Here is a 72,089-nt window from a genome sequence, read left to right on the forward strand (position 1 = left end):
TTTATATACAATTAGAAAAAAATTGATTTTCTCTGTTTCTATGACCAATGTAGAAGTTTAGTGATAAAATCAATGATTATGGTAAAAAACCACCAGAAGTATTAAAATGCATGTTGTTCTATGACTATCACAGCACACATGTAAATACTTAAAATTAAAGTTATGGCCAGGGCTATCATTTCATACACTGCTTCTCCTGATGAGGTTTCCAGTCATAAATGGACATGCATATGGTACCTAATTGTGTAGAAAGTGTGGTGTATGTTTTTTTACATACTGGTTTCCTTGACTCATTCACATTGACTGCTTGGAAACTGACATTTCTTAGTGCCTTATCAGCACAGAAGGCACAAAACCAACATTATTTGCATGTTTATTGCACAAGGCACACTGAGATTGTACCATATGCAATGAACATTAGTGTATGATTTGCTAGTTCAGGATTTATGTCAAATCTGTGCACTTATGTGAACCAGCAGCTCAAGTGTACCATAGAAATTTCTTTTTACATTTTTTTAAGACAGTTGCTTTTAAATGTACTATATATTCTTGTTGTTATGCCTGAAATTTGTGAGGCCAAAGTTTTTCAGATAGTTCCCAAACAGTTGCTCATACCCTCCACAGGTGAAGAGGAAAGTGGATTAGGATTTAAGGGATTACAAGGTAATGCTTATACTTTGTTGCTTTTTTTCTATTATTCCAAAAGCCAAATAAAAGCTTAAAAAATAAATTTTAATATTACTTAGTGAGTATACGCTTATTGGAAAATGAGGTGGAAGGAAAAAGCACTTTTAAGTTAAGATATGAACCAGGCAAACAGGACCATTGCTTTATTAGTGGGTCATAGTCATCGGGCTTAGTTTGCTACATTTTACCATACAACAATAGTGAAAAGTTTTAATTTTGCTGTTCATCTAGCCAAGAATAGATGATTGTATTGTTTCTATGGTTTAATATAAGACAAATATAATCTTAGGCACAATGTGCAATTTTCTAACCATGAAAAACATAAGACTCTTCAGCAAATTATGCACTTCAACATCAAATCTAGCAATAATTAGTATTAAGTTAAATGAGCTCCTGGTTTAAAGAAGGTCTTGGTGAAAATTACATATAACTACATGGTAAGTGAACTACATTAATAAAATATTCAGTCAAAATTTACATTTGAAAATGATGGCAGTTTGGGATAATGAAATGAACACATTATGTAAAATAACAAGAGCAATGATTCCAAAATGTTCCACTTAATGCAGAGATGTTTGCATGACAAAAACATCTTAATGCTCTTATCATTGCTAAGTTTTACTCCAACAGATATTATATACAGCTGTTCATGTCCTACATTCTGACAGAGAATCTTGATTCTCTAAAATACATTAAAATATTCTAAATTGAATTATAGCATAATTTTCTTTAGTTACCTAGACATTATATTTCAGGTTTTCTCTAGTACCTCTTACCTTATGTATTAAAAGCAAAAACTTGGCATATTGTTAACAAAAAAAAAAAAAGAGACAGTTGCCAATGTTACAGCTGACACCATCTGATCGGCTAACACTTTTTTTTTATATAGCGGGAACGTGATTGACTGGTAGCACTGATCAAATATTCACTAAAATAAGTAATTATAGGAGTCATCTTCTGATTTGAGTTAGAAACTCAATGAATAGTTTATACTTATTGGAATTTAATGGAGAGCTACTCAAAGATAATAGATGAGCCCACTGAGGATAAAATAGTGGGTTATGATGAATTAAAACTAAATTAATATGTATGAAAAAGTTTCCAGCATATTTCAGTAACTACTCTTTTTGATGAATATAGCTATTGTGCTAAGACATATCAAGACTAATTTAAGGGACAATACGATACATTTATTTATTTATTTATTGTATGCTATTATTATTATTACTATTATTATTATTATCCAATGATTATATTTCTTAAATTCTCTTCAGGAAGAATGACATCAGAAAATGAATATCCATGATGGCACTTGCTCTTACTAGAGTGTAACAGCACAAAATGTCATCCTTACAGGGTGAAAATTCACAATGCCATTTCTTTCCAAGTGAGTAATCCTTCTCAAATGAAAAAGACCAAGATGGTTATTTAACTGGAGGAACTGTGTCCTCACATACTGCCTACTATCCTCTCAACATGATTACATACAGCAAAAACATTGTATATAACAACGTACGTTAAATACTTAAATTATACATACCTCTCCTATCCCACTTGGTAGTGTCCTGACATGCTAACTACATCATGTCTTCTGCATTGGTAGGTTTGATCAGCAATGTTAGCTGTACATGCTAAGCTAAGGACGGGGGACCATTGAAATGTCCAGGGTCATGCTGAGCATAAAAGATGCTCTTCTAAGCACATGTTACCTATGTCAGGGCCATGGGCGGACTGACCATTTGGAAACTCGGGCACTGCCTGAATGCCTGAATGATGATGTGCTCTGACACATTGCATACTCCTCAACTTTTTGAGCTGGGAATGGGGGACATCTATTAGCAAAGGTATGTAGGCATAGGACACACCCCCTGCCATGGCCCATTAAAGGAACATTCTACAAACAAAATTAGTTAAACCCACAAGTGCTTTTTTTACCATTACTATTCCTTTATACTGGCTTTTAAAATTTATAGATGCAACAATTTAGAATTTGGATTAAAGGTTTAGCCCTGGGAAACACTTTTTGAAAGATAAATAGTGCATTTTATATACAACTGTACAGATCAGACCAAAATGAGAGGGAAATGAGGGGAAAAGAGCCAGAGAGGGACTTTGTTCCAAATCAGGGACAGTCCCTTGAAATCAGGGACAGTTGGGAGCTATGCATTAAAGGATGTCCAGTATCAGTAAGATAGTGGGGAATCATCCACTGAATAGGATTGGAAGTAAGATGGTCCACTAATAGCTGTGATATGAAGCTGTGCTCTGTCATAGAGGTACAAAAAGGTGGGGGTATAGAGAAGGTAAGTGAGAAACGTGTAAGTGAAAGAAGGAGCTGGGGGAGTGGATAGGGAGAAAAAAAATACACTTGCTCACTCAATGGCAACCAGAGCCCACACTGACTAGTACAATGAAGTTGTCATTGTTCATGCATGCACATTCAAGTCCACTCTCCTTGGCTGGCAGGTTACACTGATGTTGTGCAAACTGTTCTTTTTATATTAACTATGGCTGGACTTTTTCCGGAAAGCCCTTATATATACCGCTTTTTAACAATAAACAATACATTACATAAAAAAAGGATACATTTCCATACATGGATATAACCCCACATACTTCATTGTTGAACCTGTCAAAAAATTCACATAAGGCATACAGTCACACTGGCTATGACCCTTGAGAAACATATGATAGAACGTTGCTTGTTAGCTGAAATAATGTTCACGTAGATATAGTTGTTAAACCTGTAAAACTATTTTATAGACACCAGATGTGGGACTAACAATACATTTAAGGTATCCATGGACACAAGTTTCTAAAGATAGTGCCAAGATGATTTCTATACAATGAGCTCTTGCAAATACATCTTGAGTAAGAATATATTTTAGTTTCCAAACATGAACATTGCCTTTTGACAAAGTTTTTACAAAGTTAACAAACTTCAGTTTAGGAACAAGTTAATTATTAAATAATGTCACATCATATGTTTTGTTAATAAGTATACTATCTGACAGAACAATCCGGAGGTATTATTATACCATTGTAATGCTATCTTCTACACAGTGTATGCTAGGCTTACTAAAATATCTTGATTTCTATTGATACTTCTACAAAATAATATCTGTAGTAAGTAATTCTTCTCATAGAGATTTTATGATTATTCTTTCTTTCTTGTGTGGTTATTTTTATGGTGTTTCCAATGGCTCAACATTTTTTATATATATTTTAAGGTGTAATAGGTTATTAGGAAAGTTGATGCAAACAACTAATGTTTTTATCAATGTATGTTAACAACTTTCCACTCACTTGCACTGTACTGTGGGTGAGTGGCAGTTACAGACAGAGTGACGTACCCATATGTTGCTCTGCTCTTCCTGGGTTCCGGGTTCCACCCCCCACACTGACCCCCCCACCCCGTTATTTGCTGCAGGAGATGTTTGTCAGCAGGTCCCACCCAAATATTTTTCCCCAGGACTCTGCTGATCTCCTGCAATTAATGGAGAAGCAGAGCTGTGTCTATATTTGTAAATACAGGCAAAGGATATAGCTGGATCTTCTCTCCCTGGAATATTTTCATTCCAGATAGAAAAGAAAGTCACACCACACATCAGTAAAAGCAACACACTGCACCCACACACACGTTAGATAGACAAACTTAACCCCTTGATTACCCTTTTTAACCCTTTGATCACCCTCTGTCACCCAGCCAGTGCCATTAGTACAGTGTCAGTGTATAGTATTTTTGACAGATCACTGTTCTAATGCCACTAGTGATGTCAGATAGCATCAGATAGGATCATGGTTAGTTAGCACCCCTCCCAGCCAGGGTCAGCTAGCGTTAGATTGCTCACACACTATTGCACCCATGCTATAGGTTGCAGATCATCGCCATTACTAAGATGGTGTTGGTATGGATCAATATATTGATGATGAAAATAATTTTTCTAGTGCCCCTTTAGTATGGTGTCCCCAAAAATGAACTGTTAGCAGGATCACCCCTGTTCATTGCCAGCACTTGCATTTAGCCCCTGTTACCCCCCTCCCTACTTCAACAAGAATTGCAGTGTCAGTGTAATTTCTATTGGTAGCGATTCAAGCAGTTCCTGACAGCCAGGTGCTATTTTTCCCATTGCACTAGGTACCTGCAAATTTAGTGCCCAAAATGTACACTATTGAAGAGGCCTACAGTATTCTGAGCATGTCAGATGAGAGCAAAGGGAGAGCCTTTCTGACAGAATCCGTCTCAGAATACCAACCTGTAGAAAGCAGTGGCACCCTGACAGGTGTCTCGAACGATGGGGAAGAGGTCTGGTTAAGATTAGGTGTACACAGCCCCATGTAGCTGAAGCGCTGGAAAGCATGACTTGTCTCATATGCAGCAGGGAGCCAGTACTAGTGCTGCTGCACTACCTTTTGGTAAACTGTTGAGCACCAGTGGCCTAGTCCATCCTGGCATTTTACATACCAGCACTGTAGTTTCACTTGGACACATAGTGAGTCCCATAAGTGCAGTACAAGCTGATGTGGCGGCTAACACTAGCAGCATCCTGCAGCCACCAAAACTTTGAACACAGGCCCGTAGTGTCTTTCCGGATGTGCTTGCAAATCCTGATTGGAAGCCCACAGATTCTGCAGCACCCGTACTTCCCCCATTCACTGCCCAACCTGGAATTCAAGTGGAAACAGTAAATTTAACTACTCTCCTTGATATTGTTTTGGTTGTTTTTCATGGAAGATTTGTATAATTTTATTGTGGGCCAAATCAATTTATATGCACAACAATATATTGCCGCCAACCCAAATTCAGCTCTTGCCAGACCATTTACATGGAAACCTATTGCAAATGTGTCCAAATTTATAACTTTTTTGGGCCAAACCCTCAACATGGGCATTACACAAATTAATGAGTTGTGGTCATATTGGTCCACAGTCCTGATTCTTCATATGTCCATGTTCTCTGCTGCAATGGCCAGGAACAGATATGAAAGGACAATGAGCTTCACCCTGAACATAACCAGCTCTACAAAATTTGGCCTCTCATAAACCATCACATTGAGAAATTTCAGATGTGTAAACACCTCAGCAAAACATCTGTGTAGATGATTCATTTTATTGGCCGCTTTGAATTCAAACAGTATCTCTCCAACAAGCATGCCAGATCTGGGGTCAAATTGTATAAGATCTGTGAGAGGGCCACAGGCTATACATACAATTTTAGCTTGTATGAGGGAAGAGACCGTGAAGTAGAGCCGCCCGATTGCTCAGACTACATGGGGAGCAGTAGCAAGATAGTTTGGGATCTGGTGTTGTCTCTGTTCTGCAAGGGGTACCACTTATATGTAGAAAACATCTATACAAGCGTGCCACTATTTAGACATTTATACAATCTTGGAATCTGGGAATTGGCTCATGTGGCACTGTGCGACCTAATCACCAGGGCTTCCGCCAATGGTTTGTAAACACTCGACTTAGAAAGGAGGAGAAAGACTGCTTGAGAGATGATGAATTGCTTGTAGTAAAGTGCAAGAAAAAATTGAATTTTTTCATCCTGTCTTCCATTCACGCAGACATGATGGCCCAAATTAACATGGCATCTGGCGTTGTTGAGAAACTCCTCTGTGTCCATGACTATAACTTTAACATAACCTAGTTTCCCGCAAAGTTTTACACTGGTACAATAAGCTGTCAATTTATTTATTTCAATTGGCTATATATAATGCTTTTGTAATTTACAAAGCAACTGGACAAAGTTGATCCTTACTAAAATTTCAGGAAGAGATCATCACGGCCCCTTTGGATCTGTGGCCCAATCCCCAAATCCAGATGCAGTGAGTTGGCTGCATGAGAGTTATTTTCCTGATGTCCTTTCTAGTACCCCAAACCAAAGAACACCCCAAAGAAGATGTCGTGTCTGTAGCAGACATGGAATAAGACGTGACACCTGTTTTTTTTTTTGTCCCTCCTGTCCTGACCAACCTGGTCTCAGCATCAAGGACTTCTTTTGTTACTACCACACACTAGTGGAGTATTAGTATAGGGTACAGCATGGCACAGTCTAGGGCACATTTTCACATTTTCAGGAAACTGTCTTTTGCATTTTGAGAGACCCTAAAATCAGAAGCTTTGCTTATAAGTTGCAAAAAAAGTTATATCTTCCATTTTGCTTGAGGTGATTGTTAGTGTATTAGTGCACTTGCGACAGAAACAATTGAGTACTGTCCGTGATACATTTTTATTTGCACTAACATACAATTTTCAAGAAAAGCTTTCAGGGTATGTCCCCATCTTCAAGGTCCAAGCAGTACTACTTCACAAAATTTTAGCAGAATGTTAAAAGAGACCATCTCAGAGGGGGAAAAAAACAGAAAAGAACACACACAAACAAACGTTATCTTTTGTATCAAATAGATATATAATTCTTAGTTCTAAAGTTTTCCTTTCCTGGATAGTTTTGAATTTCCTTTAAGAACTAAGATATTGAGGTGTTCCATAGTTCTGCTAAATGGTATCCCACAGGTGTGCATAAGTCATCTTCTTTATGTTCCTTGATGGTATGTCTGTGCAAATTCATCCTTGTTTGCAACTTCAGTCCTGTTTCGCCAACGTAAGATCCTTTGCTGCCTTTTCTGCACTGGATAAGGTACACAACATTACTGGAGGTGCAGCTGAATGATCCGGCGATACTGAAGATTCCTTTTGAGTGTCTGACACTTTTTGATGGATTAAGTTGGTTGCATAGTTAGTTAAAACTTTGTGAAGTAGTACTGCTTTGACCTTGAAGAAGGGTACATACCCCAAAAGCTTGTCCTGAAAATTGTATGTTAGTGCAAATGAAAAAAGTATCACGGACAGTACTCATTTGTTTCTGTCAAAAAAGTAAAAAAAAAATTAAAAGTAAAAGTAAAAAAAAAAAAAAAAAAAGTAAAATAAATAAAAAAGTAAAAAAACAAACAAAACGTTTGTCATTTTATTGAGCTAACCACCTCAATACTAGGCACTTTCACCCCCTTCCTGCCCATGCCAATTTTCAGCTTTCTCACACATTGAATTATAATTACTCATGCAACGCCGTACTGATATGAAACTTGTATAATTTTTTTTCACAAAAATTGAGTTTTCTTTTTGTGGTTTTTAATCAGCACTGGGTTTTTATTTTTTGCGCTATAAGTGAAAAAATACTAAAAAGTTTGAAAAAAACATGTTTTTCTTGGTTTCTGTTATAAAATTTTGGAAAATTTGGTCATTTTTCTTCATAAATTTTGACCATAATTTATACTGCTACATTGCTTTAGTAAAAATAACCCAAATCAGTGTATATTATTTGGTCTGTGTGAAAATTATAGAGTCTACAAGCTGTGGTACCAATCATTGAAAATTGATCACACCTGATCACAACTGATATACTGACGGCCTCATTTCTTGTGACACTAACAAGCCAGGAAAGTACAAATACCCCCCAAATGACCCCTTTTTGGAAATTAGACATTCCAAGGTATTTTGTAAAAAGCATGGTGAGTTTTTGAAGTTGTAATTTTTTCCCACAATTCTTTGGAAAATTAAAACAGTAAATACATTTTTTTCACAAAACGTCATATTAACAAGTTGTTTCTGACACACGGCACAGGCATACTTGCAACTACACCCAACAACCCATTCTGCTATTCCTCATGAGCATGGCAATACCACATGTGTGAGACTTTTTCTCCTTCAGTCACCTTCAGACATTATCCACTTTAGGACCACTTCTTTTGACTTCTTTTTGTTTACAAGTATAAATCAGTATTTTTACTAAAACATTACTTAGAACCCTCAAACATTATATATTTTTAGCAGATACATAAGAGAATAAAATGGTGAGTTTTGCAGTTTTTTATGTCACACAGTATTTGCGCAATTTTTTGGGAAAAATATACTTTAAGGAATTTTAATGCACACAAACACAATATAATACCCACATTTGTAGTAAAATATAAAATATGGTGTTGCACCTAGTAAATAGATACCAAACATGTCACTCTTTAAAATCGCACACGCTTATGGAATGGTGCCAAGCTACGGTATTTATAAATCTCCATAGGCAACGCTTTATGAGCCTTTACAGTTTACCACTTTAGAGTTACAGAGGAGATCTGGTGCTAAAATTATTGGTCTCGCTTTGACGTTCGAGGCAATAACTCACATGTGTGGTGCTATCACCATTTACGTATGCATATAAGACCAATGTATATGTATCTCCTAGATTGTAAGCTCGAAAGAGCAGGGCCCTCGATCCCCTCATGTTTTGCATTGTATTGGTATTGTTCTGTCACATGTTCTGCCCCCCTTTGTAATGTACAGCGCTGAGCGAACTATTGGCGCTTTATAAATACTGTATAATAATAATAATAATAATGTTCACCTTTGCACGCAAGCAAGGGGGGCAGGGGTGCTTTACATTTTTTATTATTATTTTTTTTTTGTGCATTGGTACACTGACAGATGTTTTTGTGCACTGTACACTGTGACATGTTTTTGCACACTGTACACGGTGACAGATGTTGATAGATGTTTATGGGACACTGTAACAGATGTTGACCACTGTGGACAAATGGTGCTTGGTGCACTGGTGTGGGATGGCTGCAGATCTGGGTAGCTGAACAATAAAATCATCAGCAACACAGATCAGCCATCACAGGCTGCAGCATCCCCCTGCACTGAGTTTTCCGGGGAAAACAACTACAGAGACACGTGTCTCTGTTTACATAGCCATCAAATGATCAGGAGGGTCAATCAGAGAGCCCATAATCTGATCTATAATGTGCTGAGTCCATGGGACTATGCTTTGGCATATATAGTTTTAATTTTTTTTGCACAGATTTCAATAAAAAGTTGTTTTATTGAGTTAATTATTTATTATTTTTGTTTTGTTTGCAGGAACACCAATCAACTGAAGCACTGATGTGTTTATTCTGACAGCTACAGGGTGTTGCTCTCAGAATATAATTCGGTGCATGCAGTGCTGCTGGAGAAGATGTACAGGTAAAAAAAAGAATGTATATACCCAAGCATGGGGTGGTCAGTGGGTGGATCACTCCTATACTTCGGCATATCAATTTTTCACTTTTTTTGGCAGAGATATCTTCATCCACACTGATCGATGTGAATGGAGGATTCTTTTTAGGTTCTTTTTTACATTCAGCCTGTGGCTGTGCAAGAACATTACATATATGCCCAAGATTAGAAGTGGGTGGATGCAGGGCAGTATATTCTAATGGTGGACATATCACACACTTTTTCTGGCAGAAATGTCTTCATGAACATCAATCATTATGAATGGAGGAAACTGTCAGGTTCTCTTTTTTTGTTCAGCGCACAGACTTCATGAAATAAAAAGAACATATATATACCCAACAAGGACCCGGACAGTACATGTCTAAGTGGTTATACCAGGATGATGGCTGCAACGGCAGGCATCAACCTAGTACTTTTTTTTTTCAGCCGGCGGTCAGATTTTATGTAAAAGCAATCCTAGTGGCCTTTTGCCGCCTTTCATGGCTTTCTTGGGCTCTCCTGTCCCATCGATGAACAATCTTGATGTTGTCAGATTCTTTAAGGACAGAGAAGAGATCTAGAGTCTAATAGACCCCAGATTTCTCAGAAAAGAGTACCTGTCACTGCCTATTGTTATCATAGGGGATATTTACATTCCCTCTGATAACAAAAATAGTGATGAAAACAAAATGAATGGGACAGTGTAAAAAAAAAAAGTAAAAATAAATAATTAAATAATTAAAGCACCCCCATCATCCCCATGCTTGCTCACAAAGGCAAATGCACTATTCATTCCCACCTTGGTTGTAAACAGTGATCGCACCATGCATGTGAGGTATCACCGCAAACGTCAGATTGAGGGCATTAATTCTAGCACTAGCACTCCTGTGTTAATTTCAACTGGTAACATGTAAAGACTTTTAAAGAATTGCCTATGGATATTAAAAATGTAAGTCATTTGTAGCAGTTACACGGGCATGCACTATTTTAAAAAGATTAGGAAGCTTCCTAAACTTTTCAGTTGTGTGTCATGCCAGCTGGCAGGGAAGGGCTTAACCTCAGCACAGGGAAAGGTTTCATTCTATCCAGTCTGATAGGTTTCCACTGACAACTCTGGATGTTTTTAAAGAAATCTCTGCTAAGGTGGATTGTATATTAAAGGTGATTGCTTTTTTAAAGTCAACATATAATGGAGTGACCGCACCTCTGAATCATGTTATAGGAAACTGAAGTCCGGACTGTTTTAACCTTTAAATACAGAAAGGGCCCATCTCCAATTTTTATCTGAGGTGGAGCAGTTCAGGTGTGATCCCCTGGCTGTCTCTTGGTTCCCTGATGTGATGCACATACATGCCAGTAGCTTTCTGGTGAGTTTACATCTGGCAGAGGTGGTGGGTTCCCCCACTTGATTACCTTCACGGATTATCTTTCACCTGTGATTGCTGTGCTTTGTAGTCCCACGGACACTAATATATGTTTATGGACTACAAGATTATATCTATTATATTTATTCCATTTGCTTCATTTATTTGAATATTATCTCTTTGGTTGCTTTGTCTTGTAGTCCTATGGACATCATTATAATATAAATTTTACGGACTCATTTTTATTTTTTATAATATTTCCTTCACATATATGGTGCACTTGATTATTTCACCCGATATGTTATATATATATATATAAATATATATATATATATATATATATATATATATATATATATATATAAATATATATATATATATATATATATATATAAAAAAATATATATATATATATATATATATATATATATTTATTTTAGTGCTGCGCCTTTATATTATATTTTTATAGGGATTGTTACCTTTACCTTATGTGCTAGCTGCTTTATATTTATTTACTCATTTCCAGGCTCACCTATATATGCATTACATTTACAATGAATTTATACATGTTGATCATATCCCTCCTTAATCCCCTTCTTCTCAAGAGAGAATACATTCAGTTCCACTAATCTTTCCTCATAGCTGAGCTCCTCCAAGCCTCTTATCAGTTTGGTTGCCCTTCTCTGCACTTTCTCCAATTCCCAAATGTTCTTTTTGTGAATTGGTGCCCAAAACTGAACTGCATATGTTATAAAAAGGCCAGGAAAGGCTTGTTTTTCAAGTGGTTAGAAGAGTGGGTGATGTGTGGCATAAGCTTCTAATGTTGGGCAAAAAATGCCAGGACAGTTCACAAACCCACAAAAGACCCCTTTTTGGAAAGTAGACACCCCAAGGTATTTGATGAGAGGCATGTTGAGTGCATGGAAATGTAATTTTTTGCTACAAGCTTTTGGAAAAGGAAATTTTTTTAATACACAAAGTTGTCACTATAATAAGATATTTATCATACATACCATGAGTATATGTGGAATTACACCCCAAAAAGCATTCTTCTACTTTTCCTGAGTATGGGGATACCACATGTGAGACCTTTTGGCAGTCTAGCCACGTACAAGACCCCAAAATCCAATAAGCCCCAACAGGCTTTTAATGGGCACTATTTCCTCAGTACACTTTCTGACTATTTATCACAGTTTTGGAGGCCTTGAAATGTCAGGATAGTACTAGCCGCCCCCCCCCCACACACACACACATATGACCCCTTTTTGGAAAGTAGACACACCAAGGTATTTGCTAAGAGGCTTGGTGAGTATATTGCAGATCTCAATTGTTTCAGAAAATTATTTATTTGGGGGGGTAGGGTGCTATCCTGGCATTTCAGGGCTTCTGAAACTGATAGGTACTGAGGAAGTGAAATAATGAAATTACACTCTTTAAAAGCCTGATGGTGGGGGGTGCATGTGCAAAGTCCAGCATGGTAAATGTGTCCTGCTAGAGCTCTCCAGCCAGCACAGCCAAATCCTCACACTAGCTGGAGGTATTGAATCATCACAGCTGCACCCCAGCTGCATTCTGGAACCTACCGGGCACCTGCACAATGGTTCTAACAGGCCACAAAACTAAGCATAAGCCCAAACCCATCAAGGAGGCCCTGGCCTACTCCTCTTCCAAGTTGGTGGTGAGCGCTCCGACTCCTTCACATGCACCTGCCTTCTCCCTGCTGGAGCAGGTGGAGAGTGATGCTGATGATGAAGCACCCTTTGATCCCAGCTCCTCTCTTGTGCTCCCTAATGCAAGTTTCTCTCAGAAAAGTTTTATCCATCAGATGGAAGCTATGCTCCAGAAAGCCCTTAAAAACACATCAGAGCAGATCACAGACTGTCTCGCCCAAGAGATCCAAGAATTAGGCCAGCGGACTGTGAGCTTGAGATCCGTGTGGATGATTTTGAGCTCGCAATACAAGAGCATGCCCAAGAACTGGAAGCACTCCATGAAAAAACAAGTCACTGCTCTCCTAACTGGAAGATGCAGAGAACCATTCTCTGCACTCCAATTAGGAATTAGAAGTATTCCAGTTGATGACCTTACCTCCTTCACTACTGCATTGTTACAAAAATTTGCTTCTGCTATATCAATTGAACACCTGGAATTTGACCATATACGTAGGGTGCTGACTAGCCATCAGATGCTTTACCACGAGATATAATTGTCTGCCTTCACTTTTACAGCAACAAAGAACAACTAATGGTGGCTGCCTGTGCTAAGGACACCTTCCAGTTCCAAGGCCACAACTACCAGGTCTTCTCAGATTTGGCTTCCCTTATTATTGCTAAATGATGGGCTATGAGGCCACAGCTGCAAGTTCTTCTGCAGCACCACACACGGTATACCTGGAAATTTCCCTTTGCCCTACAATTCTATCATCAGGAAAAACAACATACTCCTGGATCTCCTGAAGTGCTGGAAGATCTACAACTTGCTCAACTTGATCTTGTGTCTGCAACAGCACTACCTCCCACTCCAGCACATTCAGAGCCTCATCTGTACCATCCAACTTTAGCATACCTACTGCTCCTGCTTCTATCAGCAAAGAGACACCTGTGAAATCAGTTCACACATGTTTGCCTGATGCTATCTCTGCCTCACCTGGATGAAGGACCTGTTCAAATTCTTTTACAATCCTGCCATAAGTTGCTGCTATTGCTGAGTGAAATGAGTATCTCTAGTTCCTACTCTTGAATCCATTTTTTCACTTTCCTGGTGAGCTAATGTTTTGCTATGAACATTTTTCTTCATCTGACTGCTTCCTACGCTTTTTTTTTTTTTTTAGTTATCTAGTTTTGTATTTACAAAAAGGTTTTGCTACATCATACCTGCTTATGTCATGTATTGTGTCTTATTAGCAAATATTATTGTCTTTAGACCGATCTCATTTGTGTCGGCTATATTTGCACTTACATGCTAGTAGGGCCTAGACCACCTGGGTCTTCCCCACCCTCCCCTGACTTCCCTCCTCCCTTACCCCCCTCTCTCCTTCCACCACGACTCTCAGTCCCCCTCTTCCATCCTCTCACCCTTCCTCTCTCCCATCATGACTTCCTCTCTCCCCCTTCTCCACCTCCAGACCCTAGTATTACCATCTAAATCCTTCTGCTAGCATTATTATTCTATTATGACATTTTACTTTTGTTTGATGGTAAAGTTTGTTTACTAACTAAGTTACTTCAGAGCCTCAAGTGCTATGGGGAGCAGTCACTGCAAATCCCCTTGCTGCACTTCTACTCCTGGGCTAGTTGTGCTACCCCCCAGCATCAGGATGTGATTTGTCGGGCTCATAAGGTTGTGTTTTCATGTTAGTGTTTACCTTCCTTGTCGCCTTACAAACTACCCCCCATGTATTCCATTATTTACATGTTTATTCTTCTTTCTACTTTTCCCCTCTCTCCTCTCCTTCTCGAGGATGCCGACTACACATGGGCCTGGAGTATTTAATGCCTAGACCCCTTATGAATTCACCATGGCCCCCTTTAACATGTTATCATTAAATGTGAAGGGTCTTAAATCCTTTGCTGCTCTTAAAGCAAGTATAGTTGCACTCCAAGAAAACCACTTTGCTGCATGATCTGCCCCATTTTTTTTTTCCTTCAATGAAACTGTCAAGGAGGATACAGGTAAGCTAAAGCCATACAAAGCCAACCATACCCCAAACCCACCCAAGTGAAATTATATGCCTTTTAATTAATTATTTATCTATACACGCTTAAATTCGCTTACTAGACCCACCCCCCTTCATTCATCTCCGCTTCCAGTGCCCTGCAGCAGCTGTAAGCAGGAGGGATAACAAGGCTACACGGGAACACACAAGTAGCTAGGTGTCAGCATGCCACAAATACATTAAGACATTCTATGACCCATAATACGCGATATTGTATGGGTGATATAAATAAAAATATACATATATTTAAAAAAATACAAGGCTTCTTATCAATAAAGCATTTTTTTATTATTCAGTACAGCCTGGAAGTTTTATTAACCAACAGATACAAGGTAGCACTTAACATGTTTGCAAAATGTACAATTATTCAATTGCCTGCAGCTGCCATGGGACCTGTCCTGTTGGAGACAAAGTAGGATGCAAATTGATCCCTAATATGTGTACCTTGTCTGGTTCCTACAACACCCATCCAATGATCTCTTTCCATATTGTGTATTAATGAGTCCTCAAACAGGAATCCATCATGCTGCCTAACAAAGTTGTGCAGGGCACGTGCAACTTTATAAGCACAAATTGCATTTTGCATGTTCCAGATGATGGGAGTGTGCAGAAGCCACCATTTGTGAGACAAAATTCCAAATGCACATTCAACAACTCTATCTGCTCTTGTTAGCCAATAATTTATCACTCTTCTGTAAAGTTAGATTGTGACCTGAATAGGGACATAGAAGATGCTTACCCAGGGCAAAGGCCTCATCCCCGCAAAAACACTGGGTAGGGGAGGGATATTTGTGCCCAAGAGTAGATTGTTTTCAGGAAAGTCCAGCCTATTTATATGCAGCATCTGTCCAAATAAAGAATGGCCAAAAATGCTTGAGTCAGAGCTTCTGTCATTTGACCCAATATCAATATAACAAAAGCAATAATTAGCATCAGCCACTGCCATTAAAATAAATGAAAAATATTTCTTGTAATTAAAGTATTGGCTTCCACTGGACATTGGCTTTATGATCCTGATGTGTTTCCCATCAATTACCCCAACACAATTTAGGAAATTGCAGCATTGCCTGAAATCTTCAGAAATCTGTGACCATTCTTCTGTTGTAGGTTTTTTCATAACAACATCCTTCAACACATCCCAGATGCCAGAGCAGGTGTCACGGACTATGCAACTTGTAGATTTTCCGACCAGAAAGGCTTAGTGTAGACTAACCAATGATTGTTCAGTTGCTAGGTACCTACAAATAAATACATTTATATTATTTATTTATTTTTTTTTTAACAGTGAAGCTTTTGAAAGGCAAGTGAAGAGTCTGTGGGATACCTACACTTGACACCAATGTCAGCTAAGGGAGTTTAGGAGAGGATCTGCGGCATATTTTCCAGCAGATTATGTTCATGCCAGAGACTTGGGAATTCTTCAGCCAATTGTGGCTTTGGGGAGGTAAACTGTCATCATATGTATGTCATTAATGTATGTCCACACCACTCCCTTCATCCCCGTGTACCTCCAAGACTAAATACACGTGCACTGAGGACTTATGACCCTTAATTTAACTATGCTGGACATAATGGCCAGTATGTTGGAACACATGAACACCAACAGGTCTCATGTGCACTTTTTGGTAAGGAGTCTGGAAGGCATTATGGAGAAGGTACCATCAGAACTCCAGGCAGACATGCTGGCAGACACCATACAAAATTTGGAACCTTTGTCCCGCCAACCCCCACATATAGGAACTCTGAACCTTCGCCACCTTATGGCCCCTATGAAAGTCTCCCCATGCTCCCTGTGCCAACACCACATTCTTTAGCCCCCCTTGTCTGTCAACACCACATTCTGCCCCCCCATCATCTACCAACACAGCATCTTGCCCCCCCATCATCTCTCAATACAGCATCATGCCCAACCGCCCTCCTCTGCCACCACCACTTTCTTCTAATTGGCAGGATATGTCTCAAAAGCCCCCTTCCTCTACTTGGTCACATTATACCAGTGCCATGAATGTGGTGATATCACTCAATGAGCCAGCTAATTCCCCACACACCAATCATCACTTTTATTTTTTTTAACTACATTATCTCTATTTTTTTTATTGTCCCTTTTTTGGGCAATTTTCAATTGTATGGCCATCATGTCCAACATATATTTAACTTCTGGGGAAGAAGTATTCCTTGTTGTTGGACGTGTGCTTTCCCGTGGGTGACCAGGACTGGAATTCATACTCCTGTATCCATGCTGATACTATTTCCATGATGGAGTATAACAAGTTTTGGTAGCATGGAGCCTGTTGTTTTGCCTTACGTGTTATTATTTTTCAGACAATTTATTTATATACACTTACTGGCCACTTTATTAGGTACATCTGTTCAATTGCTTGGTAACAAAACTTATTCAACAGCAAGTTCAAACCGAGCATCAGAATGGGGACGAAATGGAATTTAAGTGACATTAAACGTGGCATGGCTGCTGGTGCCAGATGAGCTGGTCTGAGTATTTTGAAAACTGCTGATCTACCAGGAATACAAATTACCTCAGTGTGATGATTAGTTGTTCAACAGGAGATATACTATTTACTATAAACGACTACTGAGTAAACCCGGTAACTCGTCAAAACTGTCAGAAAAAAAGAGGTTTAGTGGACATGATAAGAAAGCAACAATGACAACAATCATGAATCAAAAAAAGATGGACTAACCTTTTTATGGACATACTGGTGTACTAAAAAAAAAAGTATCTTCTTGAGCACACAGGTCACTGTCATGATGCAGAACTGGCCTGTCTTTTCTCGATCGACAACTGGGGGGTGGATCCAGTATCTGCATGCCCTACTCTTTTTCTCTCTTTCACGAGGCAAAAATTATGTAACAGTGGCTTCTGCCACAACATAATTCATCTTATCATCACTCATCTTTGCATAGCTCGATACACCAGACAACACAGCCAAGGACAGGAAGAACAATGAAAACCAGGAAGAGAGACTTCATCTAGGAAGCAGATGAAAAACATAACAACAAATGATGAAACAGATGATCATTTTTTTCTGTTGACTAATAAAAACATACCAAAGCTCAGAAATGCCTAAAAAAGCTGTATAAAAATGCACAAAAACATGCAAAAATCACTTGACAAAATGCATGAAAAACACTGAAATATGCTACGCTCAAGTGTGAATCCAGCCTAACATTCACACAAACCAGTTAATATACTGGCATTGTAATTAGTATACACATTTTGTGATTTTGTTTTAGCAAAGACATGTAGCAGAATATCATTTATGACTAATTTGAGCTCATAGGATATTTTTTATAACAAAAAGTAAAATACATATACAGGTGAAACTTGAAAAATTAGAATATCGTGCAAAAGTTCATTTATTTCAGTAATGCAACTTAAAAGGTGAAACTAATATATGAGATAGACTCATTACATGCAAAGCAAGATAGTTCAAGCCGTGATTTGTCATAATTGTGATGATTATGGCTTACAGCTCATGAAATCCCCAAATCCACAATCTCAGAAAATTAGAATATTGTGAAAAGGTGCAATATTCTAGGCTCAAAGTGTCCCACTCTAATCAGCCAATTAAGCCATAACACCTGAAAAGGGTTCCTGAACCTTTAAATGGTCTCTCAGTCTGGTTCAGTAAGAATCACAACCATGGGAAAGACTGCTGACCTGACAGTTGTGCAGAAAACCATCATTGACACCCTCCATAAGGAGGGATAGCCTCAAAAGGTAATTGAAAAAGAAGTTGGATGTTCCCAAAGTGCTGTATCAAAGCACATTAATTGAAAGTTATGTGGAAGGAAAAAGTGTGGAAGAAAAAAGGTGCACAAGCAGCAGGGATGATGGCAGCCTGGAGAGGATTGCCAGGAACAGGCCATTCAAAAGTGTTGGGGGCTTTCACAAGGAGTGGACTGAGGCTGGAGTCAGTGCATCAAGAGGTACCACACATGGACGGATCCTGGACATGGGCTTCAAATGTCGTATTCCTCTTGTCAAGCCGCTCCTGAACAACAAACGTCAGAAGCGTCTTACCTGGGCTAAAGAAAAACAGACTTAGTCTGTTGCTCAGTGGTCCAAAGTCCTCTTTTCTGATGAGAGCAACTTTTGCATCTCATTTGGAAACCAAGGACCCAGAGTATGGAGGAAGAATGGAAAGGCACACACTGCAAGATGATTGAAGTCCAGTGCAAAGTTTCCACAGTCTGTGTTGCTTTGGGGAGCCATGTCATCTGCTGGTGTTGGTCCACTGTGCTTCATTAAGTCCAGAGTCAACGCAGCAATCAACCAGGAGATTTTGGAGCACTTCATGCTTCCTTCCACAGATGAGATTTATGCTGATGCTGACTTCATTTTCCAGCAGGACCTGGCACCTGCCCACACTGCCAAAAGCACCAAAACCTGGTTCAATGACCGTGGGATTACTGTGCTTGATTGGCCAGGAAACTTGCAGGACCAGAACCCCATAGAGAATCTATGGGGCATTGCCAAGAGAAAGATGAGAGACATGAGACTGAACAATGCAGAAGAGCTGAAGGCCGCTACTGAAGCATCCTGGTCTTCCATAACACCTCAGCAGTGCCAGAGGCTGATAGCATCCATGCCACGCCGCATTGAGGCAGTAATTGCTGCAAAAGGGGCCCAAACCAAGTACTGATTACATATGCATGCTTATACTTTTCAGAGGTCCGATATTGTTCTATGTACAATCCATGTTTTATTGATTGCATGTAAAATTCTAATTTTCTGAGATTGTGGATTTGGGGTTTTCATGAGCTGTAAGCCATAATCATCACAATTATGACAAATCACGGCTTGAACTATCTTGCTTTGCATGTAATGAGTCTATCTCATATATTAGTTTCACCTTTTAAGTTGCATTACTGAAATAAATGAACTTTTGCACGATATTCTAATTTTTTTAGTTTCACCTGTATATATATATATATATATATATATATATATATATATATATATATTTTTTTTTTTTAATTGTTGGTCTTTTTTCATTTATATGACAAAAAATAAAAACAAAAACCAGTGGTGATCAAATACCACCAAAAGAACTCTCCATTTGTGTGAAAAAGGACATACATTTTGTTTTGGTACAATATTGCATGACTGTGCAATTACTAGTTGAAATAACACAGTGCTGAATGGCAACAAATGGCCTGGTAATTAAAGAGGCTGAAGTGGTTAAAGTGGAACTTTACCCATAACAACTTGATAAAAAATAATGCTCCTTAGCAAGGAACATGCATTTCACATTAATAATTATGCTACCAAAATTAGTGTGTGCTGTAAATTGCCTCCAGCATTGTTCCTGTTTCTTCTTGATGGAAGATGCCATTTTGGTGAACCCAGAGCCCCTGAGCAGCAGTAAATCTTTAGGCTGTCAGCAGATTGGCCTCTAGATTTTCAGCACAGTGCATAAAACCAGAGAGCAACTGAGCATGTGCAGAGTAGGGTGGAACAGTGTGTTACTGGATTTTGCACAGCTATACCTGCAAAAGGGTCAGCCTGAAAGAACCTGGCAGGACTTCATTTTCTGACTAAAGCTCCACTTTAAATAAGTCTGTCTAATGTATCAGCAACATAATAAAGAGGTGACATAGATTGAAGTAGCAGGCAGTCCCTGATTCCTCTCTACTCAATCATTAACACACCAATTACATTTTGAAAAAAAAACCCTTTCTGTTCATTACATACTTTATTTTAGACCCAGGGAAGACCATGGCTGGTGGGAGGGGCTAGCAGAGTGATTTACATAGCTAATCTCAAGAGCCTTCGGCCCTGATGCAAGCAGTGGGCTGCATTTTGTCAGGAGTTATGCAAACATTAAATATTCTTGAATCAAGCTGGAAGAATGTGTATTACTAGTCAGACTATATTTGTATGCAGATTGCCATAGGTAACATCCACATTCATGTCTGAAAGAACTGTAATCTAGTGAATGAAAGAGGTGTGCAAGGGACAGCAAGGTTGGGGAGGAAAGGGTTAGATAATGATGGATGTTATTCAGCCAGGAAATGATACTGGAGCTATGTGACTTAATACAACTGCTAAGGGCTCGTTCACACTAGGCTGTTTTGCCAACGCTTGCCAAACACCCCTATAGCTTTTGGCAAGCGTTGGTCCGGCGTTTGCGGAGCGTTATTAACGCTCGGCAAACGCTCCACAAATGCCGCATGCGCGGTTTAGCGGCAGTTGCTAGGCGTTTGCCGAGCGTTAATAACGCCCCACAAACGCCTATAATGCAGTTTGAGTGGTGTTACCGCTCCGCAAACGCCCCGCAACCGCGTCGCAACCGGCCGGGCGTTTGCGGAGCGGCACCATAGACGAGAATAGGAGGCTTCAAAGCCTCCTGACTCGTCCAGAGGCGTCCGTTTTGCCGCGACGCAACGCGACGCGACGCAAACGCTCCCGTTAGAACAGCACCATGTGCTGTAATGTGCAGAATTGGCAGAGGCGTTTGGGAAGCGGTAAAAACGCTTACCAAACGCCTCTCTGCCGCCTGCACACAAGGCTAGTGTGAACGTAGCCTAATACCCACTGTGAGAAAGCAGAGCAAGCCATTTTAGTACTTGAGGGGAGTCTGTACAACTATGTAAGACCGGAAGTATGTGATATTCTCAGCATTTGGATAAATTACAAGTCAAACAAAAAACTCCAGATGGCTGCACTCCCAACGTAAGCCCCCCAAAAATAGCCTTTATTGAAAATCCATAAAAGAGCAACACAGATGTACAGACAGGGGAGGGAAGAGGTTAATGAGTTTCACACTGAAAAAACAAACCAACATACCTGCTATACACACCTACTGTACATACCTAATCACATTATTTCTCAGGTGTGTTCAATTGGCAGGATAGCCAATTCTTCCATATGTGTTTCTAGACAAAAGATACATAGTAATAACATTTGTAACAAAAGAGCCAAACAAAATAATCAATAGCGCAAAAAAAAAAAACAGAAATATGAAAAATAGCAAAAGATAAAAGAGAAGTGAGCACTCAGCAATGGCTGGTGATGCTTGAGAAGAGGTGTCACTCATAGGCTAACTATAGATCATCCATTGTTGGCGTTTCCTCTTCTGCCCTGAAGCCACTGTTAGCTGACACAAGGGAGCTGATCATGTAACCAGACCTACCTGAAAATACAGTAAGTATGTCTACAGATCTTTCTTCCATAAGTTAGTAAAGGTGTTAGAAGGGGAGTGGAAGCACTTTTAAGATTAATTTGTTTTATCCCGGAATAATTTTTTAAAGCCCAACTCTGGACTTTTTTTTTACAAGGAGCTCTTTTATTTATACCTTCAGATTTGGAACAAGAGTCCCAATTAGCTTACGCTGCAATAGAACATTTCCTTCCATCCATTTGGGTATTTGAATTAAACATACATTAGGGTGACACTGACTATATCTGTTGCTTAGTTTGTAACTATAGCTGAATTTCCATGTAAAGGCTTATTAATTATATTAATTTTATTTTTTTCACAATGCATAAAATGTGTTTTATTCACTTTATAAAAAAAACTGATTGATAGCATTGCCGCCGTGGAGTAATAGAAGACAGGAAACATTAACTGAGTTTTAGTGTCTCTAAAACAGCACACATTTAAGTCATTTCCATATCATGGCCAAGCTATAAATATCACACCCATAATAACTAGATAATATATGCAATATTAATGATCATAAGAATTACAATAAGAAGAACCCAATTAATGGTGGGATCTTGCTTAGCTCCTTGTCTTTTATGCCTCCATAGCACAAATATTTTATCAGTAATTACCAGCAAGACTGGGAACTTCCAGAATGAATTTGCAGAAAGCAACTGGAGCTTTGCTGGAAAAAATAACATTATTCATTTATAAGGATTCCTGGGTCCTGGCAACTTGTTACATACCCATGCTGTGCTTGCTGTCTGCTCTCCTCATGGGTATAATTTATCTTGCAGAGAGTGGCAGATTCTCATGCCCTTCCTTGATAGCATGGCAATTTATGACATCTTTTCACAGAGAAAGACATGAAATCTCCATACTTCAACAACCCATCAAGAGGATTTATTTAAAAAAAAAAAACAGAATTAAATGTTCTAATTGTGGTAATTTTAGAATAATTATTCACTTTTTATTTCCTTTCATGCCTAACTATGGAGGGCACCATCACTCACTGTTAGTTTTTGGTGTCAAAAGGAGGTACCCTGAACAATTTAAGGTTTTCCTGGGGGTTTTGTGCTTTGAGTATTCAGATGCCTGCTTTGATTTATAGGCCTGAGTTTAACGCCTACTTTCATAGCCTGTTTTTGGCACTTTTTGGAGTGACCAAACAGTCATTTTAAAATGTATCTAAAGCCCAAACTTTTTAAAGTTATAAATAGAAAGGTTAATGGTTAGACCCCCTGTCATGTTTTCACTTTTGTTTTAGTTCCTCCCTATTCGTTCTAGCAACAATTGTGTATGAGGGAATGTCCCTCAATTTGGAGAGGTTTCCTTTCACTTTCTGTTGTGTTTACAGGACACCATTTTACCATGCATTCTCTACTCTATCCAAAATAAAAAAAATGCTTTAAATATATTAAAAGCAGGCTCATGTCTGTGTGTAAAGTTCCAAAGCACAACATTTATTTCATAACTAAAAATGGTATATCTGGGCATCTAAAAATGTAGACTTCAAATCATTAGTTGACCTACTGGTATGCTACCCTGGGTCATAGTTACATAGTTAGTCTGGCTGAAAAAAGACATAAGTCCATCCAGGTCAACCTTAAAAAAAAAAAAAAAAAGTTATAATCCTATACCCACAGTTGATCCAGAGGAAGGCAAAAGAACCCAGCAAAACATTATTCAATTTTCTCCTGCAGGGAAAAAAATGCCTTTCCTGATCCTCCGAGAGGCAATCGAATATTCACTGGATCAACTTTACCTATAAATGTTAGTATCCAGTTATATTCTGTGTATCTAAGAAATAATCCAGGTCTTTTTTAAAGTAATTAACTGAGCTGGCCAGAACCAACTCTTGAGGGAGTCTATTCCACATTTTCACAGCTTTCACTGTGAAGAAACCTTTCCGTGTTTGGAGATTACATTTTTTTTCCTCCTGATGTAAAGCATGCCCCCTTGTCCTCTGTGATGACCTCAGGGTGAATAGCTCTACACCGAGTTCACTGTATGAACCACTGATGTATTTATACATGTTGATCATCTCCCCCCTTAATCTCCTCTTCTCAAGAGAGAATATATTGAGTTCCTCTAATCTTTCCTCATAGCTGAGCTCCTCCATGCCTCTTATCAGTTCGGTTGCCCTTCTCTGTACTTTCTCAAATTCCCCAATGTTTTTTTTGTGAATTGGTGCCCAAAACTGAACTGCATATTCCAGATAAGGTATTACTAATTATTTGTACAGGAGTAAAATTATACCTCTCTTTCTCTCTGGAGTCTATACCTCTTTCAATACAAGAGAGAATTTTGCTCGCTTTAGAAACCGCAGCTTGGCATTGCATGCCATTATTAAGCTTGTGATCTACCAGAACTCCCAGATCCTTCTCCACCATTGATTCCCCCAGTTGTACCCCCCCTAGTATGTATGATGCATGCATATTCTTAGCCCCCAAGTGCATAACCTTACATTTATCAACATTAAACCTCATTTGCCACATAGTTGCCCAATTAAACAGTGCATTGAGGTCAGCTTGTAAACTGCAGACATCCTGTAAGGAGTTTATTCCACTACACAGTTTGGTGTCATCTGCAAAGTCTGAAATAGTATTGTTAATCCCAGATCTAGTCATGGTTTGGTTGGGAGGCATTCTACTACTAAAGTGGAAAATCAGGACATCAATAAGTATCAAAATGTTATTTCATAAATACCATAATAACATAATTAAACATGAGGCTACAGTCAGCTCAATAATGAAAACTGATTTAAAGGAAACGTGTAATGGAAATATAAAGTAAAATGGTTCTAAACTCAAAAGGTATTTTACCTTAATGCATTCCATCATTTAGGTAACTAATGCCCCTCTATCTGTCCCCTCCCCATCTCTAAACCCTTACCTGATTCCTCTCACTGATTCAGTTCTGCCCTGGCTGCAGCCCCACTCTCCTCTCTTTCTTATCTCACAGGAGACATTGAGAGCAGTGGACCATAGGCTCCTGCTGCTGTCAGTTAAACTCCTGTGAAAAGGGAGCAGGGGCATGACTTAACCATGCTGTGCAACAGTGCTGGTGAGGGACTTCCAGAGGAAGAGGTAAGGAACTGCTCTGTGCAATATTGTTGCACAGAGAACATAAATATGCCTTATTTTTTATTTTTATTTAAAAAATTGTTTTTACTATCACTTTACTATTTTCAAATATTACTGTAACTATTTTAACCAACCATGGGGTTGATTTACTAAAATCAACCCTATGGTTCACTTCTGACTTCTTTTTACTTCTGACTTCTGGGGTGGAAGGAGCTTGCTCTCCTCCTGGTTGTGGAGGGAACTCAGGTACATTTGGCTGCCGCTTCTCACACCAATTACAATTTTTTTCTCTTCACCTTCTTCACCTTTTCTTAAATTTTGACTTAAATTTCAGAATTTCAAACTCTGATTAGTTAGATTGACTTATCAGATTTTTAGATTCCCTTGATTGAGCTCTCTGATCTCTTGGTTCTCTGGAACTGTCTCACTATCTGCCCTGGCTTGCTGCTGACTCACCTCTGAATCTTCCCTGGATCACTGGACCTCTTTCTTTCCCTTGCACTGGATCTCTTTCTTACAATCTACCCCAGTTTGCTGCCGACTCATGTCTGAATCTTCCATGGATCACTAGACCTCTTTTTCACAATCTGCCCCAGCTTGTTGCCGACTCACATCTGAAACTTCCCTGAATCATTTTACCTCTTTTCTTGCCCTGCACTGGACCTGTTTCCTTGCACTGTGAACAACTGCACATTTTTTTCCCCTACTGTACCCATATCTCTCAGTCACGTTGCTTAGGTACACTGCACTACAACTCCTGCAACTAAAACAGAACAATTTTTTGGCTAAAGGTGCATATGATCTCTACCAGAATATTGGGATTTTTGTACGACTAAGAGATACATGTATGATGGCACTGGATGTCATCTCCTCCCTTCAAGTACCTGTGCTATCTCAATCCCTGCCTACCAACATAAAGCTGCAAGACCACCCCGCACTGGCGCTGACCTAAAATGCCTACTTTCACTTACATGCCCTACAACAGATCAGTGCTCCTGAACACTCGCTCTGCTAACAACAAGACACCACTTATTTCAGACTTTATTTCAGACAATAAGTTGAAACTTCTGTGCTAAAACCTGGCACAAAAAAATTATTGCATTCTTTTCAGCCACCTCACCCCTCCTGGGTATGGTTTTCTTGGCCTGTTACACACCTGGGGCAAAGGTGGAGGTATAATTGTTATTTACAGCTTGTTGTACACTTTATCCTCTGTTAACATACCCTCTTTCACTTCCTTTGAATGCCTTGTTCTTAAGGTTTGTGCTCTTTATTTGTCCATTATTGTTACTGTTTATCGACCACCCAAGTCTTGTAGAGCATTCTTAGGTAAATTTGCTGATATGCTTTCATTTTTATGCCTGAGTTTTAAATGGATCATTATCCTTGGGGATTTTAATATAGACACTGGCTCAGAGTCTTCCACTTTAGCTAAAGATTTCTTGGCTTTATTTGATTGTTCTGACCTAACTTTTTTTTGTTTTTACCCCCACATATAGCAAAGGGCACACCCTGGACCTTATCATTGCAAATTGCTCTTTTGTCTCTGATTGCTGTCCCATTCACTTAGGACTGTCTGACCACTTAGCTATCATTTCAATCTGGAATTAACAACTTCTAATGCCTCCCTCCTGTCTCGATCTGTTAATTATCACAACTGGGCTACTATTGATCAGACCAAATTTGCAATTCTGTTACTTCCTCTTTATCCAGCTTCTCCTCCTTTAACACCCTTGTTGATAAAATAGATTCCCTAAACCGGGCTCTTTCATTTTCCCTTTACACATTTGCCCCATTAAAAACTCAAACCGGCCCTTTCACACGCCCAGTTCCATGGAATAATTCTCACTTACAATCAATGAAAATAGTCTTGCAGAGACTTCAATGTAGGTGGAGCCAATCAGATTTGGAAAGATCATTTGTGTATCTGTAAAGGTCAAATTGAGATGGCTAAATCAAACTAATTCTCCAATGTCATTGAAAAATATCTTAGAAACCCTAGACAGCTCTTCCATACCATCAATAGATTATTAAAACTTCATAGTCACTCAACATTACCAACCTCAACACAGCTCTATAACAGATTCTTAGATTTTTTTCTCCTCAAAAATTGACAAAATAAAGCATCAAATTCTTACCTCACCTCACGTTTCTTCAATATCACTTCATGACCTACCCAGTGTTACTAGTTCTTCTCTCTCCCATTTCTCTCTACTTGACACTGCATCTCTGATTAAATTAAATCTTCCACCTGCATACTTGATCCTATTCTCACCCATTTATTTAAATCCTGTTTTAGTTCTCTGTTCCCCATTATTATCAATATCATAGATGACTCCCTTAGCACCGATTCTATATGAACAATCCTTAAAACTGCCGCTATCATCCCGTTACCAAAAAAAGCCAACATGGCTCTGGACAATTTAAATAACTTTAGCCCCATATCTAACTTACCCTTCCTTGCCAAGATCCTTGAGCGAGTTGTGATAACCCAGTTACATAATCACCTGGCTTTAAATAACCTATTTGAACCCCTCCAATCTGGTTTTCGGTAACTACTCAGCACAGAAACCGCCTTGGTCAAAGTCACCAACGACCTTCTGTTAGCTTCTGATTCTGGCTCACTAACTATTCTTATGCTACTGGATCTTAGTTCTGCCTTTGATACTGTAGACCACAATCTTTTACTCTCTCGTCTTGAATCCCTTTTTGGAGTTTCCGAATTGGCTCTGAAATTAATTAAGTCATATCTTACTGATCAATGTCACTTTGATTCTCTTGGCGGATTTCAGTCTGAAGTCGGTCCAGTCAAGTACGGTGTTTCTCAGGGCTCAATCTTGGATCCCTTACTTTTTAGCATTTACATGTTTCCACTCAACTGCTTAGATTACATGGGCTCAATTATCACTTCTATGCTGAAGACACTCAGATATACATCCACACTAAACCAAATTCTACTTTGGACGGCCCATAATTTCCTGCAAATTAAACTGTGACAAGACTGAAACTACGCTTATTGGCACCAACAACAATTGTGTAAGGTCAGTCCCAGTAACCTTTCTGTCAATGGCACTGTACTTGAGCTTAAGTCTAAATTGAAAAATCTAAGGGTGATATTTTATGCTAGCATAATCTTTGATCCACATGTACAATATGTTGTCAGAATATCTTTTTTCCACATGTGAAACATTGCTCGGCTGCGTCCTATGATAATACATTATAACTGAAAAGCTGTTCCATACATTTGTGTTCTCCCGACTTGACTACTGCAATACTCTACTCACTCGTGTGCCTAAATCCACTATTAATCAACTACAATATGTACAAAATTCTTCTGTCAGAATTCTCACTAGGTCACTAGGTTGAGTACAAGTGACCATATCCCCCCTATCCTGGAGTCCTTGTACTGGCTACCTCTCAGGTTTCACATAGACTTTAAGATCCTCTTGCTCACCTATAATGCACCATGGCTTGACACCCCATTATCTGTCTAAACTCTTATCTACTTACTCCCCTTCTGGTAACCTCCACTTCTCAATTTCTGGTCTTCTGTGTATCCCCCCTACTCACCCACACTTGATGGAAGACAGAGCCTTTTCCTGCTATGTTCCAAAACATTGGAATTCACTTTCAAGGAACATAAGAGAGTCATCTTCTCTAAACTCATTCAAATCAAATCTAAAGCCTTTTGTTCTTCAGACAAGCTTTAATTTAGTTGCCCTTTTTTTCCTTTGTTTTATACTGTGTATTTCTTGTATTTTCTTTATAAAGCGCTTTGAGAAGCTACCTTTAAAGGTGCTATATAAAATAAAGATTATTATTATTATTATTACTAAAACTGGAGAGTGCAATATTTGGTGCACCTCTGAGTAGAAACCAGTCAGCTGCCAGTTTTTTTTTTTTGTCAAAGCGTAAAGTGATACTAAAGGTTCACTTTAAAAAATTACAAACATTTCATACTTACCTGCCCTGTGCAATGGTTTTGCACAAAGCAGCCCTGATCCTCCTCTTCTGGGGTTCCCTGTTGGCAATCCTGGTCCGTCCTCCCTGACAGCAAGCTTCTTGCTGTGCGGGCACTTGTGCATGTTTGCTTCCGAACCACCTCTGTGTGTTTATGACAAAAACAGAGTGTGGCTTGGCCCTGCCCTTTCCCTCCATAGTATCTGTGCTTGACAGCAGCAGGAGCCAATGTGTCCCAGCCAATGTGGAGGGAGAGACGCAGAAGAGCCACTTGTTTTGTGTACAGCGTTGGATTGCAATCAGGCTCAGGTAAGTATTAGGGGGGCTGAGTGGGGAGTTGTACACTGAAGGTTTTTACCTTCATGCATAAAATGCACGAAAGTAAAGAACCTTCAGCCTTTAGAATCACTTTACCACTTGCCTATCCGGCACTTTTACCCCATTCCTGTCCAGGTCAATTTTTAACTGTCAGCGCTGTCTAACTTTGAATGAAAGTTATTTTACTACTTTGTGTCACAAGCTTTGAACAAGTATGCAGTTAGCCTGGGGGCTGAAATGTGTGGGAATGTCTTGTAAGAAGAGTGCTATTTGGCTGCGTATGGTTGTGGTTGAGGGAACAGCTGCAATTCCTGCACCCCCAACCAGTCCGCAGACTGCGGGCATGTGTGAACCTAGCCTTAAGGATAAACCTTCATTGAAGTTCATATCTATATATGTATTTTCCAGGTTGGTGAAGTTTTAAAGCCAGTCAGAATACCATCCAGACAGCTATAATCTACAGAAGTTTAAAACATGCAGCCCTGTGTTTTTCAGGTTTACTTTAATAAAAAAGACATAATAATTAATTCTCTTTGTTGTTACATTTGTAAGTACAATACAGTATATGAAAACGATTTACAACGTGCATGGCTGACATTTTAATAGTCATAGGGTCTATTTATAAATATAAATAAGTCACACAACTTTCATCCAAGATTCACAGATTTTTCTAACTGGATTCAATAAATTAATGTTATGTCAGTGCTGTCAGTGTATGTCAAAAATGCATAATCAGTACTTCCTTGCAATGCATGCACATTTTCAGTTTTTTATCTCTTTAAAAATGCTACAAACACAGAAATACACATTTTAAACCTGCTCAAATGAGTTTTTACCTTCCTTTTATGGGTAAACAATATTGTATCTGAAAGCCAATTCAGCGTTGTTTGTTTGGCATTTGCATTTTGGAGATTTGTATATTTTTAGTATTTACAAATTGTAATTTAAAAGTTTATAATATATTTATATATTTATAATTGGGTTGTATTAACACTTATATTTATGGATTTTAGTGCTGCATGGTTTGCTGAATTAGTATAATATATTGTTAAGTACAAGATACCATAAATCTGTTTAAAATACTATTTTAATAGATAATATTTAATATTTTTTCAGAATATTTGCATGTAGATTAAAATATTAATGTTGGAACCCAGTTCTAATGTGTATCACAAATATTTATTTACATCTAATAAGGTAAGCTGGCTAAACTTAATAGAGTTTATACCTTGCTGTTTCAATTCACTTGCTTATATGCACCTCTAACTATAATGTGCTTCTTCAAGGACTATGCCAGACATACCAATTATAAATAACCTTTATGGCTGTTCCCGAACAAGGTTGTATTACTCTCGTGGGACTATAATGTTATTACTGCATATATTTCTGTTCTCTTAGCTCTTATAAAAGCCTTGCATAATATGTTCCAGATGTATACATGTGGATAAAATAAAAAAATAAAAAAAATTTCATAAATGTTTAAAAGTATTTGACAGCCAAGAAAATAAACTGTGTTTATGGATATTATAAAATGTTATAGTGTTTTATTTAGCAAGATTTTTTATATGCTTTGCAAGTTTGCAAAACAATCCACTGACAGGAAAATGACTTCTTGTAGCAAATATGCAGAGAAATATTTAACCTCTTCCTGACCACGCTATAGCCTAAGGATAGCTACAGCATGGTCGTCCACTACTGGGAGGGCGTTATATGATGTCCTCCCAGAGCAGTGCCTCCTGCATGCCCCCAGTGGCATGCACCCGGTGCTCTCTGTGATCGCTGTGTCCTTTGGACACAGTTGATCACATGACGTGGTGAAGGGCCACTCACAGCGGCCTTTTACCATGTGATCAGCTGTGTCCAATCACAGTTGATCACCATGTAAATACACCTGCCAGTTATCAGCAGCACTTTCCTCACGCTGTCACAGCATGAGGAAAGTATTCTGATAACCGTCAAGTCTGAAAGGAGACATCTACACTGATAAACAAGGAACTGATTGGCAGTGCCCTAATTATCAGTGCATCCGCAAAAGTGACCATCAGTGCTGCCAATCTGTACCCATCAGTGCTGCCAAGCTGTGCCCATCAGTGCTGCATATCAGTGCAGCATCATCAGTGCCTCGTCATCAATGCCCACCAGTGCCACCTCATCAGTGCAGCCTATCAGTGCCCATCAGTGCTGCCTCATCAGTGCTGCCTATCATTTACCATCAGTGCAGTATATCAGTGCCCATTAGTGCAGCCTCATCAACCCACATCAGTGAAGGAGAAAAATTAGCTGTTTGCAAAATTGTATAATAGAAACTTAAAAAAAAAACCTTTTTTTTTTTACATTTTTAATATTTTTTTAGTTTGTTTAGCAAAAAATAAAACACCCAGTGGTGATTAAATACCACCAAAATAAATCTCTATTTGTGTGAATACAATGGTAGAAATGTCATATTGGTACAGTATTGCATGATTGCGCAATTGTCGATCAAAGTGCGACAGCACTGAAAGCTGAAAATTGGCCTGGGCAGGAAGGGGATAAAAGTGCCCGGTAAGCAAATGGTTAAAGGGAATTTTTATTTTTTTTATTTTTAATATCGACATGCTGTTTTTTAAAATTAGCAATGTGCAACAATGTTTTAGAAATACGGTATACTGCTGGAGAGATTGTGCTTTTGAAAAACAGAATACCTGGCTGAATCACCAGATGGAAATAAATTGAAAAATGGAAATAAATAAAGCCTAAAAAGGAAACTAATACAGCCATCACATCTAAGAATTGGTAAGATGCAATATAATAAATGTTGGCTTTTGGGCTTAATACCACTTTAACTGCAATTATACTACACACAGTCTAGGTAAATGGCAGACAGATGTACAGTACTACACAGAAATGTTGGATCACCTAATTTATGATCACTTGCCAGCTCAATAAAACATTGAGAACAACAGAGAGCAGAAATTCATCAATGAGATCCTGGTTTTAATTTAACATCCCTCTAGATCTCTAGAGGGGTCTCTAGAGCAATGAAACTGTTTTGACTCCTGTCTGACATTGATCATTGTGTCAGCTGAGCATTCATACCATGTTCTTTTTTATATAATATATTTTATTAGTTTTTTAAATATCAATTTATACAAAAAAGAAAAGCCAGAGGGAAAAACAAACAGGATACAAAGCTATTAGACAATCCATTCAAATGTTCGATCTCTATAGAAAAGTCAAGTTATGTTACATTAGATACACAGACTCGCTTTAGATTATCACTATATTATCAATAGTGATACCTTTTGCTGAGAAGAGAAAAATAAATCACTGCTACATTGCCAGGATAGTAATGATAAAGAACATATTCATTCACTGGATTATTGAAACTGTGGAAGAACGAGGTCATGCAACAGTGTAAAATGGTAGTGATGGGGGGGGGGGGAGAGACCACAGATTATCACACAAACCAAATGTTCATGATAGATTGTAAGTACTCTCTCTGCCCATGGAGGTCTGTAACAGGGCAAAGAAGTTGAAAACAGACTGTCCAACATCAAAGGGCAGATTAAATCTGTGGAGAGTAATGAAGCCACATGGCTCATATTTTATGGAATGTATCATATTTCCCCTCACCCTTATGCACCCAACTTTCTGTATCCCTTATCCCCTCCACCTCCAGCCTCCAGTCTCACAGGATCGGGATGTATAACTTTTACAAAAATGAGGTAGCATGCCTTTCACTGCATTTAGAAGATAAAATGCAACACTATTTTTTATACCCTTTAACTGTGAGTGGGGTATTATGGAATCATATTTGGAGAGGGTCTTTACTAAGTGGAAAGGGAGATGTTTTATTTAAGCATATAAAAATATACAGTAATTCCAATATTTCTAAAGATCTAAGCAGTGCTACCATATATGCTTGAATGTTTCTGCTGAAGCACAACCTCTCCGATACTTGGGTGTAAGCCCAAGGAACATATCTGCTAATTTAACAGGAGTTCTATATCATCTACAGCAGAAATAAATTAAATAACATGAAATACTTATTGAGGAAGAGTGGATAAGAGTAAAAGTTATTACCTAATGCAACTTATAACTTAATGAAATTTCTTGGTTTAATTCCTTCTCCCACACTCTGTAAAAGGTCAGTTCTAGGATATTTGTCATTAAGAGTTTATATGTACTGTATTTGATAGAAAATATGGGTCCTTGGGTTTTCCTATACCCATTTTTCCCAATCCATAAGGGATTCTATCAGATGGACAGGAGTATTAGGAGTTTAAAAAAAATGTGATAACTGATGATATTTCCAAAAGTCCATTGGGAAAAGACCAATCCACTGTAAGTCCATGAGGATGGGCTAGTGGCCTATGAGATCATCACACCTGCTGGTGTACCGCAGCACGGTGTTTTGAGCTTGATCACACTCACTAATGTACTGCAATGTTGCAGTAACAGTAGTTTTGAAACTAAAGGTGGATTTATGAAGGGAAGAAACTTGGAGACTTAACAAAAATTAGCCTGAAGATAACACAGTAAATACTGAAGTCACAGCAGCCCTTTTAGAATCATTAATATGCTAATTAATGTTAAATAGGGCATAAGTGGCTGAGCACTGTCATGAGAAACACTTACCTATAAGGTACCTGTTGTAAGGCATAGTCCAAAGTGGAGCTTTGGCCGGGGGTTGTGGAGTTAGCGCATTTAGGCAGGCCAGGTCAGCAACAAATCTTGATGGCAAGGTACAAAATCAGAAGCATGGTCAGGGACAGAAAGAGTCATACACAGATTGGTAGTGTAATGTACAATCATCAGGCAAACAGAGTGATACAGGAATCAGGCAGAGGTGAACATCCAGAAGTTCATTTGGTTAGCAATAAAGAACACCAAGGGAAACAGATCCAACACATGGGCACAGTCCATAGGAAGTCCTGCTGATCTGATTGTGGACTGATTGCAGCTAGAAGACAGATGGGGCTAGAGATTACTAGGTGCAGAGGCACTATGCAAGGTGTATACTACAAGAGTCAGGTTCCCTAGTGGCAAAGTGAACAGAGCTGCAGCCAAAAGACAGAAGAACCCAAGGTCAATTCCAAGCACATGACAGTACCAACTCAAAGAAAAAAATGTAAAAATGCAATTTAGCAGGGAGAGGGTATATTTATGTAGTTTAAAGGGCAACTTTGTAACAACACACATTTTTAAATACCCTTGTGGTCAATGATGTCACATCAAATGTTACAGCTAAAAGCTGAGAAAGTTGTATTATGGTCACAATAGGGAACAGTGGTTGAAATATAGGAAATAGATATATTTTCAATAAACTAACACAAATTACAATATATACTGTACAAAGCTCCAAATTCCTTTTTAGTTTCGGATACAGTAGGGAGTGGTTAAAACCCCTGTCAGTATTTTGTCTGTTGCCTGTCTTTGTCCCATTGAGACATTGAGATATTACTTGACATTACTTCTTCACCTAAACAGAAAGTAAGAGGAAATCTCTTAAAAGTGAGAGTGTATCTCCTCTTGACCAGTTGTCTCCAAAGCAAGTGTCCCCATTAAAAGATTATAAAGACAAACTTCAATGCCCAATCTCTCTGAAATGTTGGCAGATGATTTGGGACTATGTTTCTAAAACCTCTCATTGTGTTGTATATGAAGAAAAATTATATAAAATATTGATGCATTGGTACAAGACCCCTGAAGTGCTTCATGTGAATCTGTCTGACAAGTGCTGGAGGTGCATGGGAGGAGTAGGCACGTTGGCACACATTTTGGGTTATTGGACTATGGTTAAAATGGTCTTGGAGCAAGTACTTAATGTTACCCTTGCCCTAGATCCGCTACACTATCTTTTGGGGCTACCCTTTAGGGGTATTTCTAAGCAATCTAAGAGGTTGGGAATACATATTCTGATGGCTTTTAGACAGGTGATACCACGATTCTGGAAATCAGTCGATGCCCTCACACTAAATCATCTTTTAAGAGCAATATCTGAAATCAGAGAAATGGAATATCTTACAGTTCTAGTGGGTGACTACTCAGGTCATTTTCAATCTATTTGGGAACCATGGGATCCCTCTCCCTTTGGTAGAATTTCTTCCTCACCCCCTCTCCCCCCTTATATAGCTCAGATACCTCTTTACTTATCGAGGCACTGACAATTACTGTAATCCAACAATGTGCAGGTTTATGTTGTCTTGTGTTTTTGTAATGTACAGTTTAGCATGCTATCTAATTATGTTCATATTTCTTTTGTTTCTATTCTCTTTTATATTGATTGTGGCTTTCTTTCATTGCAACGTTCACACCAAAAGTGTTGAAGCTTTGTTTTGAAAAATGGGCTTTGGCCCTTAATAAAAATTTATAATAATAATAATAATAAAAAATATTATATCTCTTCTATTATTTTTTAAGTAACAAATATAACATTTTGGATCTCTTTCTGTCCCAGTAACAGTGGTTAGATTTTTAATACTTCCACACACTATAGAAAACAAAATAAAATATTGGTGTTAAATTTTAAGTGATTTTTTGCAACTGAAATATTTCATATCCTATATTTTCAGTATCCTTTGTTGCTTAACTCATACTGGCCAAATAAATAAAGAAAAATGAAAAGATGACAACAACTTCATTTAGCATCCCTGTAAGGGATTTTTATGCCAGGAATCTGATTTTGCATAAAGAAAAAAAAAATACAGTTTAAGAATAGCCAACTGTGAAAAGGTGGGATCATCTTCATATGAAATGACAATATAGTAATATGTTATTCAGTTGTGGTCATAGCTAGCTTTGTTACTCAGTCATCCCTGCTGGAGCATCTAAGTTGATGATTTAAGTAGCAAATTCCATGTGCAGATATCTTACTTAGAGTTTTCTGTTGAATTCTAATACCTGGAATTATTCTACTTGTCTTTCTATAATACACTGACTACAATATACTGTTACTGGGTCACTAGATTCAGCACTTAGAGCAATATAATCAACTGAATCAAAACACACAATGCAATGTCCTGAATACAAATATACAGGATATTACAACTCTACACTAAAGTTAAGGAATGCATTTTCCTGTGAACTGCAGCATTCACCTAAATTATTCATGAAAAATCCATAGTCACCTTGACTTTCTGTTCAAGAATATATTAGGACTTTATTTAATACTAATAACAACAAACTGGAAATACAAATCCTGTGAACCATTCCATAGCAACCAATATGATATTAGATGTCAACAATCCAGTATCTATATTATAAAATGCTTCAAAGAGAAGAAAGTCATTTACACCAGTCCCTGCTTTGCATAACTTACAGCTGAATTTTTCTATTATAGGCATACAAGCACTTAGACTCAGTTTAGGGCCAATAAATTAAAAGGCCAATTTACTTTTCAGAGTGTGAAAGGCATGTGGAAATCCATCCGATGAAGAAAAAACAAAGACTGCGCAGACTGAGGTGATTGTAGTCATCGTATTGCCCTTGCAACAACACAATGAATGTTATACTTATGGTTAAGACATATCTAAACCAAATTTGCAGTTGGTAATGCTGCAACTAATACCCGTGTTGTCCTTTGCTGGCTACACTCTTCCACTATAACTATGGAGGCAAATCTGGTTGTTAAGCAGTCTGGACTTCAAACATGCCTGCCTTGTTCATCTCAGTTATGTGATAGATGGTCGGCTTAGTAGTTTACAAAAACAAAGGTGTTTTTGTTTTTTCTGTCATTTCAGAGATGAGGGCACTGTTTGTACTTGCTGAAAATCTTCTTAGTCTGAAACAAGAAAACGACTGCAGACAACACACCTAAGGACTGGTAAGATGCAAAAGATTACATTTTTGCTTTGGGGTTAAGATATGCTTTCACTTTTGCTAGCTTTTGAGATTTATCCCCTTTTTGCTAGTTCAAAGCAGTACTGGTTAAATTGTTTATATAGGATCTAAAATGATTTTTTTTAAAACAACAAACATGATATACTTACCTGCTATATGCAATGGTTTTGCACAGAGCATCCCCAATCCTCCTCTTCTCGGGTCCTGCAGTGGCACTCTTGGCTATTTTCTCTCCACCCTGTGCCTCCATATCAGGCTACTTGCTAAGAAGGCACTCATGGGCTCACTACCAAGCCAGCTCTGTGTGTCCACTGACACACAAAGCACAGTTCAGCCTCAGTCCCTGCTCCCTCCTCACTGTCTGTGATTGGCAGCAGTTGGAGCCAATGACTCCTGCTGCTGTCTTTATACCAATGAGGTGGGAGAGAACAGAGATGTGGACATAGATGGATTGAGGGGTTGGGGGGATGCTGTATGCAGAGTGTTTTGTTATGGGTTATGTAATCACAACTCTAGCCAATAAGCATTTTCAAAAATGAAGCAATGAATATTACCCTGAACATTATGTAAAGAAGGAGCCTTCATTCAAAAGCTGGACGTTGAAAAAATTGAATATTCATGTGCAATTCTTAATAAAAATAAGTATTTAAACACTGTGAATTCCATATAAACATAATTTTTCTGATACTTGGGGGACTATCTAAAACGATTTGCTTAACAAATAATACCCGTATTGTGTCTGTAATAGTTTCTTTGCTGCCTTTTGGTCCTCAGAAAATAAAAGCTATGAGAACTTTTTGCCATGAAAGTTAACATTCAACAATCAAGGAAAAAGGCCTATTACTATAGACTAAGAAAATTCAACCAGCAGGGTGAAGTTGTGTTCATACCAATCATTCAGTCATGTCCTAACAAGCATCCCTTTTTTAACATCCTGGTATATGATTGGGTATTCAAAGTTTATATAGCTTCACCTTGCTCACTGAGAAAAAGTAGATGTAACCCTAACAGGATGACTTGTAAATGATCTTTTTTATGAATCACCACTCCAAAGTACCCCAAAGGAGCTTCTTAGTCCTTTGAAGCAGCCAGGTACCAAAGCCCAGAGGCTCCCTCCTGCTCCATGCTACATGCTAGCCAAGATGTGTGAAAACACCATGCACTGGAGGCATGGCCTTCACTGGAATGTAAGTTAATGTATGCTTTATCTACCATTTTTTTAAAAGAAAATATTGTTTTATCTCTTTATTCTGATGCTTCTATAATTCACTATGTCTACATGCGTTTACTCAATCTTCAAGGCATAGTATTAATTAGGGAAGGTTTTCTGTTAAGGCTATATGCAATCTTAATGATTGGGTATATGTGTACTATAACTAAAACCTATATATACAGTACATATATACAGTATATTGCCAAACATATTGGGACACCCCTCCAAATCATTGGATTCAGGTGTTCCAATCACCTCCATGGCCACAGGTGTGTAATATCAAGCACCTAGACATACAGACTGCTTCTACAAACATTTGTGAATGAATAGGTCACTCTCAAGAGCTTAGTGAACTCAAGAGTGGTACTATGATAGGCTGTCACCTGTGCAATAAGTCCATACATGAAATTTCCTTGCTACTAAATATTCCATGGTCAAATGTTAGTGGTATTATAACAAAGTGGAAGCAACTGGGAACAAGAGCAACTCAGCCATGACGCTGTAGGCCACATAAAATGACAGAACGGGGTCAGCACATGCTGAAGCGCACAGTGTGCAGAGGTCGGCAACTGCCTGCAGACTCAATAGATAAAGACCTCCAAACTTCATGTGGCCTTCAGATCAGCACAACAACAGTGCATAGAGAGCTTCATGCAATGGGTTTCCATGGCCGAGCAGCTACATCCAAGCCTTATGTCACCAAGTGCAATGCAAAGCGTCAGATGCAGTGGTGTAAAGCACGCCACCACTGGACTCTAGATCAGTGGAGACATGTTCTCTGGAGTGACAAATCATGCTTCTTTGTAGCAATTTGATGGATGTGTCTGGGTTTTGGGGTTGCCAGGAAAATGGCACTTGCCTGCCTGCATTTTGCCAAGTGTAAAGTTTGGTGGAGGGGGGAATATGGTGTGGGGTTGTTTTTCAGGGGTTGGGCGTGGCCCCTTAGTTCCAGTGAAGGGAACTCTTAAGGTATCAGCATACCAAGACATTTTGGACAATTTTGTGCTCCCAACTTTGTGGGAACAGTTTGGGGATGGAACCTTTCAGTTCCAACATGACTGCGCACCAGTGCACAAAGTAAGGTCCATAAAAACATAGATGAATGAGTCTGGGGTGGAGGAACTTGACTGGCCTGCACAGAGTCCTGACCTCAACATGATAGAACACCTTTGGGATGAATTAGAGTGGAGACTGCAAGCCAGACCTTCTCGTCCAACATCAGTGCCTGACCTCACAAATGCGCTTCTGGAAAAATGGTCAAACATTCCCATAGACACCCTCCTAAACCTTGTGGAGAGCCTTCCCAGAAGAGTTGAAGCTGTTATAGCTGCAAAGGGTGGGTCAACTCAATATTGAACCTAACAAACTAAGCCATTAAATTTCATGTGCGTATAAAGGCAGGCATCTCAATACTTTTAGCAATATAGTGTATATATATTTGTTTTTGTTACAGTAGAAGGGTCTTTTAAGTGATTTTCCTTCACTTTTACTTAGACACAACAGGAAATGAGAAGAAATCTTCAGTCTATCAGAATGAGGAAAATCCTTTCTTCAGGCAGCAGTTATGGCAACAAGTCTCCCCACTGGAAGGCACAGATAACTTACAATTTAGGATTCTATTTCACTTTCATCCCCAGTACTAATGATCACTAGGAGAATTATAGTGGGTGAATATCCCCAGAGGAAACACAGACAGTAATGAAAATCAGGGTTGCTAACTCTTTTCCACTCTATTTAAGTGAGTTTGCATTTGATTTCTGTTTTTCAAATGACTCCATTCTGTGCATCACAAATAAGCAGATATATAGTAGAAACGTAGTTAGGAAATTTTAAACATGTTAATAAAATGTAATAACTGTGGTAGATCTCATCCTTTTCACTTTTCTTGTGTTTGTGTAGGATAGCAAATTAAAAACCACCAAGTGCACAAAGCTGAACATATTTATGGTCAGCAGCGGCTGATTAATTGCAACCGTTACATTCAGAGGCTCACAGCCACCAGCAATCTAAATATTTCATCTGACAGAGAGGTGCAATAAGTCTTTTTACATCTGTATGCTTTTCAGCTAAAACTTGCTTTTAATTATAAAATATATTTATCACAGACAGCAGATGTTTCCGGTACTAGAAGGAACTTTTACATTTATTTACCCAAATATCTTAGAAACACGCAAGACTGCAATAATCTTTGCCGAGATTTCACAACAATATGAATGGTTTTAAGTGCTCCTGTAGAGCATGACGGAAATGCTGACAGATAACCCTCAGGCCACCCACTAGGCACAACAGCTTTTACTGTGTGCAGTTTTAATTCACGAATAGCTGTCATGATATTGAAATAGAAAAGTAAAAAAAAGTATATATACTATATATATTAGAAATAGAAACACCCTCACGTCATATAACTTGTAAAGTATCAGATGTGATATTCAAGCTAATTTTAGGTTAATTTTCTTTAAAAAAAATGTACGCTTCATCCTTCTAATATTTTTGTGAATTGCTTTTGTCATTATCTAAACCACATAATGTTTTTATGGTAATAATTTACAGTTCCTTTTCATACGTTTAAAATTAGCAAAAGTTAAATTGAATCACATTTAAACTAAAACACTGGTTGAATGGTTTGCTGATACTAAACCAGTTCTAAGGATTGTAGAACTGATGGGCCACTATGCTCCACTTCTTTGAAGAGGTGCTGTGGTAAGTGTCAGTGGAAGTTAGTAGTTACAGGGTTTAAAAAAATATCAGTGGAGGGGTTGGTGGGTTTGTGAATTAGGTGGGAGAAATTGAGGAGAAACAGAGGTAGTAGAGTAGGTGGTCAATAAAGCAATCGTTTCAGATAGTATTCATCCCAAAGTTTTCAAACATCATCACGATATACTTCGTCATTAACTGATCTTTTTAAACATTTTTTTCTGAGGAAGATGTTCCCCATAACTGGCAGACATCAAATATTGTACCTATCCACATGTAGGTTAGCAAGGTAGAAACTGGCAAATGCAGGCCAGTGAGTTTAATACTAAAGCTAAACACTATAGCTAAATGCATGTTATCACCCCTAAAAAGAAGGATTATTAATCGCTTTAAAACACTCAACTTGTTAGACCCAAAGCAACATAACTGTCCTGAGGGAATATCCCATCAGACTAATCTGATTTAATTTTTTTACTGTATTTACGTAACCAGGGTGCTGCTGTGAACAAAGGCTATCTTGATTTCAGCACCACATTTGAAACAGCTCCACATAAGAATTTCATAAAACATTTATACAAACCACAAAAAAATGTATACAAACATATAGGAAAGTTCAAAACTAATCTAAGTGTTTCACTTTAAAATCCAAGTACTAAGACTAAGTATTAATTTAGTATTGTTAGTTAAAAAAAAGTTGATGTATGGAAGAGACACAATGGGTTAGATTTATTAAAAGTGGTGAACTCAGAATCTGATGCAGCTTTGCATGGTAGCCAATCAGCTTCTAACTTCAGCCTGTTCAATTAAGCTTTAGCAACAAATCCTGAAGGCTGATTGGTTTTTATGCAGAGCTGCACCAGATTTTGCACTCTCCAGTTTTAGTAATTAACCCCCATTGAGTCAGTCAACAGAAAGTGGGCTCAACATGTAAGGAGCAAAAAAAGTTAAATAAATGTAATAAAAAAATTAAAATCGGTAAGACTCAATGGTCTATTCGGTCCATTGCTGCCACTCTTCAATGTTTCAAACTAACTTGCCTGCATGTAGACATAAAGTTGTAATAATGGTACAATCTTACTTTTAAAAAAGATAGTTTCCACCATGTTCATATAACATTGATAAAAAGTAAGAGTGAGGCAGTCTATCAAACAAAGCATATTGACATTGAACAGTGGACAAACCCACATGATGTTCTAGCACCTTAAAGCTAAAATAAATTTTCAAAAATATTTATTCTCATTATTAGAGATGAGCGAATCGAAGTATCCGAAGTGGAATTCGAGTCGAATATCGGAAAAATTTCGATTCGTGCCGAATCCGAAAAATAGCCTAATTCGGACGCGCGAATCGAAATTTTTCAGAAAATGGCGGCTGACATGTGCGGCGACGGAGCGGGGATGTCTGGGAAGGCGCGCAGACAAGGCGCGCTGACCCATAATGCATTCCTCAACTACATGTGATCGCATCAGCCAATCAGCAGCCAGCCAGCCAGCACTGTGTAATGGTCGAGCTATAAATAGCGGCCATTTTGGAATTCTTCATTTGCCTGCAGTTATTGAACAGAGGCAGACCGCTCTGTACTAGGGACAGGGACAGAGTTAGGGCCACAGAAACGATAATTGGGGACAGAGAAAAGTTACTTAGGGACAGAGAACCATTACTCAGGGACACAGACTTGTTAATGAGGGCCACAGAATCGTTATTTAGGGACAAAGAAACGCTAGTTAGGGCCACAGAATTCATAATCAGGGACAGACAGAATTGTTACTCAGTGCCAGAGAATTGTTACTTAGGGCCACAGAAACGTTATTAGGGCCACAGAATTTTTACTCAGGGACAGACAGAATTGTTACTGAGTGCCAGAGAATTGTTACTCAGGGACAGACAGAATTGTTACTGAGTGCCAGAGAATTGTTACTTAGGGCCACAGAAACTTTAATTAGGGCCACAGAATTTTTACTCAGGGACAGACAGAATTGTTACTGAGTGCCAGAGAATTGTTACTCAGGGACAGACAGAATTGTTACTGAGTGCCAGAGAATTGTTACTTAGGGCCACAGAAACTTTACTTAGGGCCACAGAATTTTTACTCAGGGACAGACAGAATTGTTACTGAGTGCCAGAGAATTGTTACTCAGGGACAGACAGAATTGTTACTGAGTGCCAGAGAATTGTTACTCAGGGCCCCAGAAACTTTACTTAGGGCCACAGAATTTTTACTCAGGGACAGACAGAATTGTTACTGAGTGCCAGAGAATTGTTACTCAGGGACAGACAGAATTGTTACTGAGTGCCAGAGAATTGTTACTTAGGGCCACAGAAACTTTACTTAGGGCCACAGAATTGTTACTCGCACAGACACAGAATTGTTACTGAAGGCCACAGAACTGTTACTTAGGGCCACAGAATTGTTACTCGCACAGACACAGAATTGTTACTCGCACAGACACAGAACTGTTACTGAGGGCCACAGAACTGTTACTTAGGGCCACAGAATTGTTACTCGCACAGACACAGAATTGTTACTCAGGGCCACAGAACTGTTACTTAGGGACAAAGAAACGCTAGTTAGGGCCACAGAATTCATACTCAGGGACAGACAGAATTGTTACGGAGTGCCAGAGAATTGTTACTCAGGGCCACAGAAACTTTACTTAGGGCCACAGAATTTTTACTCAGGGACAGACAGAATTGTTACTGAGTGCCAGAGAATTGTTACTCAGGGACAGACAGAATTGTTACGGAGTGCCAGAGAATTGTTACTCAGGGACAGACAGAATTGTTACTCAGTGCCAGAGAATTGTTACTTAGGGCCACAGAAACTTTAATTAGGGCCACAGAATTTTTACTCAGGGACAGACAGAATTGTTACTGAGTGCCAGAGAATTGTTACTCAGGGACAGACAGAATTGTTACGGAGTGCCAGAGAATTGTTACTCACGGCCACAGAAACTTTACTTAGGGCCACAGAATTTTTACTCAGGGACAGACAGAATTGTTACTGAGTGCCAGAGAATTGTTACTCAGGGACAGACAGAATTGTTACGGAGTGCCAGAGAATTGTTACTCAGGGCCCCAGAAACTTTACTTAGGGCCACAGAATTTTTACTCAGGGACAGACAGAATTGTTACTGAGTGCCAGAGAATTGTTACTCAGGGACAGACAGAATTGTTACTGAGTGCCAGAGAATTGTTACTTAGGGCCACAGAAACTTTACTTAGGGCCACAGAATTGTTACTCGCACAGACACAGAATTGTTACTCGCACAGACACAGAATTGTTACTGAAGGCCACAGAACTGTTACTTAGGGCCACAGAATTGTTACTCGCACAGACACAGAATTGTTACTCGCACAGACACAGAACTGTTACTGAGGGCCACAGAACTGTTACTTAGGGCCACAGAATTGTTACTCGCACAGACACAGAATTGTTACTCAGGGCCACAGAACTGTTACTTAGGGACAAAGAAACGCTAGTTAGGGCCACAGAATTCATACTCAGGGACAGACAGAATTGTTACGGAGTGCCAGAGAATTGTTACTCAGGGCCACAGAAACTTTAATTAGGGCCACAGAATTTTTACTCAGGGACAGACAGAATTGTTACTGAGTGCCAGAGAATTGTTACTCAGGGACAGACAGAATTGTTACGGAGTGCCAGAGAATTGTTACTCAGGGCCACAGAAACTTTACTTAGGGCCACAGAATTTTTACTCAGGGACAGACAGAATTGTTACTGAGTGCCAGAGAATTGTTACTCAGGGACAGACAGAATTGTTACTGAGTGCCAGAGAATTGTTACTTAGGGCCACAGAAACTTTACTTAGGGCCACAGAATTGTTACTCGCACAGACACAGAATTGTTACTCGCACAGACACAGAACTGTTACTTAGGGCCACAGAAACTTTACTTAGGGCCACAGAATTGTTACTCGCACAGACACAGAATTGTTACTCGCACAGACACAGAACTGTTACTGAGGGCCACAGAACTGTTACTTAGGGCCACAGAATTGTTACTCGCACAGACACAGAATTGTTACTCAGGGCCACAGAACTGTTACTTAGGGACAAAGAAACGCTAGTTAGGGCCACAGAATTCATACTCAGGGACAGACAGAATTGTTACGGAGTGCCAGAGAATTGTTACTCAGGGCCACAGAAACTTTACTTAGGGCCACAGAATTTTTACTCAGGGACAGACAGAATTGTTACTGAGTGCCAGAGAATTGTTACTCAGGGACAGACAGAATTGTTACGGAGTGCCAGAGAATTGTTACTCAGGGACAGACAGAATTGTTACTGAGTGCCAGAGAATTGTTACTTAGGGCCACAGAAACTTTAATTAGGGCCACAGAATTTTTACTCAGGGACAGACAGAATTGTTACTGAGTGCCAGAGAATTGTTACTCAGGGACAGACAGAATTGTTACGGAGTGCCAGAGAATTGTTACTCAGGGCCACAGAAACTTTACTTGGGGCCACAGAATTTTTACTCAGGGACAGACAGAATTGTTACTGAGTGCCAGAGAATTGTTACTCAGGGACAGACAGAATTGTTACGGAGTGCCAGAGAATTGTTACTCACGGCCACAGAAACTTTACTTAGGGCCACAGAATTTTTACTCAGGGACAGACAGAATTGTTACTGAGTGCCAGAGAATTGTTACTCAGGGACAGACAGAATTGTTACTGAGTGCCAGAGAATTGTTACTTAGGGCCACAGAAACGTTATTAGGGCCACAGAATTGTTACTCAGGGACAGACAGAATTGTTACTGAGTGCCAGAGAATTGTTACTTAGGGCCACAGAAACTTTAGTTAGGGCCACAGAATTGTTACTCAGGGACAGACACAGAATTGTTACTGAGGGCCACAGAACTGTTACTTAGGGCCACAGAATTGTTACTCGCACAGACACAGAATTGTTACTGAGGACCACAGAACTGTTACTCAGGGACACAGAATTGTTACTCGCACAGACACAGAATTGTTACACAGGGACACAGAACTGTTACTGAGGGCCACAGAACCGTTACTTAGGGCCACAGAATTGTTACTCGCACAGACACAGAATTGTTACTCGCACAGACACAGAATTGTTACTCGCACAGACACAGAATTGTTACTGAGGGCCACAGAACTGTTACTTGGGGCCACAGAAACGTTAATCAGGGACACAGAATTGTTACTGAGGGCCACAGAACTGTTACTTAGGGCCACAGAATTGTTACTCGCACAGACACAGAATTGTTACACAGGGACACAGAACTGTTACTGAGGGCCACAGAACCGTTACTTAGGGCCACAGAATTGTTACTCGCACAGACAGAATTGTTACTCGCACAGACACAGAATTGTTACTCGCACAGACACAGAATTGTTACTCAGGGACACAGAACTGTTACTGAGGGCCACAGAACTGTTACTTAGGGCCACAGAATTGTTACTCGCACAGACACAGAATTCTTACTCGCACAGACACAGAATTGTTACTCAGGGAAACAGAACTGTTACTGAGGGCCACAGAACTGTTACTTAGGGCCACAGAATTGTTTCTCGCACAGACACAGAATTGTTACTCGCACAGACACAGAATTGTTACTGAGGGCCACAGAACTGTTACTTGGGGCCACAGAAACGTTAATCAGGGACACAGAATTGTTACTGAGGGCCACAGAACTGTTACTTAGGGCCACAGAATTGTTACTCGCACAGACACAGAATTGTTACTCAGGGACACAGAATTGTTACTCAGGGACACATAATCGTTTAATTAAAGAGTATGTCAGACAACATGCAGAGGAGTGGCAGAGGAGGCAATGTTTTAGGAGCGAGCAGACGTGGCAGCAGAGGAAGGGGTCGAGGCAGCACTATTCGCAGCCAGAGGCCAGTGCTCCCGGTGTCATCCAGCGGTCGTGTCTCCACCGACAACCCTGCCGTCATCGATTGGTTGGCTCGGTCGTCTTCCTCTTCCCAGGTCACCTCTGACACCTACAGCCAACGGTCGGTGGGTACGTCAGACACAACCGTTAGTTGGCATGGCCCGGGACCAAGCCCACTGAAATCACGTGTCCTCTACCTGCCCCTGTCCTTTGGTGTTCCCTCACCAAGCGAAGTATCGCATGCTGTGGGCTCAGCCCCACTGTACAGTGAGGAAGAGCTAACAGAGGGCGGTCAGGAACGGGGGGAGACATCCGCCTTTTCAGCAGCTAGGCGAAGAAGTAGTGGCGAGGAGAGTGGCCCGGTAGCCGGTCTAGAGACAGGTCTGTCTCCTGACCCAGACGCAGCCGAGGGGGCTAGCAGTGAGGCGGAGACCCTACTTGATGATGAGGAGGTTGATCGCACTTGGCAGCCTCGTCGTCATCAGGCAATTTCTTCCGCATCATCAGGAGAAGAGGGTGGCAGCTTGGCAGTGAGCGAAACAGTCGGTGGGTTGCCCAGGAGACAGCAGCAGGGTCGCAGCAGTGTCAGTGGAAGCAGTGTCAGTGGAGCCAAACGGCCACGGAGTAGAGCACCAGCTCCACTGCAGCCTACCACCACGGCCAGTAGTGGTGCCGGTGTGCACGGAGGAAGCAGCAGTCAGCCAGTGAGGAGTATCGGGGGCAAAGTTTCCTACTCGGCGGTGTGGCAATTTTTCGTCAAGCCGCCCGAGGAAGTAAACGTAGCCGTATGTCGACTATGTGGCCAGAAAGTCAAGCGTGGCCAGGGGGCCCATGTTGGGACTATTTGGGCCATGTTGGGACAATGGGAGACCTCCCATTGCTGCTGTCTCCATCGCCACACTCTGCCATGTGCCACTTTCAGGTCTCCTCACACACTGCTGGTGTGTAGAATTTTTTGACATAGGGTGCTGGCAGATTACGGGCCTCCCATAGCTGCTGCCAGGCCCCTAATCTGCCATAGGCCCCTATATACCGCCTCCTCATGCTGCTGCCAGGTCCAGAGTCTCTCATGGGTCCCTGTACGGCCTCCCATTGCTGCTGTCTCCATCGCCACACTCTGCCATGTGCCACTTTCAGGTCTCCTCACACTGCTGGTGTGTAGAATTTTTTGACATAGGGTGCTGGCAGATTACGGGCCTCCCATAGCTGCTGCCAGGCCCCTAATCTGCCATAGGCCCCTATATACCGCCTCCTCATGCTGCTGCCAGGTCCAGAGTCTCTCATGGGTCCCTGTACGGCCTCCCATTGCTGCTGTCTCCATCGCCACACTCTGCCATGTGCCACTTTCAGGTCTCCTCACACACTGCTGGTGTGTAGAATTTTTTGACATAGGGTGCTGGCAGATTACGGGCCTCCCATAGCTGCTGCCAGGCCCCTAATCTGCCATAGGCCCCTATATACCGCCTCCTCATGCTGCTGCCAGGTCCAGAGTCTGTCATGGGTCCCTGTACGGCCTCCCATTGCTGCTGTCTCCATCGCCACACTCTGCCATGTGCCACTTTCAGGTCTCCTCACACTGCTGGTGTGTAGAATTTTTTGACATAGGGTGCTGGCAGATTACGGGCCTCCTATAGCTGCTGCCAGGCCCCTAATCTGCCATAGGCCCCTATATACCGCCTCCTCATGCTGCTGCCAGGTCCAGAGTCTGTCATGAGTCCCTGTACGGCCTCCCATTGCTGCTGTCTCCATCGCCACACTCTGCCATGTGCCACTTTCAGGTCTCCTCACACACTGCTGGTGTGTAGAATTTTTTGACATAGGGTGCTGGCAGATTACGGGCCTCCCATAGCTGCTGCCAGGCCCCTAATCTGCCATAGGCCCCTATATACCGCCTCCTCATGCTGCTGCCAGGTCCAGAGTCTCTCATGGGTCCCTGTACGGCCTCCCATTGCTGCTGTCTCCATCGCCACACTCTGCCATGTGCCACTTTCAGGTCTCCTCACACACTGCTGGTGTGTAGAATTTTTTGACATAGGGTGCTGGCAGATTACGGGCCTCCTATAGCTGCTGCCAGGCCCCTAATCTGCCATAGGCCCCTATATACCGCCTCCTCATGCTGCTGCCAGGTCCAGAGTCTGTCATGGGTCCCTGTACGGCCTCCCATTGCTGCTGTCTCCATCGCCACACTCTGCCATGTGCCACTTTCAGGTCTCCTCACACTGCTGGTGTGTAGAATTTTTTGACATAGGGTGCTGGCAGATTACGGGCCTCCCATTGCTGCTGCCAGGCACGTAATCTGCCATGGGCCCCCATACCGAGTCCTCATGCTGTGACGTTGCAACAAGGTGGAATTCAACCCTACATATGTTAGACCGCCTTTACGAACAGCGAAAGGCCATCACCGATTTCCTGATGTTAAAAGCGGATAAAGGTACTCCCTGTGTAACTTAGATGTCAGCCATTGGCAGCTCATTCGTGACACCTGCGCTTGCTCAGGCCCTTTGAGGAGGCCACGCTATTCGTGAGTCGGCAGGACTATGGGATGAACGACGTCATTCCTCTGTTGCACGTCCTGGAACAAATGCTGTTAACAATGGCTGGTCAGGGTGCGGTAGACGTGGCGCACAGATCTCAACGCCACATGACCCCTGTGGGGGCAGGACAGGAAGAAGAGGAGGAGGTAGAGGAGGACATTGGTGCTCAGGAATTATTGAGTGAAATGGGTGGTTTTTCCACTCAGCGGACAGGAGTGGAGGAGCAGGAGCATCTGGTAGAGGAGGAGGAGGAGGAGACAGAGGACCCAGACGCACCGTGGCAGTATGCTGTGGAGATGGAGGCAGGGAGTCCCTCGCATTCCTTGGCACAAATGGCCCATAGCATGCTCGGTTGCTTGCGTAGCGACAGCCGAATAATAACCATCAGACAGAGGGATGACTTTTGGCTGTCCACCTTGTTGGACCCTCGCTACCGTTCAAAAATGGTGGCCTTTTTCACACCTGCTGAGAGGGAGGCCAAAATAACGTACTATAAAAACCACCTATGTAGTCAGCTGGTCTCTGCCTGTCTGCGCCAACGTCCATCCTCAGACACTGTGGGCCCTGTGCGCTCGCGTTCCGCTGCCATGGCAGCAGGGGAGGGGTGGTAGGAGCAGTGGCAGCTCCACCAGCAGCGGCTGCCTCAGTCTGCAGTCGATGACGAGTAGCTTTCTTTACCAGCGCAGTGAGGAAACTACTAACCAGCCGCAGCAGCAGCAGCAGCAGCAGCAGCAGCATCAGGTGGACCTGGAGCAGGACCTCAAACAACAGGCTTAGGCCTACTTGGACAGCACCCTGCCAACCGAGGTAGACAATCCCCTTGACTACTGGGCAACGAAACTTGACCTTTGGCCCCAACTAGCTGAATTTGCCCTTGAAAGGCTGTCATGCCCGGCCAGTAGCGTGGCATCGGAGCGCGTGTTTAGTGCGGCAGGAGGTATTGCAACTCCGCGGAGGACACGACTGTCCACCCAAAGTGTGGAGAGACTGACGTTTGTGAAAATGAATCAGGCGTGGATTAGTCTGGATTTCAAACCATCAGTTCCTGACACAACTGACTAAATCCGCCATGAATCATGCCCCAAACATGTGCCACTTTCAGGTCTCCTCACACTGCTGGTGTGTTCCATTTTTTGTCATAGGGTGCTGGCAGATTACGGGCCTCCCATAGCTGCTGCCAGGCCCCTAATCTGCCATGGGCCCCTATACCGCCTCCTCATGCTGCTGCCAAGTCCAGAGTCTCTCATGGGTCCCTGTACGGCCTCCCATTGCTGCTGTCTCCATCGCCACACTCTGCCATGTGCCACTTTCAGGTCTCCTCACACTGCTGGTGTATTCCATTTTTTGTCATAGGGTGCTGGCAGATTACGGGCCTCCCATAGCTGCTGCCAGGCCCCTAATCTGCCATGGGCCCCTATACCGCCTCCTCATGCTGCTGCCAGGTCCAGAGTCTGTCATGGGTCCCTGTACGGCCTCCCATTGCTGCTGTCTCCATCGCCACACTCTGCCATGTGCCACTTTCAGGTCTCCTCACACTGCTGGTGGGTTCCATTTTTTGTCATAGGGTGCTGGCAGATTACGGGCCTCCCATAGCTGCTGCCAGGCCCCTAATCTGCCATGGGCCCCCGTACCGACTCCTCATGCTGCTGCCAGGCCCGTAATCTGTCATGGGCCCCTGTTGTCGCTTGTTGGCATATTCCGCTCGTTCAGATGCTCCTTCTCCTGCTACTCCTCTTCACGGATTCCGTCAGCAGTCTTTCTTGGAATCCGTTTCCAAGAGACAACAGTTTGCGAGCACGCACCAGACGGTGCAGAAACTGAACGTCCTCCTGTCCAAGTTGCTGCTGCCAGGCTCGTAATCTGTCATGCGCCCCTGTACTGCCTCCTCATGCTGCTGCCAGGTCCAGAGTGTGTCATGGGCCCCCGTACCGACTCCAAATGCTGCTGCCAGGCCCGTAATCTGTCATGGGCCCCTGTACCGCCTCCCCATGCTGCTGCCAGGTCCAGATTGTGTCATGGGTCCCTGTACGGCCTCCCATTGCTGCTGCCAGGCCTGTAATCTGCCATGGGCCCCCGTACCGACTCCTCATGCTGCTGCCAGGCCCGTAATCTGCCATGGGCCCCTGTACCGCCTCCTCATGCTGCTGCCAGGTCCAGAGTGTGTCATGGGTCCCTGTACGGCCTCCCATTGCTGCTGTCTCTATCGCCACACTCTGCCATGTGCCACTTTCAGGTCTCCTCACACTGCTGGTGGTTTCCATTTTTGTCATAGGGTGCTGTATGGCCTCCCATTGCTGCTGCCTCCACCGCCACACTGTGGCTCCACACTCTGGTTTTGGCCCCGTGACTGGCCAAATGAGTGAAGTGTGCGGTGATTCTAAGATCGACGGCACTCATCTGCATGTCATACTGCCTGACAGTATTATTTCTCTTCCCCAGCAGACTCCAAGGGCATTTAAATTAAAGGTACAGTGTTCAGCACTAATATTAAGTCTCTCTGAAGCCTAGAAACACCCTTTTTTAAGTTAAATTCACAGCGAATATATTCGACTCGAATCGAAATTTTTCCACGAATTCGCCGAATCAGTCGAATCGAATTTTTGAATACTTCGCTCATCTCTACTCATTATGCACATGGTGTATACAAAAACAAAGAGTATATATTTTTTTTATTACAAAAGATTTTTATTCGATCTCATGATACACACTAGGTAAGAAAGTACCATAAGCATCATATGTATACAAAATGCATATATCATTGCTCTACAATTTTGTGTTTGAATGTATATAAAAGCAAAAAAGAAAAAGTATCACGCAAACCAATCCTAACACGGATATACAGATGAAATTTGAGAGAAATCTAACTTTGCTGCCGGAGCCACGTGGAGGCCCGGTGGCCATCTTGAATGCTGGAGGGCATTCACTTGCACCTATCTATGCTGCTGCACTTTACATGCTGATTTTACCCATTTAATATTTGCTTTGGCTACCTAATAAATGAGTACTTTAATTACTACACTATGGATACTTTCCTTGGTCTACCTTGAGGAGCTTTAATATTTCTAGAGCCCTGCTGTGATCCATCCACCAGACCTAGAGAGGGGGATTACCTGTAATCCAGGAACTTTCACCTGCTCATCCCTTAAAGGGGACCTCTGGCACATCCGATCCAGTTCCATCTTATGAGGGCAGTACTTCACCATGAGTTCCAGTCCAGTCCTTGACCAGAGAAGAGGGATCTTCATGAGATTTATATAGATTGCGTATTTAGAATACGCTTCTGGTTAGTGCGCATTTGTATCATATGCACGGGGAGCACCATCACAGGACTGGAATTTGATGTGTTTTCACTAACAACTTTATTTGTCACTGACTGATTGATACTCACCATTATTTACTGCGTTACTTATCAGGCAATTTTTATTGACTATCAGCGCTGCATATTATTGTTTATAGTATATACAGTACGTTTTAACACCTTAGCCCACTTTAGTAACCTAAAAGTGAGCACCACATTACAAGGAGTTTATAAATATATTATTTTCCATTTTATCACTAGTCAGGTTCTTAAGAGTAAAAGTTACAAACAAGATTTTTATGCTTACTGTAAATATTTTACTTGAAGTCCATTGAACACAGTATAATAATAATTCTTGGGCATGTGGGTTTTACTTGCACTTACAAGAGGTTTAGACACTGCCAAAAATAAAAAAACTAAACTAGGCTCAGTTTTGTGAGCAAGCAGGGCATAAGGCCTAATAACAGAGAGGGATTATGTCTGTGTCCCGCAACAGACTTCAAGAAAAAGATTTGTCAGTAATGATAAAAATCTTTTTTTTAATTCTTCATTCATTAACCATTTCAATACCGTGCAATTTTACAGCTTCCTGCCCAGACCCATTTTCACCTTTTAGTGCTGTCGCACTTTGAATGACAATTGCACGGTCATGCAACATTGCACCCATATGAAATTTTTATCATTTTTTTCCCACAAATAGAGCTTTCTTTTGGTGGTAATTAATCACCCCTGAGTTCTTTATTTTTTGCACTATAAACGAAAAAAGACCGAAAATTTAGAAAAAAAATAAGATTTTCTTTGTTTTTATTATAAAATTTTGCAAATAAGTAATTTTTCTTCATAAATTTAGGCAAAAATGTATACTGCTACATACCTTTGGTAAAAAAAAAACAAATCGGTGTATATTATTTAGTCTGTGTGAAAGTTATAAAGTCTACAAGCTATGGCACCAATCATTGCAAATTGATCACACATGAAGCACTGATGGCCTATTTCATTTCTTGAGGCCCTAACATGCTAGGAAAGTACAAATAGCCCCCAAAAGACCCCTTTTTGGAAAATAGACAGTCCAAAGTATTTAGTAAAAGACATGGTGAGTTATTTGAAGTTGTAATTTTTTCCCACAATTCTTTGGAAAATGAATAAATTATTTTTTTTTTTTTCACGCATAATTGCCAAAATAACAAGTTATTTCTCACACCTGGCATAGACATACTTGCAATTGCACCCCAAAATGCATTCTGCTACTCCTTCTGAGTATGGCGATACCACATGTGTGAGACTTTTCCGCAGCTTGGCCACATACAGAGACCCAACATCCAAGTAGCACCTCCATGCATTCTAGGAGCATAAAAGGGGCATAAATTACACATCTAATTTCCTGACTCCCTATCACAGTTTTGAAGGCCCTGGAGCACCAGGACAGTGGAAATACCCACAAAATGACCCCATTTTGGAAAGCAAACATCCCAAGGTATATTCTATCAGGCATAATGAGTCTTTTGAACATGTTATTTTTTTCCAAATGTTTTTAGAAAATGTGGAAAGAAAAATGAAAACTTTTTTTTTCACACAAAGTTGTCAATTTCCAAGATATTTCTAACACACAGCATGTACATACCAAGAATTATGCCCCAAAATGCATTCTGCTACTCCTTCTGAGTATGGCGATACCACATGTGTGAGACTTTTCCGCAGCTTGGCCACATACAGAGACCCAACATCCAAGTAGCACCTCCATGCATTCTAGGAGCATAAAAGGAGCATAAATTACACATCTAATTTCCTGACTCCCTATCACAGTTTTGAAGGCCCTGGAGCACCAGGACAGTGGAAATACCCACAAAATGACCACATTTTGGAAAGCAAACATCCCAAGGTATATTCTATCAGGCATAATGAGTCTTTTGAACGGGTTATTTTTTCCAAATGTTTTTAGAAAATGTGGAAAGAAAAATGAAAACTTTTTTTTTTCACACAAAGTTGTCAATTTCTAAGATATTTCTAACACACAGCATGTACATACCAAGAATTATGCCCCAAAATGCATTCTGCTACTCCTTCGCAGTATGGCGATACCACATGTGTGAAACTTTTCCGCAGCTTGGCCACATACAGAGACCCAACATCCAAGTAGCACCTCCATGCATTCTAGGAGCATAAAAGGGGCATAAATTACACATCTAATTTCCTGACTCCCTATCACAGTTTTTAAGGCCCTGGAGCACCAGGATGGTAGAAACACCCACAAAATGACCCCATTTTGGAAAGCAAACATCCCAAGGTATGTATCAGGCATAATGAGTTTTTTGAACATGTTATTTTTTTCCACAAGTTTTTAGAAAATGTGGAAAAAAAATGAAAAAGTATTTTTTTTTTTACACAAAGTTGTCAATTTATAGGATATTTCTTGTATACTCGAAAATACATTTTACTACTCCTCCTGAACATGACAATACCACAATCTGAAACTTTTTCACAGCTAAAGAAAGGATAAGCAAAAGATTACCTATGGTTTTAGGAGAGCATTGGACCAGGAAGCAGGCAACAGCAACAGGATTCGACCAGGCAGCAGGCAGGAATATAGTGGATAAACAAGCCAGGGTCAGAACAGGCAGCAGGCTGAGATCCAGGTAGAAGGAAGAAACATGGTCCATAAAAAGTCCTAGGTCAGTCCAGGCAGCAGGCAGAGATATGGTCAGCACAGCCAAAATATTGGTCCTAGACAACAGGCAGGAACATGGTCCATAAAAAGTCCTAGGTCTGTACAGGCAGCAAGCAGAGATATGATTAACCTGTGTTGGTTTGTATTGGTCCATGCAAAGTATTGGTCCAGGCAGCAGGCAGGAACATGTCCCGAACGTTTTGGGTCAGTACAGGTAGCAAGAGGAGATATGGTCAGCACAGCCAAAGTATTGGTCCAGGCAGCAGACAGGAACATCAGGCTTAGGGCCTTGATCAGGTAGGACTGGGGCACAGGGGTAGAGGCTTCGTCCCACCCAATCTCTTCGAAGCCTCCGGACAACAGACCCTATTCCGGGACTAACAAAACCCGGAGAAAACCAAAAACTGGTTTTTATCTATTCTGAAGCCCCTCACATATGCGAGACCCCTGTGTTATCTTGAATCCCACTACTGCAGTAGCAGGGCAAAAGATCAATCCAAGCAGCAGGCAAAAAACATTGTCGATTTAACAGGCCAAGGTCAGTCCAGGAAAAAGGCATAAACATGGTTGATAATCCAGACGGCAGGCAGAAGCATAGTCGATAAACAAGCCATGGTCAGTTTTGGTGAAAAGCAAAAATGTGGTGTAGAAGCAATTCAGACGGCAAGCAGAGGCATTGTCGGTAAACAGGCCAGGGTCAGTTAAGGTAGAAGGCAGAGGCATGATAAATCATGGCAGTAGGCAAAAGATCAGCACAGATAACAAAAATGGGGAAGTTGTAGGCTGTTGAAAATATGGGGAACTAATATCTTATTATAGTGTGATAACGTTTGAACCAGTCTTCGAAGCATAGGCCTGGTTGGGAGGGACATTGGGGACAATGAACACTGGTGTCTTTCCTAATTCCCCTTCTGCTGCATACCTTACATATTTTTCAACGTCTTCTTCCTGTTTCTGATGCTGGAATTCTCTCAGGGAAATGGCGTTCATGCAGTCTGCTGACACAATCGGAGCGAATGGTTTGTGGTGGAGATCCTTGCTGATAGATTAGGGCAGTGATGACATCTTCAGTGTATTTGAAGAGGTGGCTAGGTCTTTCAGTTGATTTTTGATAGATTATATATGAATTATAAATTGCCATGTGGAAAATGTATATTGCAGCTTTTTTGTACCAGTAGAGGGTCTTCCTTGTTGGTAAGTATGGCTGCAGCATGCGATCGTTTAAATCCACCCCCCCCATGAATTGATTATAATTGAAGATACACTCTGGCTTTTGGACTTCCCCTCATCTTCTATGAATGTCCACCATGATGTCATTATGGATTGTGGACAGGACATAAACATCTCTCCTATCCCTCCATTTCACGGCCAGCACTTCCTCGTTCCTAGCACTTGCAGATTCCCCTCTTTGTAGAGTCGTTCTAATTAAACTTTGTGGGAAGCCCTTCCTGTTTGGTCGGACAGTACCGCAGGCCATTGTTTTTTCAAGGTACAGGTGGCGGAAAAGGGGCAGGCTTGTATAATAATTGTCAAGATAGATGTGATACCCCTTTTGGAGGAGTGAAAGGCCAGGTCCCAGACAATTTTGCCACTTATGCCAATGTAGGTTGGGCACCCAGGGGGCTGAAGGTGGGAGTCTTTGCCTTCATACATGCGAAAGGCATGCACATAACCCGTGGCACTTTCACACAGCTTGTTGAGCTTAAGTCCATACCTGGCCCTCTTACTGGGCATGTATTGCTTGATTCCCAGCCGGCCAGTAAAGTGGATAAGAGATTCGTCCACACAGATGTTTTGGTCAGGGACATAAACTTCAGAAAATATTCTAGAAAAAAAAATAATTACGGGGCGAACTTTGTACAGTTTGTCAAAGCCTGGCTGATCTCGGGGAGGGCACTGGGAATTATCACTGAAATGCAGGAAACGCATTATCATATCATAACGTGACCTGGACATTACGAATGAAAATATGGGAATGTGATGGATGGGGTGGGTGGACCAATATGAATGTAGTACATTTTTTTTTGTAAGCCCCATGTTGACCGTAAGGCCCAAAAACAATCTAAGCTCTTCTAGTGTTAGCGGTCTCCACTCGAATGGACGGGCATAACACGAATTGGGGTTGGCTGCAATAAATTGTTGGGCAAATAGGTTGGTTTGATCGACAATTGACTGAAGGAAACTATCAGGAAAAAATAAATTTAAAAAATCAATTGGGGAAAAATTTTCTGTGTTGATCTGCACTCCTGGTTGTGCGGTGAAAGGCTGGATTGTAGCTGATCCTGTGTTGGAAGGCAGCCACAAAGGGTTTGCAAGAGAGTTTGGGAGGCAAGTTTGGGACCTGACTCTTGGGGTCTGGCGTGATATCCCATTGCTGGTACTGGGCCTGTCATCCTGGGGTCTAGCTCTGTTGGTGTTTTCTGACTGACCATTTGTGTGTAATGGCACTTGTATGTTGGCGCTGCTCGTTGTTGCCTGCTCTTCAGAGCGTCTTACTCTTTTTGTAGGGACTACTTCCTCTTCCGATTCGGTCACCGATCCACTGCTTTCTCTTGGCTCGTAATCAAAATCGGAATCGGACGGTGAGAGCTCCCCGCTGCTCTCATCCGTCATGCTCAGGATTTGGAAAGCCTCCTCACTAGAATAATATTTTTTGGACATGTTGGCAGTATGTCAGGCAACTGTAATGGGTAACTACTGATGGGCTGCAGTGATGGTGGCTTTTATGGGTACTCTGATGACAGGCTGATGACAGGTACACTGACAGGCTGCACAGTTGTATGCGCTGACAGGTACGCGGTGATGGGCTGCTGACAGGTACGTGGTGATGGGCTGCGGACAGGTACACTGTGATGGACTGATGACAGGTACACTGTGATGGACTGATGACAGGTACACTGTGATGGGCTGCTGACAGGTACACTATGATGGGCTGATGACAGGTACACGGTGATGGGCTGGTGATGCACTGACAGGTACACTGACAGGTACACTGTGATGGGCTGCTGACAGGTACACGGTGATGGACTGCTGACAGGTACACGGTGATGGACTGATTACAGGGACACTGTGATGGGCTGATGACAGGTACACGGTGATGGGCTGGTGATGCGCTGACAGGTACACTGTGATGGGCTGGTAATGTGCTGACAGGTACACTGTGATGGGCTGAGAGGTACACTCTGATGGGCTGACAGGTACACTCTGATGGGCTGACAGGTACACTCTGATGGGCTGACAGGTACACCGTGATGGGCTGGTGATGCGCTGACAGGTACACTCTGATGGGCTGACAGGTACACTCTGATGGGCTGACAGGTACACCGTGATGGGCTGGTGATGTGCTGACAGGTACACTCTGATGGGCTGACAGGTACACCGTGATGAGCTGGTGATGCGCTGACAGGTACACCCTGATGGGCTGACAGGTACACCCTGATGGGCTGACAGGTACACCCTGATGGGCTGACAGGTACACCGTGATGGGCTGACAGGTACACTGTGATGGGCTGACAGGTGGGCTGACAGGTACACTGTGATGGGCTGACAGGTACACTGACAGGTACACTCTGGCAATCTATAATGTGCTGCACTGTACTGAGCTGTAACTCACGGTTCCCCTTCTTCTCCTCACACAGGATCCGTGTGTGAGGAGAAGAAGTGGTGACAACAAGTGACAGCTCTTTGTTTATACTTCTGATCGGCTGTGATAGGACACAGCCGATCGCAGGGTAAACAGCCAATTGTATTGGCTGTTACCCTAATCAGGGAAAGCGCTGTGTCCATGGGACACAGCTGGCAAGATACCGGCTCGCTGCGCCGCCGGGGGCGCGCTGCCGGGGGCGTGCCGCCGGGGGCGTGCTTTGGGGGCGTGTCCGGGAGGAAGCCAAGTGACAGCTCCTTGTTGCTACTTTTGATCGGCTGTGATAGGACACAGCCGATCACAGGGTAAACAGCCAATAGTGTTGGCTGTTACCCTCATCAGTGAAAGCGCTGTGTCCATGGGACACAGCGGACATGAGACCGGCCGGATGCGCGCCGCTGGGGGCGCGCTTTGGGGGCGTGTCCGGGACAACGCCATATGGCGTGTACCCGGAAAGCTGCAGCGCTTTTCAAGCCGCCAAACGGCTATTGGCCGGGCGGCTAATGGTTAAGAGACATAGGATATTGGTAATGTATGGATATAAAGGGCGTCATCCAACTGTGAGGTGGGAAAAAGCCACTGAAAAATCCCACATATGTGGAATCTTACTATAGGAGCAGGGGCGGACTGACAACTCATGGGGCCCCCGGGCAATAGCGGATCATGGGGCCCCTGTGTCCTTGCCCAAACTCAAAAAAGCCTATGAAAAAGGTACCAGGGGCATCTCATGGGGCCCCCTACTGACCCCGAGCCCTCGGGCAGTGCCCGAGTTTCCAAATGGTCAGTCCGCCCCTGTATAGGAGTAGGAGAAGGAATAAATACCTTAACATAGGCTTGATAAAGAAGACAGCCAATATGAAGATTGTCAGCTCCAAGGGCATGGCACTGAGGATCAGCATGGTGTTCCAGAGCAAGGACATATAATCCCAGAGGGAAACTCTAAACCATGTAGGTGTAATGAACCTCAACTAGCAAAGTGAAGGACAAACAATTGTTCATTTCAAGGACAATAGGTTGAACAACTATATGGACATGAGAATAACTCCAACAGGTAAGGTGGTGAACAAAAAGTTAGATTATGAGATAGAAAAGGCCTTAGCCTAGCATACCTAACCCCTGACCTCAGGGAATGGTAGTGTGCACAGGCAAGGCTTGCCTAGAAAAAGACCAACCAATTAACAACTGGAGGCTTAAGTAAAAACACCCATAACCTATGACTTCAGGGAGAGGGAGGTCAAAATGAAAAGGATGTCATCTGAGAGGAAGTAATCTCTAAAAGAGACAAATGCAGATATTATATCCCTCTAACCAGAACATCTAAAAGTGGAGAGGGCTAGTAACATTGAATCCTTAAAGGGTAGGCAGAGGTAAGGATGCATTATATTGTAATAGATGAACAAGGACAATAGGAGCAGAAGGAAGAGAAGCAGTCCTTCCAGTTCATAGACAAAATTAGTTTAAGGATGTATAGCCATACTATAAATGTATTTAAATATATAATTCTAATAATTAGAAAATCTGGTCCTGTATCTTTCCTTGGCTTCTTTATGCACATTAATACAAATTTTTAGCTGGGGTGCCCAAACTTTCGATCCCCACTGTAAGTTGTTGGTCCAAGATGCCAGCAGGTAAATCACTAAGTGGCTCATTTCGCTGACTTTCTTCTGCTATACACCACACAATTACTTTACAGTGTCACTTGCATTTTACAGCCCATTCATTAATTGCATGCTGTGGTGTGGTATTTTACAAAGTTATCTCTGTTTTATGCAGAAGAGAAAACCTTGCGATTGGAGGAAAGATAGGTCACATGACCTCAATTATTTTATTAGCCCTCTGGTGCCTTAAGAGTTCCAAAACAGGAAAAAAATTAACCACATTTGTAAAGTGCATCACTTTGATTTATAAATGTATGATGTTTTTAAAAATCAGTTTTAAGTCCAGCCTCCTGTAGCAGCCCCACATACCGGTAATCCCTGCCATCACTGTAGCATGGGCTAATACAATGATTATCCCCAGAGGTTTTCTGAATATCAAATATGGATACTTGTATTGAGCTAAACTGGAGCAATGTAAGTTTGCAGAAAAAAATAATTCCTGGAGTTATGCTTTAAGTAGGTGTATGGCCACAGTAAGGCCATACTGCAGCGTATGACCCTATGGACCCTATGAATGTGTTATTGAAGACTTTGTAGTCGTAATGAACTTGTAAGGCTATCATGTTTCAGACCAAGTTGACAAAATACCACTATTTCTGGAATGGGAAAAAATAGAAGTTATTTAAGTTTTACATTTGTAAGCATAGTATAAGCCATTAGACATTGTTCAGTGATACCCTTGGGATTTCATTGTTTTTAAAGATATATGTTTTCAAGATATGTTTTAGTTAGACATTATAAAATTCTATATATGAAAACTACGCATTTCTACATCAATGTGAAAATCGCCTGTTTTTCCAAAAGTTGTTTAAGTCTAAGAATCAAAAACATTCTTGCTAAAATCAGTGTTTTTGCAATATCGTTGTTTATAAAAACAATTAGGCTCACTGTCTACACAAGCTTTTTCTGTTTTAGACCAAGAAGCAGACTTGAGTACACTTGAGAAACTAACAGTGGCAGTTTGCATGTCTCCCAGGCAAAGATTTCAAAACATATTGGAGTTTCAAGATGTGCTGTTCAAGCTATTTTGAAGAAGCACAATGCAACAGGCAGTGTTGAGGACTGTAGACAAAGTGGTTGGCCTAGGAACTTACTGTAATGCAGCAGATGAAAGACACATCATGCTTATCTTTCAATGATATCGGACGATGTCCAACAGTACCACGAGCACAGAACTGGTAGAAACCAGTGGGATGGAGGTACACCCATATACTGTCTAGAGAGGTTTGGCCAGAAGTGGTCTTCATGAAACAATTGAGTCTAAAAAGCCATACCTCCGATGTGGAAACAAGGCTAAGTGATTTGATTATGCATGAAAACATAGGATCTGGGGTGCAGAAAAATTACAGCAGGTGCTCTAGACTGATGATTCAAAATGTGAAATATTTGGCTGTAGCAGCAGGAGGTAGTTTATTCACAGAGAGGTACAAGAATGAGTGTCTGCAGGCAACAGTGCAGCATGGTGGAAGTTCCTTGCAAGTCTGGAGCTGCTTTTATGCAAATGGAGATGGAAATTTGGTCAGGATCAATGGTGTACTCAATGCTGAGAAATACAGGCAAATACTTATGCATCATGCCATACCATCAAGGAGGTGTGTAACTGGCCCTAAATGTATTAATATATAACATTTTTTCAATACAATTTATCCTGGGAGATATTGGATATAAAGCTTTGGAAGCAAATTGATACAAAGCAGAATGGGTGACTGCTTCCATGTTGATTTCACCAAATTCTGAACCTACCATCTGAATGTCGCAGCTAAAATCGAGACTCATCAGACCAGGCAACATTTTTCCAATATTCTATTGTTCAATTTTGGTGAGCCTGTGTGAATTGTAGCCTCCGTTTCCTAGTCTTAGCTGACAGGAGTGGCACTCGGGGTTGTCTTCTGCTGCTGTAGCCTATCTGCTTCAAGGTTCAATGTGTTGTGCATTCAGAGATGGTATTCTGCATACCATGGCTGTAACGAGTGGTTATTTGAGTTGCTGTTGCCTTTCTATCATCGCAAACCAGTCTACCAATTCTTATCTGACCTCTGACATCAACAAGGCATCTTTGTCCACAAACTGCTGCTCACTGGATATTTTATCTTTTTTCAGTGAACTCTAGAGATCTTTGTGCGTGAAAATCCCAGCAGTTTTTGGAATACTCAGACCAGTCCGTCTGCAACCAACAACCAAACTACATGCAAAGTCACTTATGTCCCCTTTTTTCCCCATTCTGATGCTCAGTTTGAACTTCAGCAAGTCATCTTCACCACATGTAAATGCCCAAATGTATTGAGTTGCTGCCATGTGATTAGTAGATTAGCTATTTATGTTACCAATCAATGGAACAAATGTACCTAATAAAGAGGCAGGTGGGTGTAGACTTTTCTCATTAAACCACTTAAGCCTAAATGTTACATAACTGTGTAAAATAGTCAATTGCACAAAAAAGGTCGTTTCATAGATTAAATCAACTTCTTCATCAGCATATGTGAAAAGGTATTCATGATATTTACCCATCTATGTTGAAGTAGTTCAGGGGTCTGTACATCAATATATTGTACCAAAATTAAAGAGCATGACCACCAAAGATATTTTAAAAAACAGATAAAAGAAGTCCCTTTTTGCTCATAAACATCTGAATAGTGTTCCAGCCATAAGATGCCATTCTCTGCTGGGTCTGTAATGTCCCTTGGCATGAGCTGACCAGCCCCTGAACTAAGTCATCTGCAGTGAGAGACCTAATACTTCACATTCTTACCTAATCTGAACATTTTATATTGAACAACATTGATTTCTTTGGTTTAGAAAAGGTACTCAGTAGACTATTATCCAACACCATTTTGAAAATAAACACATAGGGTAGCAAAATATGTCTCATTATATTTCCCCACTTTAGTTCCAAATATAACCTTACTGTAACTTTGCTAATTATCTGCAGAGGTGCAAGTTGTACATGTTGACTCAATACGAATTTTACAACATTTTAGGTTAATTACCATGGTGCTAATAACATTCTCATTAAGATACTAACAAGACTTTGAGAGGCTCTTAAATCAAATAAATGTGTAGTATTCTTTGTAATTGTCCTGATAATGAACAATTTAAGTTCTTTAAAGTTAACTTATTCTGTAAGGTTACTGAGCACTCACTGAAATATTCATTAGGGGAAGTTATTATAGATATATTCTAAGAGCTTATCATTATTATCTTAAGAATTCTGTGAAAAATGAAGCGGTTTTGCCTCATAGGGATTCAAAGTAGGTTAAAGGGCTACACTTTTATGAATTCAACATTATGGAAAATAACCAACAAGATTTTGGTAAACACTAGCATAACAATATCCCTTATCATGTATTGTTTAAAAGAAAATTACTGTAATATCTCAACTGTGAAACATTATTGTTGTGAAATTTTGATAAGGAATATTTCTGAATTTGCACAGCAATTATTTGCAGTGGACTTGGAAAAAAACAATGAAAGATAATTAAAAAAACTATACATGTGGACTTTCTGGAACTATTACTATACTATTATGGCTAACCTATATACAATTCTGCAGAGTGCCTATTTTTCATTTAGTTTTGTTTTTTTAATAAATTAATTTTATAAAAATTCACTTTTATTATTATTTATTTATTATTTCTTATTTTAAGTCTTAAGTCTTCTGAAAACTCTTATGAACTTATAGTGTACATTGAATCTTGCTATATCTATTTTTAATAATCATGTCCTACAATTAGTAAAATCAATTATGTTGTTTAAAGTTCATGTACCAATCAAAGGTTGAATTGTATTAGTCTTTATTATTACTAATTAAATTAGCATACTTTTGAGTTTTGTCTATTAGATTCTTAGTGTTAAAGGATAGGTTCAGCTTTCATAACATGTTACACCCATACCCATGGTGTAACATGTAACATGTTACTAAACAAGCAGACTCCCACACTCCCCTGAGCCCCCCTTGTGACAGTCGGCCATGGATCTTCTCCCTGCATCCGCTGTCTCAATTAACATAGAAAACTGGCATAGCAGGGCTCCTCCCACCCGACCACATCATTCATTCACAGAGTTCTGTAAATGGAAGAACTACAACTACCATCATCCATTGCGGTTGATTGCTTGTAGTTCTCACTGATTTACCAGGGCACTGATGAGAGCACTAGGTAGTTCATTGATGCTTCCTGTCACTCAGTAACTGCCTGCCCATACAAGGTACAGGCAGACAGCTATTCTGACAGTCTGCAGGAGCCTGAGATTGCACCAGATCGCATTGGCAATGTTTTACAGGCTCCTAATGACAAAAATGCATTTTTTTTGCCTACGAAAAGATCTCCATGTGGTATTTTTTTAAAAAAAGGTGACTGTATTCTTTAACTTCATGAAAATTTATTTTATGGACTAAACTGTCAAGTTAGATGCCATAGAAATTAAAAACAACAAAGTTTTCTTTGTTTTTATTATTCATAACTCTCTATACTTTTTGATGGAATTTATTTTTTTTAAGATGCAGGTCCTGACATCTTAAATTCATCATGATTCTCACACCGCTACCTATTAAATCATCAACTTGACATAAGCAGTAAAGTCTGGAAAGATACAATATGATACAATGCAAAATATGCATAATTAAAGAAAAAAATCCAGGAAACGATAACACCCCTACCTTTCTTCCAACCATTCCCCAGGCTAACGAAAAAAAAAACAGAATTCATCTTCACTGGCTTGCCTTTTTTATATCATTACACGACTGCTGGAGATTTTATCTGAAGGATCAAAAACTGGACATTCAATAGGAAGTGACCACATTTCTAAGGCAGTGATGAGGTCATTTAACAATTTGAATTTTTGTTTTTTTTTTAAATCAAACTGAGCCTGAATCAACTGCACATAAATTTAAATAATTGGTTCTGTAATCTTACATGGGGTCTGTAAAATAACCAGCAGTTTTGTGTGCACAGTTAACAGACATAATAGAATTATTTGTTTTCTATACCCACTATCCTTATGTGCTTTAAAATTGTCTTTAAAATAAGACAGAGAAATATGTTTTGTATTAAAAAATAATACTCTGTAGTTCCTCAGTAGAGGGATTTTTGATTTCTCACACCTTACAATAGGTTGAATGGTCATTTATTTCAGTAAAAGTTGTTCTTACTTCATAAGTAACAGAATGCTGGTAGCAACAAATATGATTAAAAAAATAATTTTAGAAGATTGCATAAAACCCCAAACATTATATATTTTCTGAAAACAGACACCCCTTCAAATTTTTATGTTGCACAATATTAACTCAACAGTTTAGGAAACCAAAAATGTTTAGCAATAAATACTCTAAAATTTTAGGGCACAAAAATGCAATATATTACCCGATATTTTGGTAAAATATAAAAGACAGGTAAACAGATACCCGACATGTAAAAACTTTAAGATTGCATGCGCCTGTGTGACAAAAAACTTCATAACGCTATATTTTCCATAGGTGACTCTTTAGGCTAGGTTCACATCTATGCAGATTGTTGTTTGTGCAATTTTTCAGAGCATGTTACATTTTTGAACACACATCTTTTATGTGTTTTGCATTTTTCTTTTTTTTTTTCGCCAATAGGTATAGTACATTGTGAGAGCCACAAGTTTACTCCTGACCGACAATATCAGATTGCAGCGAGTGCGGATGGGTCAGTGAACGTGTTTTTTTTTTCTATTTCGATGAGTTGCCATCGTCGATGGACACCATGATTTACGATGGATTACAATAATGGAAGCATTTTTTGGCTTTTTTTTATTAAGGGACTTGTCAAAAACTGTGCTGAGTACACCCTACTCAGGGTTGTGGAGCAGAGGCCCTTGTGCCCATCAGCATGGGGGACACTGTCCCCATGCTGAGGGCACGTGGCCTGGTAAGCCGCAGGGAGGGGGGGTGCTTGATTGCCCCCCCTGTCCTGCCCTGCCAGGCCTGTGCTCAGATCAAGGGTCTGGTAGGAATTTAGGGGGGACCCCACGCCTTTTTCCCAAAATATTTTTGGGGTGGGGTTCCCCTTAAAAGTCCAACCAGTCTTATAGGGCCTGGTATGGCTTTTAGGGGGAACCCCACGCACTTTACTTCCCACTTTTGTGAGGTGGGGTTCCCCTTAAAATTCCTACCAGGCCTAAATGACTGTATGACATTTGGAGATGTCAACATGGAGCAGAGAGGGAGTATTTTTTTTTCTCTCCCACTCACTCATCCTATTCTAGGATTGACATGTTCTTTGCAGACAAGTGGTTTATCCCTTATATTGTCTCCTCATCTATTGAAACAATAACCTGGTCAGATCGTGCACCCATAACTTTGCAACTATCTGATTCTCACTACTCCAAATCTCCCCCCCCCCCCCATGGAGGATGAATACATACCTTCTCTCCGATCCTGAATGCCAATGCTCACTATCTGATGCATTGACCAAATATTTCAACCTAAACTATACCCCTGATATTGATGCATTCACTATTTGGGCTGCTCATAAAGCCTTTATGAGAGGAATAGGAGTATGAAGGTCGTGTCTTAGTCCAAATAGTTTAGTAGAAGTCAAAGGAGAAGGTTCCCAGATAAGTCAAATTTTTTAGATCGCTTCTTTTTCACTCAGGGACTCAATTGAAGCGATCTAAAAAATTTTATTTGCTTATCTAGGAACCTTCTCCTTTAACTTCTAGTAAACTATTTAAACTAAGACACGACCTTCCTAATTTACTCATGTACAAATACGAAAAGTACATAAATTTTCTTAATACCAACTCTTATGCCCTTGAAAATAGGACAGGTGCATACTTAGCTAAACGTATCAAGCAGAAAAATCTAGCTACCAAAATCTATTACCTCTTAAATCCTAGTGATAACTCCAAAGCTTACAATGTAGCCTACATTGTTGAAATATTTAGACACTATTACTCCATCCTATATAACCTGCAACAAGATGAAACTACTCATCAACCCACTTTGGAACAAATACATTCCTTCTTAATCAACTGTCACTCCAATCCCTTACGGAGGACCAGGAGCAAACCCTTTCACAACATTTTCAGAAAGTTATTAAAAGTCACCCTTCTCATAAAGCCTCAGGGATAGATAGCTTTCCTAATGAATATTATCAAAAAATTCTCTAATCACCTAGCTTCCCGACTTGTTTCTATCTACAATGAAGCACTACATAAAGGGCATTTCCCTAAAGCGATGCTCCAGCCAGTCATCACTACGATCCCAAAACCTCACAAAGACACCTCACTCCCCGACAATTATAGACCGATTTCTCTTCTAAATTTCAATCTAAAAATTGAATGTGAAAACCCTAGCACTTAGACTGATCAACATATTACCCTTGGTCCACCCAGACCAAGTGGGCTTTATTGAAAATCAACAAGCCCCTGATGCCACTAGGAGGATGCTTCACTTGCTTAACCACTTGCCTACTGGGCACGTTTATCCCCTTCCTGCCCAGGCCAATTTTCAGCTTTCAACACTGTCGCACTTTGAATGACAATTGCGCGGGCATGCAACACTGCACCTAAACAATTTTTTTTTTTGAGACAGATTTATTTATTTATTTCAGGTACTTGTATAGCACCGTCAATTTATGCAGCGCTTTACATATATATTGAACATTCACATCAGTCCCTAATCCACAAGGGGTGTACAATCTAAGGTCCCTAACTTACATTCATACATACACATACTAAGGACAATTTAGACAGGAGCCAATTAACCTACCAGCATGTCTTTGGAAGGAAACTGGAGTACCTGGAGGAAACCCACACAGGCACAGTGTGAACATGCAAACTCCAGGTAGGTGGTGCCGTGGCTGGGATTCGAACCAACGACCCTAGTACTGCCAGGCGGAAGTGCTAACCATTTAGCCACTGTGCTGGCCAGTAGAGCTTTCTTTTGGTGGTATTTAATCACTTCTGTTTTTTTTTATTTTTTGCTAAACAAACTAAAAAAGACTGAAAATTTGGAAAAGAAAAAGCCTTTTCTTAGTTTCTGTTATAACCAACGACCCTAGTACTGCCAGGCGGAAGTGCTAACCATTTAGCCACTGTGCTGCCCAGTAGAGCTTTCTTTTGGTGGTATTTAATCACTTCTGTTTAAATTTTCAGTCTAAAAAAGACTGAAAATTTGGAAAAGAAAAAGCCTTTTCTTAGTTTCTGTTATAACATTTTGTAAATAAGTAATTTTTCTCCTTCACTGATGTGCGCTAATGAGGCTACAGTGATGGGCACTGATAGGCTGCACTGATGGGCACTGATAGGCGAGACTGATGAGGAGGCACTGATAGGTAGCACTGATGGGCATTGACAGGCATCACTGATGGGCACTGAAAGGCAACACTCATAAATGGCACTGATAAGCAACACTGGTAGGCGGCACTAATTGGAACTGTTAGATGGCACAGATTGGAACTGTTAGGTGGCACTGATGGGCACTGATAGCGGCACTGACTGGCACTGATAGGTATCAGTGACTGGCACTGATAGTTGGCACTGAAAGGCAGCTCTGATGGGCACTAATATGTGTCATTGATGTGCACTGCTGGGCACTGACAGGTGGCACTAATGTGGCTACACTGATCATCAGTGCCCTGATGACCAGTGTAGATGTCCCCTCTGAGGAATGCCACTTACCGGCTCTCCTCTCTTCTGGATCATCCCAATCAATATTCCCCAAAAATACTTTACCAAAATGCACTCCCTACTCATAAAATATAAATGTGCCTTTTCTATTGTCACCAAACAGCTCAATATGGGAGGACTGTCTGCACCAAATCTTTATCACTATTACATATTGTCCTCATTGGATCAAGCCTGGTTTTGGTGGAATGCTGACTCTGGACAGTCTTAGAATCATCTACTCTTTCAAATATCCCTTTGAAAACCTTATTGTTAGCCATAATGAATGCTGAGAAGATTCCTGAATCACCCTAACCAGGTATTTTCACAACAATCAAAGCGGTACAAATCCTCCTGACAGCATATAAGTCTAATACTATTTTACCTCTCCCACTCACCTACCTCCAGTTCCACATACCTCACCTGCCCCTCAATAAGTGGACTCATGTACAGTGGAGATCAAAAGTTTGGGCATCCCAGCTAAAAATTTGTATTAATGTGCATAAAGAAGCCAAGGAAAGATGGAAAAATCTCCAAAAGGCATCAAATTACAGATTAGACATTCTTATAATATGTCAACAAAAGTTAGATTTTATTTCCATCATTTACACTTTCAAAATAACAGAAAACAAAAAAATGGCGTCTGCAAAAGTTTGGGCACCCTGCAGAATTTATAGCATGCACTGCCCCCTTTGCAAAGCTGAGACCTGCCAGTGTCATGGATTGTTCTCAATCATCGTCTGGGAAGGCCAGGTTATGTCAATCTCAAAGGTTTTAAATGCCCAGACTCATCTGACCTTGCCCCAACAATCAGCACCATGGGTTCTTCTAAGCAGTTGTCTAGAAAACTGAAACTGAAAATAGTTGATGCTCACAAAGCTGGAGAAGGCTATAAGAAGATAGCAAAGCGTTTTCAGATGTAAATATCCTCTGTTCAGAATGTAATTAAGAAATGGCAGTCATCAGGAACAGTGGAAGTTAAAGCAAGATCTGGAAGACCAAGAAAAATATCAGACAGAACAGCTCGCAGGATTGTGAGAAAAACAATTCAAAACCCACGTTTGACTGCACGATCCCTCCAGAAAGATCTGGCAGACACTGGAGTTGTGGTACACTATTCCACTATAAAGAGATACTTGTACAAATATGGTCTTCATGGAAGAGTCATCAGAAGAAAACCTCTTCTACGTCCTCACCACAAAAATCATCATTTGAACTTTGCAAATGAACATATAGACAAGCCTGATGCATTTTTGAAACAAGTTCTGTGGACCGATGAGGTTAAAATTTAACTTTTTGGCCGAAATGAGCAAAGGTACATTTGGAGAAGGGGCACAGAATTTAATGAAAAGAACCTCTGTCCAACTGTTAAGCATGGGGTTGGATCAATCATGCTTTGGGGTTGTGTTGCAGCCAGTGGCACAGGGAACATCTCACGAGTAGAAGGAAAAATGGATTCAATAAAAGTTCAGCAAATTTTGGATGGTAACTTGATGCCATCTGTGAAAAAGCTGAAGTTAAAGAGAGGATGGCTTCTACAAATGGATAATGATCCTAAACACACCTCGGATTACATCAAGAGGCGTAAACTGAAGGTTTTGCCATGGCCTTCACAATCTCCTGACCTCAACATAATTGAAAATCTATGGATAGACCTTAAAAGAGCAGTGCGTGACAGACAGCCCAGAAATCTCAAAGAACTGGAAGACTTTTGTAAGGAAGAATGGGCAAAGATACCTCAAACAAGAATTGAAAGACTCTTGGCTGGCTACAAAAAGCGTTTACAAGCTGTGATACTTGCCAAAGGGGGCAGTACAAGATATTAACTCTGCAGGGTGCCCAAACTTTTGCAGACGCCATTTTTTTGTTTTCTGTTATTTTGAAAGTGTAAATGATGGAAAATAAATCTAACTTTTGTTGACATATTATAAGAATGTCTAATCTGTAATTTGATGCCTTTTGGAGATTTTTCCATCTTTCCTTGGCTTCTTTATGCACATTAATACAAATTTTTAGCTGGGGTGCCCAAACTTTCGATCCCCACTGTAGGTATTCATCACCTAAAAGATATTCAGACAATAGATGACATAGTAACCTTTGAGGATTTACACAGCACATACTGTACAACCTCTCCTCGTCTGAATACTATAGATATCTTCAAATCCGGACCCTATACAAATTACAAATTGCCAATGACTCTTACTATACCTACACCTATATTGAACCTTTATAACCTTCTTAAATCACCCAAGAGAAGCATTTCCTTAGTTTACCAACTTCTTAGCAATTGACATGCTTTTACTAAATCTGCTACCCTCTATAAGTGGGAACAAGATTTGGACACTGCATCTTCAAATGCATCTTGGCAATCTGCTATAATTCTGACCCACAAATACATATTATGTACCAACCAAAAAACCTTGCACAGATGGTATTTAACTCCATACAGACTCTCCAAGATTAATCCTGGCATCCCAGCTAATTGCTGGTGCAAATGTGATTGAATTGGATTGTTGATCTCTATTCTCTGGTATTGCCCCTCTGTTAAATCTGTTTGGAATCAAACTATTAAACTAAAGTGTTACTAATCCCAGGCCCTGGCATTCATTATATCTGGTCTCCCACAGTACACACAGCATGAAAATTGTATTATTTTAGTAAAGATAAACTGCTAAATACCTTTTATCATCAGCAGAATATAGCAGTCTTGTGACTTCTA

The 72,089-nt window shown here is 40.6% G+C and overlaps 1 pseudogene; it reads right to left on the reverse strand.

The window, feature by feature from the left end:
- Positions 1 to 15,627: 15,627 nt before the first annotated feature.
- LOC149455346 (uncharacterized) lies at positions 15,628 to 58,054 on the reverse strand (annotated as a pseudogene).
- Between the last annotated feature and the right edge of the window lie 14,035 nt (positions 58,055 to 72,089).

Source organism: Staurois parvus, unplaced genomic scaffold (assembly GCF_062004578.1).
Source record: "Staurois parvus isolate SC_StPar_1 unplaced genomic scaffold, SC_StPar_1.0 ptg000396l, whole genome shotgun sequence".
NCBI lineage: Eukaryota > Metazoa > Chordata > Amphibia > Anura > Ranidae > Staurois > Staurois parvus.